The sequence below is a fragment of the Hermetia illucens genome, chromosome 2 (genome assembly GCF_905115235.1).
Source record: "Hermetia illucens chromosome 2, iHerIll2.2.curated.20191125, whole genome shotgun sequence".
In the NCBI taxonomy this organism is placed as follows: domain Eukaryota; kingdom Metazoa; phylum Arthropoda; class Insecta; order Diptera; family Stratiomyidae; genus Hermetia; species Hermetia illucens.
The window spans coordinates 127884028-127954159 of NC_051850.1; the positions used below are offsets into that span (position 1 = coordinate 127884028).

At 42.4% G+C, this 70132-nt stretch overlaps 3 protein-coding genes across 5 annotated transcripts; 1 reads left to right on the forward strand and 2 right to left on the reverse strand.

Moving 5' to 3' along the window:
• Nucleotides 1-28961: 28961 nt before the first annotated feature.
• LOC119648209 (zinc finger protein on ecdysone puffs) lies at nucleotides 28962-37456 on the reverse strand. 2 transcript variants are annotated; one of them, XM_038049814.1, is made up of 8 exons: nucleotides 37291-37456; nucleotides 32608-32830; nucleotides 32501-32548; nucleotides 31472-31842; nucleotides 30454-30850; nucleotides 30057-30389; nucleotides 29341-29900; nucleotides 28962-29281 (listed from the first exon to the last, which is right to left on the reverse strand). In XM_038049814.1, exons 2-8 carry the CDS (start codon nucleotides 32827-32829, stop codon nucleotides 29095-29097), a joined length of 2118 nt encoding a protein of 705 aa, XP_037905742.1. In that variant the 5' UTR covers nucleotide 32830; nucleotides 37291-37456; the 3' UTR covers nucleotides 28962-29094. The 2 variants fall into 2 exon arrangements, with proteins under 2 accessions (XP_037905742.1, XP_037905743.1); XM_038049815.1 differs by having other exon boundaries at nucleotides 37287-37456.
• Nucleotides 37457-42793: 5337 nt separating this feature from the next.
• LOC119648765 (U3 small nucleolar ribonucleoprotein protein IMP3) lies at nucleotides 42794-43567 on the reverse strand. The gene is made up of 3 exons (XM_038050594.1): nucleotides 43364-43567; nucleotides 43091-43302; nucleotides 42794-43030 (listed from the first exon to the last, which is right to left on the reverse strand). Exons 1-3 carry the CDS (start codon nucleotides 43498-43500, stop codon nucleotides 42834-42836), a joined length of 546 nt encoding a protein of 181 aa, XP_037906522.1. The 5' UTR covers nucleotides 43501-43567; the 3' UTR covers nucleotides 42794-42833.
• Nucleotides 43568-57700: 14133 nt separating this feature from the next.
• Nucleotides 57701-58877, forward strand: LOC119649499. 2 transcript variants are annotated; one of them, XM_038051667.1, is made up of 2 exons: nucleotides 57701-58213; nucleotides 58622-58877. In XM_038051667.1, the coding sequence occupies exons 1-2, from the start codon at nucleotides 57739-57741 to the stop codon at nucleotides 58771-58773; spliced, it is 627 nt and encodes a 208-aa protein (XP_037907595.1). In that variant the 5' UTR covers nucleotides 57701-57738; the 3' UTR covers nucleotides 58774-58877. The 2 variants fall into 2 exon arrangements, with proteins under 2 accessions (XP_037907595.1, XP_037907594.1); XM_038051666.1 differs by having other exon boundaries at nucleotides 57701-57847; nucleotides 58256-58877.
• Nucleotides 58878-70132: the final 11255 nt, after the last annotated feature.

A 70132-nucleotide genomic window follows, 5' to 3' on the forward strand; every position in this document is an offset into this window, starting at 1 on the left:
CACAGTGGTTTCCAAACAGCCATCATTAGTCATTCAAACTGTTGGCAGCAAGAAGAGTAAGTATAGGCTGGGTTATGTGTCGGCTTAGGGAGCAAGTTTCGCTGAAAAGATGCTTTGGATACCCTGACTTCGTTGGCGTTGTGATGATATGTTCTAGTGCCGATGGCAGGTCGAAGCAATGCAGAGGATGCAAAGCGGCGGGACACATCAGCAAGGACTGTGGGGCAGATCCAAATTGCCAATGGTGCAGACCAAACGGGCCAAGCAGCGCTAAGCGCTTGCGGCAAACAACGGATCACCCAGAGGAACGTTCCAGCAGATCCAAAGAGGAAGGAGTTCACATGTACAGCTCCTTTGATCCATCCAACCCCACGCTTGACGAGTATAAGCAAATGCTGAGCGCTATGGTTTTTGATGCAAGATGACGTTGACCAATAATCATAGCAGGTGATTTCAATGCGTGGTCTTTTGAATGGGGCAGTCGGACAACGAATGTAAAAGGATATGTTCCGTTCAAAGCATTCGCGGAAGGAAGGGACCTGGCATCTATAGTGGATCTGTCATACGTGAGCACCCCTTTGTTCAGAACAGTTGATGAGGACACACTCACAGTGAACACTGAGCAATCTGCATGGAGATCAAAGGCAAATCGAACTCGAACAAGAGCTCCCAGGGTGTGCCGGATGGATTGCCGGGTTGGAAGGCAAAAGCTTTCGAGGAGGATATATTTTCTGCGGCACTCAAACCCAACATACCCCTTAGGGGTATGGCTAGAGAAAAACCCACCCAGATCACCCGTCGGGTGATGAAAACATGCGATGCTACTACGCATAACAGGCGACTGTTCCCCAGTTGCCAACCCAATTATCGATGGAACAATGAAATAGCAAATTTGCGAGCCCCATTTTTCCGAGCAACGAGGCTTTACCATAAGTTCAAAGAAAACCCCAATAGCGATGATGGAGAGGAGTCGCATAGACAATTGCGAAACCACTTAAAGAAGGTAATCTCCAAAAAAGGAACTTCTTCAAACAGTTATGCGAGGATGTCACCCTTTAGGTGGGGCCTGCAGGGTGGTAATGAAAAGGTTGCAAAGATCACTCCACCCCATCACTCTGTTTCCTCACCAGGAAAATAGCGAAAGACAAACAGTGGTCGAAGTCAACGAGTGCATGACACATCCAGTTACCGAGAAGGCGCTACGTCAAAAATGTAGTAGGATCGGTGACAATAACGCCCCAGGTTTGGATGGCATCAGTGAAAATTAGGCCCGATCTTTTTGCCAACATCTTCAAAAAGTGCCGTCCCTTCCCAGTGGAAAAAGAAAAGCAAATTTGGTGTTGCTCTCCAAACTCAACAAGCCACCTGGAGATCTAGCACCATATCGTTCCATCTGCTCATTAGATACAATGGGAGAGAGCTATCTATAACAAACTGTTTCCTATCATTAAAAGCGGCAATGGCCTGTTGTAGCGCCAGTATGCGTTTCGACGCGCTCTCTCTACGGTGTATGCAATAAGAATGGTAGTGAGCTTTGCAAAAGGCGCATTGAATTCTGGTGGTTACTGTACCTTGGTGGCACTGAATGTCAAAAATGCATTCAATTCCACCAACTGGGACCTAATTAAAGGCGCATTGACTGCCATAGGTGTCCCAGGAAATTTTCCGGGAATTACCTCTCAGAGGGAACTCGCTGGTATGGGACGAATAAGAGCCCCAAAGAGTACATCTTCCCAACGGGGTACAACATGGCTCGGCACTGAGTCCCTCATAAACTGCCATCTGTCTGTGCTTCCTGCCCCAGAGGAGGCTAAGTTTATAGGCATTGTAGATGTTGCAAAAAAGCATCTTAAGATGTGATGCGGTGAGAGCGGTAAAGAATTAGCTGGACAAACCGGATTGACCCTGGCGGATGAGAAAACAATTGAACTCTAGAATATGACTGCCAATCATCTAAGGTTATGGTAGACCAGGACGAAAGGCTTTTAGGCAACTTCGTTATGAATCAAATGGCACGACCTTCTTAGTTTTTTTATTTGATAACGTAATCTTCTATTTACAAGGCCTCTAATAAGAAAGTAAAGCAAACATTGCCTGACACCATTAAAGACCATCCATATCTGTCGAAACCATACATAACGATAGACAGTATTAAACAAACAATAATAATACTCCTGGAAATAAGATACCCTTGCTGGAAAAACGTTATACCATTATCGTTTCCATTTCCGCGGCATCCTTATTTTCTACTATCCGCAAGAAGTCTCAAAACTCCAATTGAAATCACAGAACAATCCTATAAAAAAGTTGAATCGTCTTTAACATTCCCGACTTCCACTTTGTATTGCACCACCAACTACGAGTACTCCAAAGCATTATATTTTCATTACAATCATTGCAGCCACCAAAAGCCGTGAATGCCGGCATGTTATGGCGATAGTGAGCATAGTTCCTTTTGGTGTGTTTTATTGAGGAGTCACACCACCATGTTGCTTTAATATGCATTAAAACAACTTGTAAACATAGTTTAGTGGTGGTCACTGAAAATCGCAACAAATTCGAAAGCCATATCGTTCATTTTCCCGAGAAATGAGGATTTTAATAGAGTCATTCACCGCCATTTCAGATATAAAATGGCTATTAAGGCTTTACAAGTTTATTTAGGAGGACAAAGTGTATATCAGTATATACGGAACTAGCTTTCCAGTGAAGAACACCATGTAATTATAGCTGGAGGACTAAAGCGAAATACGAAATTATTGCCTAGCAGATTGACCACCACCCACTCGTCAGTTGGTTTTCCTTTGAAAACAATTAACCGCACAATTGGTTTAATTTGATGATCAATTCCCAAGTTTTAATTGCTTTAGACAATTCTTCAATTAGTACTTGTGGAAGTTGTTCACGAACATCTAATTGCGAACGAATTACAAGATGTGAAAACTTAATCCAAAGCAATTAAATCGTTGTTTAAAGTGTGATAATAAAAAAGCCGTGTATCTGCTGTACAAATGAGGAATTTTAAACTACGTGCAAACCAAAAAATACTACAATAAAAAGGCAGCACACATTTTTAACAGGATTATTCTTTCAAGATGCGAAATGGTGTTAGATTCAATATGAATATGTATAAAAGCAAGGATATCAAAAATGCATTGTATTTATGTAGTATAAAGCAGTGTATTTATGAGAAGTTTTATGATTTTCTAGCTTTTATGCCACAAGAGCACTATCTTGGAAGGGAACTACTCAACTCGCGCAATTAACGTGATAATTGAAATTTAAATTTCATATAAAAGATGAAAGAAGTTGCTGAACATTTTTTATTTCATAGATTTTTCTTTTCTTTTCTTCTTCATATTTCTATTATTCCTTGAAGAGACGTTTGCCGGAATTCTTTCGTTTTAAGGTTTTAAGGTAAAGTCCGCACAACTATATATGAAACGAAAGCAACTTATTTCGAAATGCATGTGGCAATAGCAAATTGGTTGTATCTCCGAGTTTTATTGATACCTAGACCTAATTCCACTTCCAAATGAAGAGCAAGTTGATATAGAATAAGCAACCGAGACTTTGAACAATGCTACGACCGAATTTAGTGTCAGCCTCTCGATGTCGTTGCCGCGGATTCGAAACCTACTTTGTCATGGATGTTTGTGTTCATCTCTGTACTCTCTCGTTTCTGTAGGCTTATGACCTGCGAGTTTTGTAATTTACGTGTACTTAAAGTAAAAAGAAAACGATTTGTTTTCAAATAAGATTTTCTTTATTACGCGAATACAGTACGTGAGTTATAGTAGATATCAACTCTTAACTTTTAACTAATTGAGCTAGGCTTGATGCTATCTAATTTATAATCCCTACCTTCTTTGTTCTATCAAATATGCTTACAATGCATCTTATCCTAAGATACTTTCTATCCATGTGGAACGTTTTGTTTATGCTAACATATATGTACTATCGCTCTTGGTCCAAAAGAAAAAGGATGATGATTCATCTTTAACAATTCTGATCCATAACTACCGCTTCCTTTGGGGAAAAATTGTCCTCATTTTCTTTTTGAACAATATTTTTGATTTTAATTTTAAAATTTTTCTTTTTCCTATAAAAATAGACAAAGAGCGTTACTAATATAATTGAAATTATGATTGTTACGTTGGTTCCTGGTATCTTCGCTTCGCTGGTTTCTTTTATTTCGTCGTAATTTTGAATAGTAAAATTATGTAATTCTGGTGAAGTTATTTCATTTTCCTGATTAGTTCAATGCATTCCAGGTGTTCTGCATATTGTTCTGCAACCATTGAGGATATCAGAATCCTTTTAAATCATATCACCAGCTAGAGCGGTTGTATGATATTTGGTATATCCAAAACAACAAGTTTCACCCACTTACAATAAGCTTAGTGGCTGAAGCTACATTGGTCCCTCGAGCCGGATCGTTTAGATTTATAAAATCTAAGGACTCCATTTCAACGGGTTCACAGGATGTACCAATCCATAAGAAAACCGCTTTTAACGTAGGCATACATCGTCGAATGGTCGTTGGCTTGCGCGAACAATCCATATTGGATCACAGCCTTGAAGTGTATTAGAGCACTTCATTCAAGACCGTAACGGTACACTACAGTAACACTGCAGGAGGCAATGTGGTCAGCATTGCGCTCGCCCGAGGTTATTACCTGATTTGACTCAGGTACTCACTCACAGCTGAGTCGACTGGTATCCGACATCAAATCACGATACAAATCCTGCCTTGTGCTCTAACCACGTAGCCATCCGGACACACCGCACTTAACACTATCCTAAATCTACCCTCCCTTCATTTGAAAATGGAAAAAAAAACAGCTTATACCGTATGCAAACTTGGAAAAGCCTCAAATTGTACGTCATTATCATTATCATCAACGGCGCAACAACCGGTATCCGATATAGGCCTGCCTTAACAAGGAACTCCAGACATCTCGGTTTTGCGCCTAGGTCCACCAATTCGATAGCCCTAAAAGCTGTCTGGCGTCCTGGCCTGCGCCATCGCTCCATCTTAGGCAGAGTCTGCCTCGTCTTCTTTTTCTACCATAGATATTGCCCTTATAGACTTTTCAGGCTGGATCATCCTCATCCATACGGATTAAGTGACCCGCCCACCGTAACCTATTGAGCCGGATTTTATCCACAACCGGACGGTCATGGTATCGCTCATAGATTTCGTCATTGTGTAGACTACGAAATCGTCCATCCTCATGTAGGCGGCCAAAAATTCTTCGGAGGATTCTTCTCTCGAACGCGGCCAAGAGTTCAGAATTTTTCTTGCTAAGAACCCAAGTTTCCGAGGAATACATAAGGACTGGCAGGATCATAGTCTTGTACAGTAAGAGCTTTGACCCTATGGTGAGACGTTTCGAGTGGAACAGTTTTTATACGCTGAAATAGGCTCTGTTGGCTGTTGTTGTTATCGGTTGTGATCGACCCTAGATAGGAGAAATTGTCAACGGTTTCAAAGTTGTATTCTCCTATCCTTATTCTTCTTGTTTGACCAATGCAGTTTGATGTTGTTGGTTGATTCGTCTTCGGTGCCGACATTGCCACCATAAATTTTGTCTTGCCTTCATTAATGTGCATCCCAAGATCTCGCGCCAACCAGCGCCTACTCGATCTGGATGAAGGCAGTTTGTACGTCTCGGGTGGTTCTTCCCATGATGTCGATATCGTCAGCATAGGCCAGTAGTTGGGTGGACTTAAGGAGGATCGTACCTCTTGCATTTACCTCAGCATCACGGATCACTTTTTCCAGGGCCAGGATAAAGAGGGCGCATTATAGGGCATCCCCTTGTCGTAGACCGTTGTTGATGTCGAATGGTCTTGAGAGTGATCCTGCTGCTTTTATCTGGCCTCGCACATTGGTCAGGGTCAGCCTAGTCAGTCTTATCAATTTCGTTGGGATACCGAATTCTCCCATGATCGTGTACAGTTTTACCCTGGCTATGCTATCATAGGTGGCTTTAAAGGCGATGAATAGATGGTGCAACTTTTGTCCATATTCTAACAGTTTTTCCATCGCTTGCCGCACAGAGAAAATCTGATCTGCCGCTGATTTGCCTGGAGTGAAGCCTCTTTGGTATGGGCCAATGATGTTCTGGGCGTATGGGGCTATCCGGCCTAGGAAGATAGCGGAAAATATCTTATAGATGGTACTCAGCAACGCGATACCTCTATAATTGATGCACTGTGTGATATTTCCCTTTTTATGTATGAGACAGATAATTGTACGTCAGTTTGTTCATTATGTGGTTTCAAGATTTGTCTTGGATAAAACGTACTTTGTAGTGGTCACGAAGAGAGAAAAATGGCCGACAAATGATCACGAGTCCTTTGGTATGACATGGAATTAGACCGGAGACTAACTAACACCACGATGGAGCCAGACCCAGCATCTGCGTTAAGTCATCCACTGCCAATTATACTTTGAGAGAAAAAGCTGCGAAGTTCCATATAGCCGAATTGAGAAATTTATCTTCCCGCCGGTAATCGAAAGATTCAAAGGTCTCTTGAGAGGCATTTTTGTTGTTCGTTAAAAACGGGAGAAATGGCTTTTAAACGGTGGCATTTCATATGCAGCTCTCCGACAGACGAAGATGGCTGGGCAAACTTTTCTTCAACAAAGAATCTGTACACTCTGCCTCTGGAAGACGCTCGCAGCGCGTGTAGGAGACCATACAATAGGCACTTTCAGAGGACAGTACAATGGGTCTAACATATATGACATCCTTCTCCCAGTTTTTCTACCTAACCTAATGTATATTTATTTTCGCCATTAAATACAACAAAAACAGTTAAGCAAATGAACACCTAAATTAAACATTCAGCCAAATATCTTCATTCTTTGCTCTTCAGGATATTCAACTACGTTTCTTCAGTCTTTCTTCCCCAAATTTGTCAATGTTCTTTACTGCTTATTGCTTTCTCATAGCCGAGCCTAAAAGTTATCTGCCCAAAGAACAAAATACCATTTCAATAAAATCAGCCTCAAAATTCTAATATCCGGAAATATCTACTATAAACTGTCCCTATTTACTGTGACGTTCATCAACTCTCCCTCATTTCGAAACTGACTAGTACTACCCGCAAATTATATATCAACTGAAAAAGGCACATTGAGCCTACCATAAAACCCTTCATTTGAGTAATTATGTTGAATCTATAAATGACCATTGTCAGGAGAGCAAAAATCGCATGAATTTTGAATCCGTCAATAACCAGGAACAACCACAAATTGAAATTAATCAGCGGAATTGCATTAGTTCGCTCTCCAATGTCGCTTTCTTTATCAAACAGCGAAATGGTGAAATTCTATTACCATCAACCAGCCCGTTTTCAATATTGTTTGCCTGAACACCCACATAGAGAGCCAGGAATAGAAAGGATATCAAGAATGGCGTTCGTGCGTTCTAGTATATTGTTGGAAAGTTAGTTACACTCCAATGGGGAAAATGGTCGATGTAAAGCGGCCACGGTTTGTTCCATGCAAGGTTATATCACACGCCACATTCTGGTGGCACCGGGAATCATCTTCCTAGCGAGGATACGGATTATTTGTCCTGTCTTTCCATTACAAATGGTGACAACCATGAAACTAGCGTAAGCCCCCACATCCAGTGCTGTAATTATAAACTACAGCATGAAGTAGACCAAACCGTCCAGTCAATGGTGTACTCTGTCTATATTGTGTGATATTTAATCGGATGACAATGTCCTTCAGGATGACACACAGAACATGGTTACATGCTGGAAAATTACATATGCACTGCCTCACAGTTTATGGGGGCAGGAACCTGAGCACTGTTGAAGAGGTCGAATATCTGTTTTATTGGTGGTGTAAGTGCAGTAACAAGCTGATACTAACTCAATGGGCAGGGACTATCGAAACTTCAATAAATTGCTATTTTATAGATCCGATTGTGTTGATTGAACACTTGCTGAAACACAAAATGCAAGTACTAAAGAAGCAATTGAAACAACGACAGGATGACATAAGACTAAAGGATGCGTGCTACTATTTGAGTACCTTTTCGCAAAATTGTGAAATTCCTCATGCACTCAGGGAGCCTGAATAAAACAATTTTGAAATAAGAGAATGTCCAACAGGTGAATGGAGCACAATGCAGGGCAGCGAGCAGAAATCAATTTTCTGATAAATTGCTACGTTCTGAGCTCCACCTGTGGATTGGCTAATGAGTTGCCCACCGCATTCATGCAGGAGCGTGACCATGAACTTTAGCCCATCATTCGTGTAATAACGCTCCGCAATCTAGTGAAGATACTAAGGTCTTGCACAACCTCGGTAATTACCCTCAGTTATGATAATGGAAGGAAAATTAAGAAGCAAAGCATAAGATTGAATTTGAAGTCTCCTATAACATTTCCTTTATGCTTTACAAAACTGCTTATAGTCGATATAGGTCATAATAACAGCAACTTCCCAAAGCTAAAATTTAAGGTAAAAGCCTTTCTGCTTTATAGAATAATCAAAGACATTTAAATGCAATTTCTACCATATATATGAAAGTCACGGGGGCAAAAAATATAACTCTTTTGGAAATCATACCTCTAATTATAAGGAATGTCCAGTCTTTTTGATGAACACTCACTACTCCTGCTATGAACCGAATGCGCAATCACAGTTACGACTACTCCCAATTAAAACATCATACACAGACTGTTAGGCTCAAGAGCAGGCTGGTTGACACCCTCCGGATCATCGAGGAGCAGAGGGCAGAGTTTAGATTACCATTACACCTGCTCTTCATCGTTTCCTGTGTCCTGCCCAATGTGCAATTCCAGATAAAACTTACAGAATCGGTTTCGAAACTTTTCAGCATCGATAACAGTGTAAAATGGGGGTCACCCTATCATCCGCCCTTTTTAACCTGCCCCTAGAAAAAGAGATCCGTGACGCTGAGATATATGTTTTTTTTTCGACTAAGCCAGGATGTGTAACCTTCCAAAAACATCAGAAGAAACCGCTGACGTGCACGATTCATGGACGTAAATCCACGCCTACGTGGTAAACCACACCCGTAATTGCTCCAAGCGATCACCCTGCAGAACTGTCGTTAGATATTACTTCAAAGGACGGTTAGCAATTATGCTGTCATTCCTATATGGCTATCGCTCATCTTTTTGCACATTAGTTACGAATGTCACTAATTCCTGGCATTTGTCTGCCGACTGAAGCATGCACTCCAACAGAAAATGACCGCTCGGAATGTTGGTCCTCCACGTCGCGAAGCGACTGCAATATAATATTTCATTCTCTACGTCTTCTTCCTCACCTAGGCAGGTTGGGCATGCTGGCGAGTCGTCATGCCCAAACCTGTGTAGATATTTACGGTAACCACCGTGACCAGATAGAAACTACGTTAGCTGGTAACTACACGCTCCGTAGTGACGATTGACGCACATACGATGATTGGAATCAGCTTATGCGTCCATCGGCATTTCGTTGAGCTATTCCATCGGGTGTATCCGGATAGCTGAGTGGTTAGCGCATAAGACTGTCGTACGAAAGGTCGCGGTTCAAATCTCACTGGTGGCAGTGGGATGTATATCGTGATTTGACATCTGAAATGAGGATATCCGCGGTCGTTATGGGGTTGCACCGATGGTGGAAAAATTACGAGAGAGGCGTCTTCGATGGTATGGTTACGCAATTCGTGTTAACGAGAATTCACTTGCCAAGGTTGGCCTCAACACAGAAGTCGATGGTAAACAACCAAAAGGCCGACCGAAACAAGGGTGGCTTGATACACTGGATAGAGATTTAAAAGCCTCGAGATTGCATCCTGATCAGGCATTCGATAGAGCCAAATGGCTACAGCTGTGAATAAGTACCTGAGTCATGTCAGGGTGATAATCTCGGGCGAGCGAAATGTTAACCACGTTGTCTCCCACAGTGTACTGTAGTGTACCGTTACGGTCTTGAATGGAGTGCTCTAACATATTTCAAGGCCCTGATCCAATTGGATTGTTACGCCAACGATTATTATTATTATTCCATCGGATCTGATCAATTGCACAGCACCTTGAGTTGTCGTTCTCGTGATGTAAATTCGTCACTCTCTTCAGCTAAGATGTCTACCAGCAACTTCCCGGCTATAACTAACGCTGCATCGTCTGATATCCTTCGAAAGCCTCAAATCGCTCTCAGGGCACATAATCTGTAAGAGCGTAATAGTCTTACCCTGATTTCCTTAGTCGTTATTGCTGCAGCCCATACAGGAGCGGCATAGAGCAAGACTGAGCTAATATTTAGCAGCATCCGCGAAAGTGCTACCTGAAATAGTACTACCCCTTTTTTCGACGTACTCTACATGTACTTTGAATTTGGGTCTATTGTCGAGCATCACACCCAAGTATTTAACGGTCTACTTGCCTCCAGGCTCTTCCGACTCGTTATCAAAACAGCTTCTGTTTTATGATCTGTGAGCACTAGTCCGGCACTTTCCACCCAACTCTTGGTCTTCCAGATTGCTTCATTGGCTGCTGCCTCAATCTCTTGGATGTGTTTTGCAACTACAACTACAGCAATATGATCAGCGAAACCTACTACTTTTAGCTCTTCTGATAAATATATGTAATGTTCCACAAGGGTGGACTCAGTGGCAACCCCTGAGGGACCCCAGCTGAGACATGGTAGTAATTTGTGCCTTTGTCGTTCTCCTACTTTAGCTCCCTGTCTGTAAAGTAATTAGACACTATGTTTCTCAGATAGCGTGGAATGTTTATTCGGATGAGGAGCGTTTTGATGTCCAACCAGTTTACTGAGTTAAAAACGTGCTTTACGTCCAACGCGACCACTGCACAATACTCTTTTCACCCCCATCGAGATCTCTATTACTAAGAGATCTACTATCGCCTTTATTGCATCGGCGATGGAACGACCTTTTGGGAATTCAAACTCCATGTCATATCATATTCATGTTCAGCTCTCGCGCAATCTGTTGGCATTTATTCCCTCCTGTATCTTCCCCATCGTACCTATAAGGCATATTGGGCGATATGATGACGGATCGCCAGATTGTTTCTTTCTTTTTGGCAACAAAACCAAACGCTGATGTTTCCATTTTTTAATGAACATTTCTTCGTCGAGCATTTTTGCATTGTTTATATGAATATGTCCAAGAATTCCATCAGGTCCCAGTGTTTCCTGCCTCAATTGCTTGAGGAGCAGTTCCTGGAAGTCCAATCTTCTCTTCGAACGTTGGACGATTCTTTAGGCTTGCAATCAGTAGCATGGTGAACTTCTTCTGCTGGGAACTCTTCTCGGCAATGCAATAAAGCGTTGACACCAAGCAGTTGAATTAACTATTGGGTCAACTTTTCTGCTGATCCTTAATTCATACTGGCGGAATTCATCACCAAGTCAAACGCATCTTGATCAAAGAGGCTATCTTTCATTTTGGACCTGTTATTTTGAGATTCTGTGTCATTCTGTGATCTTTGATTTAAAACACTACCGCCTGATGATCACTGTGGGTAAATTCTTCGCTAACCCACCACCCCATCTTAAGCAGAAGGGACAAGTGGCGAAAGTAATATCAATAATCGCAAGCATACCGGCTTTACGATAGGTGTTTGCCTCACCGTAATTTGCAATTCTTAATTCCAAAGACACACACGTCTCCAGTAGCCTACGACCACTGACGTTAGCATGCTTGCTACCCCACTCTGACGCCTTGAAAGCGTTGAAGTCATCGCCGATAATTAGTGAACCTCTAGTGTTTGCGTCTATCGCCACATTGTCTACCATTGTCTGAAATTCTTCTACTGTCCAACTAGGTCTTGCATAGCAACTGTAAAAGTTCTTCTTCGATTTTTAGGGACGTTTGCTCTCCACCTGGCCACATAGTGACCTGATTGCTTTTGTCTTTAATCTACGCATTATTATCTATTATTTTGTATGGCTCGCTCATTAGAACCGCGTCCGTTCTCTCGTTTACAGGAGATCCTGAGCCGTCCTGCAGTGACTGAGGTTTTATCTGTATTACCTTCATGTGGATTTTGTAGTATTCAAGACCCTCCTGAATACCGAACATTTTATTACTGCCAGCTATGTGGCTAACGTCTTATATCTGGTCTTTTCTGCAGAACATATATGATGGTGTTTCATCGCAGTCTTTCCTTATATGGCCTCCACCTCCGCATCTCCTGCATAGCTTCGAACGATCTTCCTGATTTTTGCAATATTTGAAAAAGTATCCAAATTTCGGACATTTGCAGCACCTTATAATCCTCGCCTGTTCGCGGATGTGAAGGACAATCCAGCCTAAATTTATTTTTCCTGCTTCCAAAAGCATCTTCGCGCTTTCTGCAGGAAGCACAAGTGCCACAGTTTGAGGACCGCCATACCCTCTTTACCGTCCTTTTCAAGACAGCTGATGTTTCTCCTCTTTTGCTAAGTTTAACCATTAGATCCCTGCTTTAAGTCCTTGTAATTTTGGATACCATTTTGCCCGTTTCCTCCAATTTGGGGTTGGTTTTGACGCTGCGTAGTATATCCGCATTTGACATTTCCCCGGTTTTCCACCCGAACCTACGCCACCAACCTAATGGTGACAAAATATTGAGCGTTTTAACGAGACGGAAGCGTGCACAACGTTAGCCTGAAAGCCATTTCGGTAAGATTTCATCTTATGCATTCAGGTAACAAAATGTTGCAAACGTCAGTCCAAGGTCAACGTTCCAATTCGTATTCCAATGCCGTGTGCCGTGTACGCTGCGCTCCTTAGGTTTATTTTCAAGGTGTCCTTCCATAGCATTTTATACCTACAGCCAGGTGTAACATAAGACCTTGTTTTCCAGTGCAAGGAAACCACCGACACCCTGTCGTTAGGTGCAAATGTATTGTCCGACGATTACCACGTGGAAATGAGAGTTGGATTTGGTAGCAGAGCTGTAGGTGATAAAACAGAGTACATTTCGCAGTTTTTAATCGAAGTATACCGTGCCATGCGCCCTACCACGCTGGGGCATATATACCACTCTTGAACCGTCAACCGACTGTGTATGTGTATCTGTGTTTAAAATGGGGGAGAGGCGTAGCCTCCGAGCATTCAAACGGCAGTGCGCCATTGTACTCGACTTTCCCGTCTAACGAGATACCCCACACACATTTATATATCCCAGGAATTCCGTTAGTGGAAGTGATGCTACCCGCTGCGTCAGCTTGAAAATTATGACCAGTTAGAAAGCCCATATTACTTCGGCAAGTCTTTTCGCTGTTCCATAGGTAAAACTATGTTTGGTTCAGACAGGAAATGCGTAGTGTGTCTAGCAGCATTAAGACTCTGCCACCTGCCATTATGAAAAACTTGTTAGCAATTTTTGATAGAAGAGTTAGCCAAAACTACTGACACGCCAACTGCTGGTTCCGGGGTCTACCACCACACACCAGAGTGATCAGGTATCCAGGGAAGTTCCACTGTATTGAATCTGGAGATAGAATTCTACATTTCTGGATGATTTGCGAGGTTATCAAAGGACCCTTATTTCAGCTTGACTATCACTGTAGATTTAATGCGCCTGCCCTTTCGTCTCAGTTTTCTCTACATTTCAGGATAACTTCATATTTTATACAAAACGAATATGTGACAATCCGGGCATTGCAAAAACTGGATCCAGTTCCTTTAAGAACTTTTCCAATGCTCTCTGCCCCCCTGTCTCTCCATAGATCTAAACGAATGTGCTGCTTTCATTGCCTTTGAATATATCCTGTAGTCCCTTCATTAGTGAGAGCCCCCATACGAAGTTCCGAAATTCCATTGTTGAGAATAGCACTGAAGATGCTACAATTTGATCTATTTTGCATGAGTCGATGACCACCATTATTCTTCGCTCCCCAAATAAAAATGATGTTCTACATTTTCCTGATATGATTGAATTTCAATTTTTGCACGTAAAAATGGAACATCGTATGGTGACCATCCCTAAGCAACATCAGAAGCTCTCCACATTTGTAGATTTGACTTCCGAGCATTCGTGAACTTTATCTACGACGGTCCGAAGTCAATGCGAATGATGTCCTCTGCCTTCTTCGAAGGACAGGCAAGTAACATTTCTTGTATATTCTGTCCTGCGCAGCCCGTTATTCATAATAATGAACACTTATGCGGAGCACAATAAAGCATGTGTTGGTCTTACGCTTCTTGCGCGCATTACCGCTGACAGAAGAGCCTGGTGCATCCAGCGTGGGTCTCACCAGGGTTACCAGTTTATACCCGCCAGCCGCCGAAAATTCCCCTTCCTTGCGTCCGATTTCTCTGGACATTGCCGCACCTAGTGGTACAGCCACCTCCATATCCTCAATCCCAAGTACCTCATCTTCCTTCGCAATGCCTTCTTCTGCCGCAGGCTTTGAGCCTTCCCAGGTTCACAATGTCCGGACCGCTTAGGTCCATTTCCAAATACCGACTTTAACCCTATAGCATCCATATCACCAGCTTCCCTTTCTTCCGCCTCTCCTCGGTGAAGGAACCCCCCTTAGTGGCTGAAGTTGCCTTCCGCCGAACCGTTTGCGGGCACATTTGGGCTGTAGTTCCACGGACGGGCCGGCCATGGTCGTAGTTTCACCCAAATTGAGAGTTGCCGTACTTTCTTTTCTGGCTGGCTTCGCCGTAGGCACTAAATTCAGGCTTTCGATTGAGTCGGAAAGCATGTCTTCTACAGATTTCTCCGTAGGAGGATATGAATGTGGTGAGGCTTCCATATTCATGTTTGGACACCTTTAGTGTAGTAGCCCCCACCACGGCAAGGTGGTATCCAAGGGGGAGCAAATGTTACTCTCGTTAGTATCACTAATTATTTTCAGCAGCTCATCGTCCTTATGTTCCTCCTTCTTAATTTTTTCAACATGAATCCCATCAACCCCGGATATGTAGTCAAAGCGCAACATGCTGCATGCATGATCCAGAACGATGCTCCACAGTGTGGGTGATTTCTTCCATTAACACACCCAACGTGACATACGAATCCTTCATCGTCCGGAAAAACTTGGCAATTCGCTACAATTTTCAATGTTTTGCCCAGCAAATAAATGCGGAATTTTTTCAAGGCTTGGACAACTGCAAGTATCTCCAATTCATAGCTCGTGTAGCGTGATTGAGTCGGAGGCGTCTTGTTACAGCTACGATCCGATATAACTTCGGAATTGGGTTCGTTGTCAACGCAATCTTCAATTGTCCAAAGGCCTTTTCCTGGTTTGCACCAAATTTGGAAACAGCTCCGTCTTCCAATAAACTAGTCAGAGATCGTACCACAACTACATACTTTGGGATATATTTCCTGAATGGCCCAGTTAATCTCAGGAAACTGAGAATATTCTTGATTGTCTTTGGCGTAGGAAAACCCGAAACTGTAGCCGCCTTCTTAGGCGATGGTTTAATAGTGTCGTCTTCAATAATATCTCCCAAGTATTCTACACGTTTTGCCAAAAATTCACATTTGTCCCAATTGATGATCACACCATATTCGCTCGAAACTTGCAAAACTCGCGTTAACTTTTCAAAGCTTTCTAATATTGTCTAAGTAAGTTAAAATTACGCCTTCCGCTATGAGTTCTCACTAGGCTACCTTCACATGCCTTTGGAAAACAGCGGGTGAGTTGCTTAAACCAAAGGGTACTCGGAAAAATTCAAACTGACCATCAGGTGTCAGGAACGCTGTATATTTTACACTCTGTTTCTCCACCGGAACATGAAAGATCGCATTTTTCAAATCAAGTACTGGGAGAATTTCAAATCCTCTTAAACGGTTAAGCTGGTCCTTTATTAATAGTAGTGGATATGAGTCTCGAATTATTTTTTTATTCAAAAACCTGTAATCGACGCATATCCTTCCATTAGCATCCCTCTTTTGTACCAGGCCTATAGGAGAAGCATACAGTGACGGACTATACTAAACAATGCCTTTTTTCATACCATTGTTCACGATGTCGCATCATTTGGGAATCGTCCTCATAGAAACTTCTAAAAGTCGCATTGCGTTTATTTGTAATAGTAGATCGTAGGGAAGCACATCGTCATGGACCACATGTATCACAGTTTAACATCGTCGATCACAACATTAGCCACAAAATAACCGAGCATCTTCTGGTCTGGTACTGATTCGCCAACAACGCCTCGAATAGCGACTGACCTGACAGCAACGACCTTTGGCTATTGAAATTGCAGGCTCCACGATAACAGGAGTGAGGGTCCTCAGAATGCTCGTTTTCTCTAACTTGAGCCGGAATTTCAGTGAAATAAGCTGGACGTTCTGGGCCTAAGCGAAGTAAGATCTTGTGACTTTTGAGAAGACACCTCTCCTTCTTGTAGCAATGTGCTTTTGCACTTTGGAAAGCCAAGTGGGTGCAGCCGCGAATTTGGTGTCGGGTTGCTTCTGACAACTACCGCAAAGCGCGCTCTCTTGATCTGGGTGCCGGTTTCTGACACACTTATAACTACAAGATTCCGGGTCCAGGTTAAGGAACATCACAATTGTACAATGCGACGCACCAACAGAGACTTCCGATATAGTGGAGAAGGATGCTATCTACGAGCACTGTGGTCGTGATATGCGATCTGAATGCCAAGATGGGATCTGACAACACCTTACTCGGACATGTGATGGCGAAACACGCTCTTGGCGACTGCAACGGTAATGGTGGAGTCGCGCCGACGTTCCAGACGAATTTTCTATAGAGCATCTCTTCGATCACTAAAACCAGTGACGCGAAAGCGAATCTTCTGACCGTACAATCTGACAGCCGCAACTGCACCACAATACACAAGTGATTGTAGTTGCAGCAGCGACATATCAGCACACAGTTGAGATGCAATCTCATCATTGATTTGAAATAGAATTCTCGGAGTTACTGAAGATATATAGAGCCTGGGTATACCTGGTTTTTGCCAAGGATCCATTTCCGAGAATTCTATACACGCTCTTTGGAATTCGTCCTGAACCTCAGCAGAAACCCGGACGGTGGAGAAGAGTGCTTCAGGGGAGTACTGAAACTGTTGCCTGCAGTACGGCGTGGTGTTGTTGATGCCGATGCCTCTGCCCCATCGGCTTTCGATCACCAGTTTCCGCGATGACCTCGCTGATGATGGCCGGGATTGTGTCGCTGCAAGTTATAAAGCGGTACTGGTCTGCAACTCGCTGCACAGTCACGTGCGCGAACTGCGGGAAACACTCACAAGGAGCGGTAAGATGTTGTGGCCGCCCCACCGTTATTTCGCAGTAGGAGCGGATAATGAAGAGGTGCATTTCCTCAGTCCACTTCATCCGCTGCCTACCCAAACGTGTTAAAGTTGATGCCACAAATTGTAGCGAAACAGCTGCCCCAGGCGGAGCAATGCTCCTCGTCATCGTGGCACTTTGATGACGAACCGCCCGACTTTTAGCGGTTTCGACTCCGTGCTGTCCATTACCGGAACCTGACCCAGTCGCCAAATCAGACGACTCTCATCCGTACCGGACCTCAAGTTCCTCCTTCTTCTTATTAGATGGATTTACATTTTATACCTAACTGCCAGGTGTGGTGATAGCTTCCTCAGTGAGTGATCTGCAAGACTGCAAAGTTTCTGCACTTTTCTCACCTACCCCCTGAGACCCTGCGGTGACACACATCCATTCAGACTGAAGCTATCCATCCCTCCTCCTTTCACAACCGTGCTTGGGACCGACTACGGCAGAGTTTATTATATTTGTTTATCGAGTTGTCATAATCTCGCACCTGCCGGATTTTGTCCGGATAGCTATCCGGACACTCAGCTGAGTGGTTAGATCACAAAGCTGTCGTACGGAAGGTCGCAGTTCAAACTGCATTGATGATAGTGCATGATTTGAACCAGACTGTATGAAAGTCCCAGGACATCAAGGGAAGCCGAGAGGGATTTGGTATAGCGCTAATATTATGGGAACTGCAACCACTCACTCGAGATGCCAAGTTTCCATGCCAGTGGTCATAGTTCCCCTTCTTCTCCACATATTTCCGTTCAATGTTACTATTATGGGGGATAGCAACATCAATAATATACGCAGAGTGATCCGTCTTGTCAACTAACAGTACGTCAGGCTTGTTGCGTGGAATATGGCAATTTATTTATTATTTATTTAATAATAAAGAAAACAAATATGTTTCTTCACATCTTCCGAGTTTAAACGAGACTGCCACATCCATCCAAGAGAAAGTACTCTCCTGGTAAAAAATCAAATATCAAAGAAGAAGAGCCGAGAGCGTAAAACTATTTTTGAATTATTCGCGTAAGCTGCCACCACTCGCCAACTTTAAGAAATTACAGACAGACAGTTCTAGTTTCAAAAATGACGTGAATCCAACGCCAAAAAAATCACAAAAACTCATCTAGCATTTTTTGTTTAAAGAAATTAAAAAGATTCATTTTTTGATTAATTGTGAAGGTTAAACCCTCTAAACGAATTTCAACAGCATCGTCTTTAGCAAATACAGCAAATATAAACCTGGCTTTTTCTCACCCCCTTGAACAACCTATAAATTCTTGAACTGTTTTGGAACAGTATATTATATATATATATATTTGGATATAGAGTGATTCTATCATCCACTTTTTTAATAGGTTTGAGCAGAAACTAAGCAGCTCCTTGAACAATAGTCTACATCCAGACGATGTTATATATCGTGGCTGTATACAGTCACCCCTACATATCCTATGCTCAATTCATTTCGGCATGTCGGATAAAATTGGACAAAAAGTTGTTGTACCAGACTACCGTAGGTTGGGATCACTGATAATAACCCCTAACTTGAAATTAATTGCCTTTGTTATGTGAGCGGAATATAGGTGGCACTGTCCAGTATCAAATTGTGTCCCGGGCGGTAATAACATAACTGAGAATTGCCGATAGATGGAGCCAGAGTGTATTGGCAACGATAATTTACCAAATTTAATTCTTTTTGCATTTTACTAACAATGATAAGTCATCGATTAGTTGATTTATTTCCAAGCACTGTCGCTTTTTAGACGAATTCTTTGAAATTATTCATTTTTCATTCACATTCTCATTTTATTACCTCCCATCACCGCGTCTCAACCAAGGACAATGGGATTATTAGAGACAAGTGATCGATACATTTCATTTAATCCCAAACTTGACTATATTCAAAAGTAAAGGAAATATGAACTTTCCCTCTTTATCATATATTGGCAGCTTAAAGTTAATACACAACTGTGCAACTAATTGCGTGCACTTTTTGATTCCCATTAATCAAAGCGGACATTCAAATGTGAAAAGCGAAACAGAGACATTTTCAGAAGCACAACTACAGCTCCTTAATATAACTACGCGATGCGCACCAATAAAATTCAAAGGAAAGAAATCATCATCGACATTGAAACTGCGATAAAATACGAAAAGGAAAAGGCAGAGATAAAATCCAATAACGAGAATAATAGAAAAAGCAGCAGAAAAGAAGGGAAGCAGCATGGAAGAAAGAATCGTGAAGGAATTGAAGAGCAAACCTGTTTATTACCTCGAATCCGCTAAAAGAATCCTGCTGCGTGAAATCATGGTCGTGACAAATTCTCCAACATAGAAGACAGCACGATGGCAATTGCAAAGATTCAATGGGGTGTCAACGAGAAAACCGAAAGATGTTTAGTTATATAACCTTAAGGAACAGGGAACAACTCATTGAGAAGCTTCGAAACAGGGAAACACCACCACCACTTATCAGTGACATCTTTATGGAGCGAATAGACGAACGTATAAAGCAACTTGGTATTAATTAATTGGGAAACGAAACCAGCTTGAAACTGAATACGGTCCACAAGAGCGTGGAAATCGGATTCTTGGACTTACTCATCATCAAAAAGAGGAAAAATCGATTTCGACATTTACCGAAAACCAACTATCACGCAGAGAACCATCCCAACAACATCACATTTTTTCTCACAAAAAGGGCACCGTACAACGCAGTCCTCCTTCGCATGCTAACCACGCCTTTATCAGAGGATCGTTTGAACGACGACAAAGAACGGGTTCAGCAGGAAGACGATAGAAGGAATTATCAATAAAAAAATTACAAAAATGGAAAGGAATAACCTGACGACATTTTTTACACAAGCGTAACCATCTAAAAAAGGTCGAGTTCCTATCATCCATTGCCAAATCAACTACCAGGTGGAAAATATCCTAAGAAAACGCGACATCGAAGTGATATCTACCAGCAGAGCACATCAACTGGATGACACGATTAGGAAGCTTCAGGGACCCGAAGGATGACTGTGAGAAAAGGGGAAGATAGCGAGAAGAGCGGAATCTACCAGATAACCTGCACCGTGAAAAATCATATATAAGGCAAACTAGAAAATTAATAGCAATGAGGTTCAACGAAAATAATAAGCGAAGCAGGTCTAGCGAAAGCAAATACAGGCCACACAAATCATTGGTAGACAGGCACATCATCGAGGAGAAACATCAATAGCGGACAATAACCTAAGGGTAATTGAGGAGGTTAATGATTTCCGTAAATTTGGACGCATTAGAAAGTTTCAACGACAAATTAATATTTTCAAGGAAAAAGCGACTAAAAATAATATAAGCGCGTTGCAAATTATGTCAAAATTGAAACTTTCAACTAGATTTCAAGTTCGGATAGAAACATCAAATGGAAAACAAGTCGGGAAACCGGAAGCTCGGCGCTTCAGGTATGAAAGGTTTTGTTTGCTTTTTCTGTGAGTATATTTGAGTGCAGAACTATCCCGTTAGTGTGTAACCCATTATGTATATGTATTTAGCACTACTACAAACTTTTATAACTCCGGGATAAACTTAAGGGGGGTTTTTACTGTATTCGGTGAAAACAAATTTTACACCCCCCTAAATCGTGTAGAAAGATATCACTCACTACATGTCTGGGCGTTCACAGTTCCCACCTTCTCACCAAATTTCGTGTCAATTGGTATAGCTGAGGTTTAAACCCCACTTAAAGCTTACTGGGCAGAAAGCGGCGACTGTCAGCTCAACGCTGGCAAAGATGCTTCCAAATGTAGGCGACCCGAAGCACAGTCGGCGATTACTCTTATCGCGAGTCGTTGCGCCTACCGAACAACATCTTATGAGGCGTCATACGTGATTGCGAGGATGATCTTGGTAGATATTCTAACCAATGAGGCAAGTCGTCTGTACGGAAATCAGGAAGCGAGATTAAACAAGCAAAGTGAGCGTTTGCGGTCACTGACTGCATGGCAGACAGCATGGGACCAGGCGGAGAATGGCCGGTGGACACACAGACTTATCTCAGATATAAGCATGTGGACTATGCGGAACCACGGTGAGACGAATTACGATCTGACTCAGTTCTTACCCGGCCACGGTGGATACATGAGTTACCTCCATAGGTTCGGTCTAAATGAATAGCCCGATTGTCCTACGTGTGGACGTACAGCCGAAAATGCAGAACACGTTTTCTTCGCCTGCCCAAGATTTAAAAGCTCAAGCGGAAAGCTTGAAACAGAGCTAAATACCCGTTAACGGTGGAAAATCTGATAAGGTACATGATGCAATCAAATGCATCATAGGACGTGATAGCTGCAATGGTAAAGCGGATCCACCAGCAGCTAAAAGCAGCAGAAGTATAGCGGAGATATAGAAGGGAAGCTACTGCAATTAACGCCACGGAAAGCGGTAGCAGCTCGTTTAGAGTGAACAGCTAAGAGCTGAACAGCCCCGCGAAGCAATACCGAAACGGTGGTACCGCAGGGAGAGTGTGGAGAAAATATGCGAGGTTTAAGTCGTCAAGAGTCGGGCATACGTGTCCTAGATTCTAGATGCGTATCCATGATGGATTTCCTCCAGCCAAAAAAAAGATAGACAGACAAACATTGAACCGATTTTAATAAAGTTTTGTTTTGCAAACAAACCCTTAAAAACCAGCAAAAACCCACAGCCCACAACTCATAAAGCTGTCAGATTGGATTATGTAAAAAATCATACGGCTTGGACGGAAAAGTAGGATAATGTCATTATTTCAAATTTGAAAGGAATTAATCTAGACTGACCCGACGGACGTAGATACTATTGCCAGCATCTGCGTGCAAATGACCCCTCAAGACTGAACCGTGGGTCGATTATAATATAAGGAGTAAATTCTTATTGTGAAAAACTGCAATTCTTCTTCTTTTTCTTCACCCTTTGTCCCGTTCACAAGCGGGGTCGGCTCGTCGTGATCGGCTTCGCCATTTGGCTCTATCGAATGCCTGATCTGGGTGCAATCTCGAGGCTTTCAAATCCCCATCCAGCGTATCAAGCCACCGTTGCTTAGGTCTGCCTTTTGGTCGTTTACCATCGACCTTGATGTTCAGACCAATCTTTGCAAGTGAATTCTCGTTTGCACGAATTGCGTGACCATACCATCGAAGACGCCTCTCTCGCAACTTTTCCACGATCGGTGCAACCCCATAACGATCGCGGATATCCTCATTTCGGATGTGATCTAAACGTGTGACGCCACTAGTCCAACGTAGCATCTTCGTCTCCATTACCGCAAGACGCCGTTCATTGTCTTTTATGGTCGGCCAACACTCAGAACCATAGAGAGCGACTGGACGGACGACATTGCGGTAAATTTTAGATTTGAGACGTTCATTGATACGTCGATCACAAAGGACACCAGTTGTGGAACGCCACTTCATCCAGGTTGCGTTAATGCGTGAAGCAATTTCATAACGCAGCTCTCCATTGGCTGATAGCGTTGACCCGAGGTATTTAAATCGCTCAGTTCTGGGCAGATCACTGCCACTGACAGTGATTGTGCCTGTTTCATCGGGATCGGTCGTCAAAAATTCAGTTTTGTTTAAATTCAATCTGAGACCGTGTTGCATGAGGCGATCATTCCATTTTTGAACAAGTTGCTCGAGATCATTTTTGCTATCAGATGCTAGGAAAACATCATCTGCATAAAGCAGTGTGTAGGGCGCTGGACGTTGGATATCCCGGGTGACCGTGTCCATAACAAGGACAAAGAGGAGTGGTGAGAGGGCACTTCCTTGATGAACTCCAACAGAGACACAAAGCGGTTTTGATACACCCGCCATACTTCGAACTTTACTTTTCGGATCGTGGTAGAGCAATTGAACCCAGCGCACGATTTCTTCTGGCACGAAGTGTTGTCGTAAAGCATACCAGATGAGTTCGTGTGGTACACGGTCAAACGCTTTCTCTAGATCCAGAAAGGCAGTGTAAAGAGGGCGATGCTTCTCACGGTGTTTCTCCATGAGTAACCGCGCAGCGTGTATTGCGTCAGTAGTTCCGCAGTTCTTGACAAATCCGGCTTGATTCACGGTTATTTCAACGATTTCGCGAATACGATTGTCAAGAATGCGTTCAAAAATCTTCATGGTATGGGAAAGTAACCGGATCGGACGTTAATTTGAACATTCTGCTGGGCTACCTTTCTTTTTCCATATTGGAACAGTGGTACTTTCTTGCCAGTCAGATGGTGTTCTTCCTTCCTGAATAACCCGGTTAAAGAATTCACTGAGCCACAGTGTTGGGTCCCAGCTCTTCGCTTTCCAGAGCTCAGATGCAATGTCGTCAGGTCCTGTTGCTTTCCCCGATTTCATTTGTTTTATTGCCTCCTCGACTTCAGTTGCGCTGACTAGTGGAACTGCTCCAAATGTCGGCAATGATTGTGGAAGTGGAGGATGAGCAAATTCTTCAGTTGAAATCTGCTCGAAGTATTCTCGCCATCTATCCGTTGCGGCTCGACGGTTGGTAAGCAAAGTACCGTTCTTGTCATTAACACAACAAAAGTGTCCGATATCCTGTGTGCGTTCATCACGGCTTTTAGCAAGTCGATACAGGTCTCTCTCGCCATCCCGAGTGTCCAGTTTATCGTAAAGATTTTTGAAATGGTTCGCTCGGGTGAAAGCGACCGCTTTCTTTGCTTCCCGGTTGGCATTCTTATAAGTTTGCCAATTAGCAGGCGTTTTATCGTCGAGAAATTTGTGGTAGAGGCGTTTCTTTTCACGGACCTTCATTTCAACATCATCATTCCAAAGCCAAGTATCTCGGTTGATGTACCGCTTACCCGGCTTGGTGACCCCGAGGGTTGCAGAGGCCGCTTTGTGGATTGTGTCTTTCATTTGGTTCCATGATTCTTCCACATTCGTAATGGTTGGCAATCGTATGAGTGAGACCGTTTCTTCGTTCTTCTCACCAAATCGCCACCATTTAATGCGCGGCGGGCCAGTGCGTTCCTCACGCCGTTTTATCGGTGGCTTAATTCGCAGGACAGCAATCAACGGCCGATGTTGAGGTGCGATGGTCTCATAGGGAACGACTTTGCAATCAGTGACAGTGGTAAAATGTTGACGTCTTATGAGAATATAGTCGATTTGCGTTTTATTGTTCCCACTGTAAAATGTGGGAAGATGAGACAATCGTTTGATGAACCATGTATTCATAAGTACAAGGTCATGGGTGTCCGCAAAATCAATTATACGCTCGCCACCTTCGTTGCGCGCTCCGAACCCCTTTCCCCCATGGCACCTGTTACCGTCTGCCTTTTCACCCACATGACCATTAAGGTCGCCGGCAATGATTATGTAATCGTCAGCAGGCACGTGACAAGTCTTTTCATCGAGAAGTTGCCAGAAGGCATCTTTCTCGGCATCAGGTCGGCCTGTCTGTGGTGCATACGCGGTGAAGAAGTGAATAGTGCGATCAGCTGATATAATGGTGAGCTTCATCAGCCGATCATCAAATCGTTCGACTTCTTTAATGGCATCACGGAAACCCTCTGAGATGGCAATGCCAACACCATATTGAGTGTGTGGGTTACCAAAATAGAGAAGTTTGTAGCCATTTTTACCGCGTTCGCGTTCAATGTCGCAGCTTTTGGACCCAGACCATCGGGTTTCTTGCAGAGCGCAGATGTCAATGCACCTTTTCCGAAGGGCTCTTGCGAGTTCCTCGGTCTTTCCAGTTAGGGTACCAACATTTAGCGTGCAGACACGTATTTGTTTTGTTCGTTGTGTGCGGACTAACTTGCTTACGTCCTGACGCCGTCCATGCGTCAAGAACCCTTGCCCATTTCTCGACAGGACCGGGGCCCGTCCTGCCGCGTCGACTGAGGTGGACGCCCTAGCATTTCTCCGAGGCCTCTGACTTAATCCGATCATCATGTTTGTAACGACATTCTATGCATTTTCTTGGTCGACCTGTCGCGGGGCCTGTCACCAAGAGAGATCAGGTAGGATTTAGCATAGTAGAATAACTCCAACTATACTCTATTTATCTCTTTCCCTGATCTCAGCATTTTATTTTTGTTTTACTGAGGATAGTACAGAGTACGTTGCCTCAAACCCTCCTCCTTTACCTGGGCTTGGGACCAGCATACTATGTTAATAGCATTATGTTTTAAATTAAACAAAATTAAGCCCTAAAGATTTATTGGAATTTGGGACGACGTTCTATTTAGCTAAGATTCAAATTTCAGCAAGATAATAAAGTATTCATGTAGCAAAAACGTCAACAAAAATTTCTGTTCCGTTCCATACCATTTTTGACTGGAAAGCCAGAAGTCCGGATCTTAATCCAATCGAAAATGTTTGCGGCATGTTAGCAAGAACTGTTTACGCAAATTGTCAACAGCAACGGACTTACAAACAGCAATTTTGTAAGAATGATTGGATTTGGACATAAAGACATTTCAAAAGTTAATTAATCTATTGCCAAACAGATTTTTTTTTTAAATTAACGAAAAGGATGGCCTAACTATTTACTAGAAACTCAAAATTCTCAAAACTGTCGATCACAGTTTGATATTTTGACAATTAATTGTAGGTCGGCTAAGCAAATTTAGCTTCACATTTTCGAAAATTGCTATTATTTCTGTTTTCTTTCAAATTGAAGCATGGATTTTTTAAGTGTTATATTATTTTATTAAATTAAAAACTTATATATTTACTTTATCAATGCATTTCTTCATACTGATAAAAACTGTATGCGGCTAACCGAATTTCGCACACTGTATCTTCCTGTGGATTGCCCCTGAAAAAAATAAACGATTAATTAATTGAAGTAATAAAAACTTGTTGTTTCTTTTCGTTGGTGTGGATATTTATTCTTGCAAATACCGATATTTCGGGAACCACTTGTTCCCTTCATCAGTGCTAACAAAACTTGTTTGCACTGATGAACTGATCCACTAACACTCAGCTTACAAAAACTGTTCCGCTCGAAACATCTCACAATAGGGTCAAAGCTCTTACTGTACAACACTATGATCTTGCCAGTCCTCATGTATTCCTCGGAAACTTGGGTTCTCAGCAAAAAAAATTGCGAACTCTTGGCCGTTCGAGAGAAGAATCCTCCGAAGAATTTTTGGCCCCCTACATGAGGATGGACGATTCCGTAGCCTACACAATGACGAAATCTATGAGCGATACCATGACCGTCCGTTTGTGGATAAAATCCGGCTCAATAGGTTACGGTGGGCAGGTCACTTAATCCGTATGGATGAGGATGATCCAGCCCGGGAAGTCTAGAAGGGCAATATCTATAGTAGAAAAAGAAAACGAGGCAGACCCTGCCTAAGATGGAGCGATGGCGTAGGTCAGGACACCAGACAGCTTTTAGGGATATCGAATTGGTGGACCTCGGCGCAAAACCGGGATGTCTGGAGTTCCTTATTAAGGCAGGCCTAGACCGGATACCGGTTGTTGCGCCGTTGATGATGATGATGATGATCCACCAACACTGCAACAATGGGAGTTGCCAGTGATTGCATGGGTCCATCAATACCACCTATGTTCTATTCCCACTGCCGGTGAGCCCATCGCCCTTTTCCTGTACAACAGATGCATTTTTTCGCGCAATTAACGCCGTAAGGAGATTCCTCACCACAACCAAGACTCCTTCGTTTGATGTTGTTCCAAAGGCACTGCAAATGTCAAAACAATCAGGCGTATATAATTTTTGGGCCCATCGTCTATCCTGTATCGTTCTCTGTTCCGGGAGGTTATTCCCAGTCTGCCCCGTCAACCACCATGTTCCAGATAACACGTCATTAATTCGTTCTCGGTTTACAGTTGAACGCATTTTCCATGTCCAGCATGAAAGTATCAATAATCATGTTTATAGCATCTATTACAATGGACCCAAACCCATATTGATTACATTTTCAACGACGGGTAGAAACCTATTCACAACCATTTCATTACTTTACTGTCACACCTCAGTATAAATAAATTTTTTTTACTCCTCCGTACAGCCTCTCTCAAGTTGCCTCGCAAACTTTTATATGCGTCCTCTCTTATGGCTACGACCTTTGGCTACCAAAAACGAACTACAATTCGTTTCTAGAATGTGAGAATCAGAATGCTCGCTTTCTCCAACTTGAGCGGGAATTCCGATATAAGCTGGACATTCTGAGTACTCCTCTCCCTCTTGCCAAACTTATGGCAGGCAATGTGCTCTTCTACCCTGGAAAGCAAAGTGGTAGCAGACGCGAATCCGATGTCGGGTCGCTTCTGACGGCTGTCGCAGGGCGTACTCTCGTAACCTGGGTGTCAGTTACTGACAGACTTCTAACTGCAAGATTCCGGTCCAACGGAGACTTCCAATTTAATAGAGAAGTATCCTCTCTAAGAACACGGAAAGGGTTAAAGGCTCTACTGAACGCTTCGAAGGATGGCAGGCGTGATGCACTCGCTACCGAGTTCTTCACGCCACCGAACGAAATCCCGCGAAGTTCAGGGTAATGTACATCGTGACAAGAAAATTTGCTATTGCGGTGGTCAGGGAAACGGAAGATGCCGCACATCGCAATGATTTCAGGAATAAATACTGCATCACGATAGAGGTTGCATGTAGTCGCAAATCTTTCGATGATCCGGTGAGGGACGTTAACGGTCAATTTCTCATCCACGATGATAAACTACTCAAGTGGTTGAAAGAGCACTTCACCGCGGTTCTTAACGGTATCACATCCGGTGAAGTTACTCCTCTTGTGGATGAAATGGCTAGTCACAGTAAATGGGGATAGAGACTCTTCCTTCAATTAGAAGAGGAAACATTTTGGCCATCAATGCACCTGCTCTTCATCGATTTCGAGAAAGCTTTCGATAGCGTGAACTGGAAGTGTATCTAAAGTGTTCTACGTAGGAGGGGCATTGCAGAGAACCGAAGCTATTATCAGAGCGACACATGACGCAATATTTCACGTGCTGCAGCGAAGGGGGAGAAGGGTTTTGAGGTCCAAAGCAGAGTCCGCCAGAGCTGCATCTTATCACCGGTGTTATTTCTTCTTGTTATCGGTGGCGTCCTCTATGCTGTCTTCTCCGGGGGACGTGGAGGAATTCAATGGACGGTGACGTCTCTCCTCAATTGCCTCGACTACACTGATGACATCTGCTTGATCTCTCAGAGTCATGGGCCTTGGTCAAACGGATTTGCAAGGAGAGATAAGTAGAATTGGACTGAAGGTAGACACCAATAAAACCAACATTCTCCTTCTGACGGGTTATCGCACTTTCCCTATCTGTATTACTAGGCAGAGCATCGAAGACGTCGATCACTCATCTGGGAAGCGCAGTTTCTGCCGGCGGCGGCAACGAACTAGATACTAGATCCGCTGTCGCTGCCCCGTCTAAAATCTGAAAACGCAGTTGTCTCAACACCAAAATCAAGTCAACTGTTCTGTGTTGCTATATGGAAGTAGCACATGGAAAGTGAACTCCAGTTACCCAAAAGCTCCAAGCTTTCGTCAATACTTGTGCCCACGCACAATGAATGAATTACTGCCGAATGCACTCAACATCAATACTAAAGAAGTAATTGAAAAATAAGTCCGACTGGGAATCCGGCAAGCTGCAGAGATGCTGGCCTGGTTTGTATAGCATCTCTGATACAAACTGTAACTTTAAAATAAGTAAAAAACAATGTTTTAATACATAGTTTCATTATATTTCTAGATGGAATATATTCTAGCCGACACAAACATTTATTTATAATTGTAGCTCCTCTAAGTTACAAATTCACACATCAAAATCATATTGCAATCAAATGCTTAGGGCTTTACTTTGCTTCGACGGCCGCTTTCTCCTCAACTTTAGTGGCCTCGGTTTTCTTCTCAGCCTTGTCCTTTGTTTTGGTGGGCGTAGAATCAGGAGTTTTATCCTCTTCTTTAGCATCAACACTTGTGTCGTTGGCATCCCCATTAACATCTTTCTTTTGATTCTCGCTGTTCTTGAAGCGGTCAAACCTGTGAATGAACTCAAATGTCACACTAGCCTCTCCTAAAATAAGAATGAAATATGTAACCTTTCAATGTTTATATTCAACACAGATCCATCTTCTTCATCTTCATCCTCATGATCACCATCAGGACCAACTTCACGCAAGAGATCTCCAAGATCTTTGTCTACATCTTCCCAGATTTTATCTTCACCGCCTTCTTCGTTCTCATCACCGTTTTCTTTTTTCACTTCAGATGATTTCTCCGCTGCTTCTTTCTTTTTCTCCTTGGCTTCTTTCTGTTTACGCTGAATACGTTCGGCCTCCAAACGCAGGCTCTGATCTTCCCTGTATCTTACGAATGCTTTCAAGTGACTTCGCGTCGCGCAATGTTTCTTGATGACCGACTCCTCTTCTTCTTTTAATGGAATATAATAGCGGCATAGGTCGCAATAGAGGGCTTCTGTCTTCTTCACGTGTTCCGCGCCAACGTTGATCTTTTCTTTTCCTTCTTCTCCTTCCTTGATATCACCGTCACCTATGTCGATTTCTCCGATAGAATCGACTGTCATGAAGTTGTTTAGATCAACTTCTTTCTCACCATCGCTGCTTTCGCTATTCACTGATTCATTGTTTCGAGCCTTACGCTAAAATCGAGTAAATATTAACAATTTCTATTGGCAAAGCTAACCGCAAATATCTAAACGTTTTAAAAGTGCATCGGGGTGACATTCCCTCATTTAGCTTAGTTAGTCGTTAGAGAATGGCAACATGAATGAACCTAATCAAACAATTCAACTTACTTTAATGTGATCCAAAGAGCATCGATGCGTTTCATAGACCATTGGGCTCTTAAAAGCAATGTGACATGTGCTGCAGTACGGCATCAGGAACTTCTTCATATTCCGATGGGCTTCGGAAAGCTGATGTTTAGCTTTGGGTTGGCGATAGTTCAAACGACACAGGAGACAATACTGCGGTTTGCAATCTTCTGTCTCATCCTTTGAACTCTCCTCTATATCCCGCTGGGCATTGCGCTGGTTCAATCTCATTTGAGCAAGTTGAGTTTTCTGACGAATAGCCAAACGACGCATTGCTAGTTTGTGATTACGTGAATACAAATGACTGCTGTATTCCTGCGTTTACGAAGGCATGAAAAGTTAAAACCCGCTTCCCTGCGAACAAAGTCTGCACACCTACCTTGAAAGTGAGACACTTGGCGCGGCAATGAACGCAAGTCAACTTTATGAATGTTTTCTTCGGGCGGCGTGGTTTTGAATCTCTCTTGGATTTCTCATCATCGTCATCCTTTCCCTCAACATCAACATCCTTGTCAGCTGCTTCTTCCGCATCGTCACCTTCCGCTACATCTCCATCTTCACCACCCTTACCTTTTTCTTTAGGCTCTTTACTAACTTTTCCCTCCTCACCCTTATCATCGACCTCTTCATCCCCGTCGTCACCGCCCTCAGTCTTGCTCTTATCGGCATCCTCATCTTTATCATCTTCGCCCTTCTTCTCATCATCTTTCTTATCGCGTGCCTTTCGTATTACCTTACGAACTGTTGTCGTATCTCTTCGTTTGCTACGTAGTGAACTGTTTTTAAGAGATTCGACATTTGGAAGAGGAAGAATAAAAGTTTGGTTTATAATTTTGGTTTTCTAAAAGTGTTGTAGAATGACTGTACAGTTTGTTTAGGGGGTCACCGAAAATTCTCGTTATAGACCAGCCAGCAGTCTTTCTTCATTGGTTCGCACAATTCTGCCATTGTCGGGGCTGACTCGTATCAACTCAATCAATAACAGTTCCTCATTTCAAATATCGTTAATGGGAAAATCTATTCTGGCTGGCAGTTTCAATCGGTATCGCACTTAGTGCCTCGCAATGCTCGTCAAGGAAAATTAATGTAATGTAATTTGCAAGTCGATTGATCTTGTCGGTAAAATGTGGAATGAAACAGTATAACTTTGCAAGACCGCCGATCGCAGCCGTCTCTGAATAGGGACACTCTTACTCAAACATAATTTGTTCAAAATATTGCTTTCGTTTTTGTGTAAGTCACGGGCACAATGCAGAAATGCTTGGATTGTGATATCAAATGTCAATATCTGACTGCCTTGTTCGCTTGTCAAGGTCCCAGCCGTTACTGATATACAGGCGATACGATCGATACGATTCTTCAGGAATAGAGAAATTAGGAAATGAATGATACTCTACCTCGTCAATCTAGCAATCTTAATTCTGCGTGCTCTATCTCTTTGGTTGGCCAACAGTAATTTCTTTCGCATTATTCTCAGATCGGCTGATTCTCGGCCGCGACGAATGATTCTCAGGCTTCCGCTGCGTCCGCTTGGCCTGTGGCTTGAGGCTCCACCGCGACGAACTATGCGGCTGCTACGTGGGGGCAAGCTCTTCGGAGGCCCCATTGCATCATTGCCGCTGGAATGCCGGTGCGAAGATGACTCATCACGACGATGGGGCGCACTTGATGATCGGACTGACGGTGGAGGCGGTGTCTGCCTACTACCGCGACTACTCGAATCATTTCGACGATACGACGATGAATAGCTTGAACTTAGTCTTGAGTCCTATATATAAGGGGGGAGGAAAAATTGTTGTTTTGTGTTTTTCATGAAATCACATTTGAAATGTTTCCACAGTTAGGATTTTTATATGATACATGACATTACGATTTGGTTTTCATATCATTTTTAAACTGTTTTGCTTTAGACACAAATTTCTTCAACTCAAACAACTAACCATCGCAGCGGTTCCTAATTGTTTCGCATGTCTGTATTGATATCTGCGCCTTCGTTTAACTCAAGCTCAATACACACGTTTCTACATATTTTTAATTGGTGGAAATTGATTGAAATTTACGGTGTGCCTTCACCATGCGCACAATTATGATTGGATTTTTGTGGTGTGTTTAGTCCTTTAGAGTAGTCTATACACTTTCGAAATTTCCTTTCAATCTATTTCCGTCAGGCGGTTCATTAAAAACCGTTCTTTAACTTTTTATTATACATAGAGAGCTTTTGCTTATTGCGCTCCGTAGATATTCTGACAAAAACAATTTGTCTGGCGCGTGATTGCGACTTTTTAGGGCTTTTCTTATTTCTATTCGTGTAAATACAAAACAATGCAAAGAGATATTAAAATCAACGGAAATCCAACGATTTGAATTATATCATGAGTTACTAACACTAAATATCAAATTGGGAAAAAGTGAAAGTAGCATCTTACCTCGTGACGGGATCTTTTGCGATCCGGAGACCGATCTCGTGAGGAATTCTGTCATGAAAATGTACTTATTTAAATTGCCGTCAAATTAGTATAAAAATGTGACTTACCCGATAAGATCTTTTATGATCATCGTGGCGTTCGTGCCTTGAAGGCGCCCGATCTCTATTGCGATCGTAATGATAGCTGGACGATCCTCTTGAGCTATTGTAACTATTTCCGAAACTGCTTCGCCCGGAACTACCACGGTAAGATGAGCCACCCGAGCCTCTGTAATTACCGCCTCCTCGACCTCCTCCTCCACGAGTATACCCTCGTCCGCCACGCACCATCCTGAGAAAAATGGAAATTCACATTATGTTTTTGGGGATAAATTTTCTATGTATGCATCATGATTCATATGGCTACAAAATTCCGCGTTATTAGATCCCTGCAAACCTATTGCAAGCACCTAGACGAAATGATGATCTTGCAGTAAAACAACCCGAGTAAACTTGGAAAAACTCCGTCATCAACTATACTCGCTCGACCTTGCGCCCATCAATAACCATTTCATTTGAATTAGAGCGAAGAAAACACACATCCCAGAGGCTGTGAAAAATCTTGCAGCAGCCCATCACCTGCTTACCAGGCTTGTAGGGCAAAGGTATGAATGAGACACTATTAAAAAGTTCCAAGCAGAAGAAAAATCATTTCAGCCATCAATACACGGAAAACGGCATAAAGGCGCTAGCAATTGGCGGCCTCCCCACAGTAATTCATCGCTGCACCTGCAGTTACTGAAGATCTGCTACTTCCGAATCTTTTTCCAGAAAGGAAGAAGGGCATAGTCGCTAAGACTTCAAAGAAGGACGGCCGTTTTGAATGCGACAATTGGCGAGGTAATTGTTTGTTGCTTGCCGTCGCATAGATAATAGATAAACTTTTTCAGGCTTGATTGAAAGAAAGTGTATCTGACACAGAAGGGGCATTCTAAAGAAATTAACAGCTATTATCAGATCGACATACAATGGCGCTGATTGTCACGTGCTGCGTCAAAGTAAATTCTCAAAGCAAAGTCCGCCAAGGTTGTATCTTGCTACCGATATTATTTTTGTTTGTTATCGGTGGCGCTCCTCATATTGCCCTGTGCGGAGGACGACAGCTCGGTTGTAGAACTAATCTTTGCCAGTCCTGCACTAGCATGTGATATGTTCTACTGCGACAAGAGCTATCCCACAGCGATCACCAGGCAATCTTTGAGCTATGCGTGGAACCACGGGGCAAAAAACCATATACCCGAAACCGAGAAAGATTTCAGACTGGTCTGCAAAAGCTTTGAATGAACAAACGTTTATAGAGGTGTGGTTAGACCAACCTAAAAAAGTAGGCGCTTCTACGGAAAGAGCTGTCCATGTGGCACAATGCATCGCCAAAGAATGTGACACATCCATGCCTGCATCCATCCTACTCATTCCCCAGTAGAACATCAAACTACTGGTGAAATAGCGAACTGGCCAGCCTTTGATCAGTCTGTCACCAGCCAGAAAATGGCTCAGAAAGTGGTAGGTAGAATCAATAAGGACCAAAAAGAACACGCCTATAAGGAAGCCTGCAAAAACCCTCAAAACTCATCATCCAACGGAGCTCTGTTCGAAAGCGGACGTAAAGCTATGAGGCAATGGGGCGATTCAGACGCCGTTCATTTCTACAGATCAAATGACCTACTCTCTTGTTAAAATTCAGCCAGGGGTTATTCCCCCAGCAAGAGGAGCACACTGATAGCTTCCAGCGACCTCTGAACGTAATGTCAATACCAGGAGTCACCACAGACGAAGCGCTGGAGTCCGGATGGTATACCAAATAGATTACTCCTGGTCGTTGAGAGCGAAAGAGGGCTCTCATCAGATCGGCAAGATGGATACCGTGAAGCCAAATTAAATATTAACCATCAAATTGGTTACTAGCTGGGCCGAAGATGCAATTCACGGAAAGGGTAGTATAGCCAAATAATGCGTGGTGGTAGGGTCACCACCGCGAGAAATGCATTCGATTCGACCAATTGGAACCTATGGAAAGCTTTGGCGAAGATTGGTATTCCAGCCTATCTCCCAGCTATTGTTAACAGCTTTTTATAAGGATGGGGGCTCTGGTATGACGGAGATGATCGACCCCAGAAGTACGTTGTTGCCGCCGGTGTTCCACAGGGCACATTGGACTCAAAGCATATCCAGAATTCTGAGTTATACTCAGGTGAAGGGATCAGTGCTGTTGATTAAAGAGTCCTGGTTTGACACTTGCGGAGGAAAAAACGTAAGCCACACTCATCACCAAGCATCGGAAAAGAAATCATGCCCTAATACGAATTGGAAATCATTACTTCCAAGCAAGCCATTAAATATGGGGGTGATGATAGACCGAAAGCTCAATTAGAGGCAATACGTGCAGTATGTTTGTGACAAAGCATCCGCTACAAGTATGGCCCTGGCAAAGATGATGCTTTTAGCCAGGATGGTGAGCTCGATCATGGTCTATGCAAACCCAGTTTGGAGAGAGGCGTTGCAAACGACAGTAAATGCTAATAAAATGCAGTCTACAAGAGGATAGTCTTAAGGATGTGTTCTGTCTGTCTTCAGGATTGTCTCAGATGATGCAGCGTCCGTCCTGCCAGGAGAAATGATGAACATATAGAAAGCGAAGCCAATCGCTCCCTTGTCGTAGACGAAGTACACCGAAAAGGAGAGAGCTGTAAATGGATTGCAAGAGCATTGTCCGGATAGCTGAGTGATTAGAGCAAAAGGCTGTCGTACGGAAGGTCGCGGTTCAAATCTCGCTGGCAGCAGTGGGGTTTGTATCGTGATTTGACGTCAGATACCAGTCAACTCAGCTGTGAATGAGTACCTGAGTCAAATCAGGATAATAATCTCGGGCGAGCGTAATGCTGACTAGATTGCCTCCTAGTGTTCTGTAGTGCACCATTACGGTCTTGAATAAAGTGCTCTAACACAGTTCAAGGCCCTGATCCAATATGGATTGTTGCGCCAACGCTTATTATTAAGAGCATTGAGAACGCCCGGGAAAGGGTTGGTGGGCTCATAGGCTGATCCTGACCATCAAGGGGTGATTGATCTTACTCAGTGTCCCACGGGGTGTGGACAATATCGCCTGTATCTGCACAGGTTTAAATTGAATACTTCACCCGATTGTCCAAACTGCCTTGGAGTCCCAGAGGACCCAGAACATGTATTCTTCCACTCTCCCAAGATTTGTGAAAGAAAGGAGGCACTTAGAGGCAACTCTAGTGGAGGTGCTGTTATCAGAAAATCGAGCGCCAAGAATGGTAGCATGTGATTCGAGATGAAATCAACTCCATGACCCCATCTATCCAGAACAAACTAGGAAAGACGGAGATGAAAAAATCGCGGTTACAACGCAAGTTAAGGCCACCATCCATGTTCAGTTCGACCTGTCAGTTACGCCGGAAGAGCCCGCAAAGCACCCGGCCGCCTGCTAAAACCACCATCCCCGTACCGGCAAGCCACAACATCGTTAGTTCAACTCTAGACGTGGAAGGCTTTAAGATAATTTTGTGTGAGCAATTATCAAGTGTTCATCAGCAATAAAAATGCCTGTAAAATTCCCGCCTACAGCCTAAACAAACATGTCTGGCCGGCTGGCGGAATCATTTTTCATCCGGTCAATCAAAACTGACCTACCAACTCCATACCATCCACGTTACGAACACGGTCAACTGCGGACTCTTCAGGCGTATCTGAATATGGATGGCGCGCTTTACACGTGTCTTGAAGGACGTGCTCGCCCTGTCGAAAACGAAATGGATACGGAGGATAGTTTCGGACTATAGTACTATAAGATTATAATTGACGAAAAATATAAACCTCAGCTCGTCAATCTGCCAAAGTACCTAAATATTTGGCTCCAGTTATGAAATAACGTTTAAAGATAGCGGAATGAAGTACCAACAGCTACAGAAGCTTCTGAAACTCTGGACCTGTCCAATGCAAGGCAGGCGTTGTGCTTTGTTACCGCTGGGGAACTTGCAATTTAAGCCCTAGAAAAACCAAACTTCTTTGAAAGAAACAAAACAAGCATAACGTAAAACATTAGAAGAATAACGAGCCAAGCATATCAAAATTTAGCCAACTATAAATGAAAAACGGGATGTGTGCGGCCGACCAGACGATGTCCAAGAAATCGATTGCGCACAATTCGAGACGCAGGATCACCAGAAGAAATTCATAGGAAATAATTATCCGATACCGAAAACTAAATATTACCGGATATAAGGATCATAGGACCACAAAAAAAAACAAACTATACTCAACGCTGACAAGACAACCGGAATCGGTGAGCACCTGACACCATTTCCAATCACGCCTGTCAAGAGAAAACCCTGAAAGTAATTTCACAAGTTTGTTCCACCGGTAAATATGAAAAATGCTACTATTAGGTAGCAAAGTAGTTTCCGAGACCCACTAATGCACCATGATGATGTTTTCCCCAAGAATACGTTTAATTCGGAGTTAAAATACCGTAATTGGATTTCGCACGTATCACACCCCCTCATTGCAAATGGGAATAATCCCGCACAACAACACCCTCCAGAACTTTCTAGTTGTCAAACAAGTTTCCACGTATAATTTGCGAAAACTATCATAGCACATAATTTCAAGAAATGACGCGGCTGAAGTATTTTCACATTTATATAAAAAGCACGCCCGACAAATGGCGCCGCGGACAGCCCTTCGACTTAAGGGGATTATTTTTCGTACGACTTTCTATTACTTACTTACTTCTTATATCCTCCTGCTTCCTTTAATTTGAACAAAATCCGCCCGACGACGGTACAATCCACTGAATAATAACAGACAAAATTCAACTCGTTCAAACGTAAAAATGGCTACTACCATCGGCGAAGTACGACTTGTTCGATACGATGCCGGCTCAATTAAAGAAGAAACGGTGAACAACGAGCATGGCTGCCAATGTAACCATGAAAGTAGTGTACAGCGGTTTTTTTGACACAGACGGTTTGCGTCTCCGCGTTGAAAGAAAATATATAAAAGTTCAGCATTTAGTTATTTGTTAATTTCTTTCGCAGTATTCAGGTTGTTTCAAAATAATCGGGCAAACGGTATGCCAAGTGTTTCCTAGTATTTTTTTTGATTTCTTAACGCTTTAATTGCCACACACATTTTAATTTTTAAAAAATGTCTTTAATATACTGAAATCGTAATAATTCGAGTTTGGGTAGGGGAATAAACGTCGGATGATAGCTAAAACTTCGCTCTAATATTGGAATGTAAATTTGTATCAAATTCAATGTCAATTGTATAAATAACAAGAAATAAATTTCCAAACTCAAAAATTATATTTTTCTGCCCCAAAACATTACTGTTTAACCCAATTTTTCTCGAATTTTATCATACAGATTGTGGAAATTTTCTTATAAGAGCATTAATCTCTGTTTTACTGCGTGTAATTGTGCGGTGTTTCCAACGATTAATTATCTGAAATAATAAACAAGTCGGAAAACCGGAAGCTGCACGCTTCAGGTACGAAAGGTTTTGTGTATTTCTTAGTACATAGCAAGTATCCATATATTATGTGAAAGTATCCACTTTCAGGTGATATTGACATTCATAGTCTTAAATTTTCAAAGAAGCAACAACTTTGATGTATTATAACTTTGTTAGTAATAGTGCGATTTCCACCAAACTGCACTGCAAAATTTCGTGGTGCTAGGATGAACTTAAGGCGGATTTCCAGCCAATTACAAAAAATTATAGTAATATACTATTATTTATTTGAACAGATATTGGTATAGAAGGTATTTCGGACCCCAGACACCATATAGTGGAAGCCTCCTCCTCCAGCCCCCTGCACTCCCCACTTTTCCAACAAATGTCAAAATTAAGACCGGCGTTGAAAAGTACTAACCCAGACCTTTAATTTAATTTAATTGTATTCAATCTCTCAAGGCATTCCCATACCAGTTTAGAGTTCACCTGGTTGGACCTAAGTGCCTTGATCGCTGCTTGGCTATCGGTGAGCATAGCTATGTTCTGCCCTCTATAGTTCCTTTCCAGATTAAAGGAGGCACATTTGTCTATGGCGTATATTTCCGCCTGGAATATGCTAGTGTACCTGCCCATTGGCTCAAAGTACATTTTCCTTGGATCAATGACACCAGCACCCGCTCCCTCTGCTGTGAGGGATCCGTCAGTGTACCAAGTAATCGGTTGCTGGTTTAAGCCGTATGTCGCAGCCACGCTCTCCCAGTTTGCCTTGTTACTCCAACGTGTTTCAAACTTCTTATCGAAGTGAAACGTCGTTGTCATGTTATCCCTTGGTATCAGTAATTCGGGATACTGCCTAGAAAGAATATCTATCTTCCTTCGATTTAGGCAGCTCCTCGCCTCACTCATACTACCGGCCATCCTGAATATTGCCCTCCTTGCCTGCATCTGTATGTGCACATGGAGAGGGGTTAATCCCAGAAGGACCTCCAGGGATGCCGTTGGACATGTCCTCATTGCCCCACTGATACACATGCAAGCCAGCCTTTGGAGCTTATGTAATTCCCTGGTTTGTATGCTGAGTTCGGTTCATTCTGCCCAAATTACCGCTCCATAGGTAATCATTGGCCTTACTATTGCAGTATATATCCAAAGTAGTATCTTCGGGCTGCAATCCCATTTTTTTCCTGCTGTGGATCTGCAAGTCATCAGAGCCCTCGTGGTTTTCCGACAAGTGTTTCCGACATGTGTCTTCGGGAGTAATTTTTGGTCGAGCGTAATTCCCAAATATTTGACCTCTGTTTCTCGTTTCACCTCCATATCATGTGATGTTATGGCTCTCAGGTGATCAAGCTTACGCCTCCTAGTGAATGGTACTATGGTGGTTTTGGCTGGGTTTAATTTTCCTTACCTATTTTAAAACTTGCTAATCATCGGCGCTTATTTTATGGCCGCATTCCACCATATGTTTAGCCACCATAGATTTTGTAGCTTTCCGGGAGTACTTGAAAGCCAGCTCTGCCTCCTTCATATGTTCCCTAAATCTGGTAGTTACCAGTCTTTTCGTTTCTCCGATATATACACCTTCGGACAATCTGAGCAAGCTCATCTCCTCTACCGTTTTCCGGTCCTTTTCTATAGGTAACTGGGATTTTAGCCGGTAGATACGACTTGATCCTACCATCTGTATGTCAAACCTTTTCAATGTCCGTTTTATGTCCTTAGACAGATTTGAGAAGGTGACACTTGATCGTTTTAGAGCAGTAGAGGTCGATTGTTGGGTATACAGTGGCAGTACGATGTCTTCCAAAAACGGCCAAATGAAATCCACTGGACTACTTCCTGTGGAGAAATGTGAAGGAAATGATTTATAGATTCAAAAGTCCTTAGAAGAAGTTTTTTTCTTCTAAAATTATTAATGTTACTGGAAACATATCAAGTAGAATGTTATCAAAAGCAGTACGTAGATTCCGCAAAAGAGCCTCATATTGTCTATTAATGGAGTATCCTCTTTTAAAGCATTTTTTTATAATTTTTTTAATAAAACTATTCATAATATAATTATCTTTGAATTTTCATCTATCAAAATATTAACTGGGGTCTTTTCCATCCGTTAAGAGTAAATTTCTTCGTTTCCATAAAAATTCAGGGCTTTATTCCTATTTATGGTTTAATTTTACAGCTTTGTAACTGCCACTAATTGAGTATTCGGAATGAAATAATGTTAATGTGATTTGATTAGAATAAAGGAAAGATTTGTTTTTTGCAAAAAAAATTGTACATTATGTATGTCAAAATTAGAGAAAAATTGGATTAAACAGTAAAAACACGTTTTGCGTTTGATAATTTATTACTTCCACCGGGATCACTTCATTTATACAAATTGGCGTTCATATTTCCTAGGTATGATCCAACGTTTACTTCCATATCCTAGCTATAATAGTTTCCGAGTTAATGCGGTTTAGTATTATAAAGAGCGTTATTAAGGTTTAATGTAAAACAAAATAATAGTATATTAATATAATTTTTAGTAATTGGCTGCAAAACCTTCCTTAAGTTCATTCTAGCACCACGAAAGCAATGTGGGCTATAACATGGAGCATAATCCTACAATTTTGGTAGAAATCGCACTATTACTAACAAAGTTATTAATAATAATAATAATCGTTGGCGCAACAATCCATATTGGATCAGAGCCTTGAAGTGTTAGAGCACTTCATTCAAGACCGCAACGGTACACTAGGAGGCAATGTGGTCAGCATTGCGCTCGCCCGAGATTATTACCCTGATTTGACTCAGGTACTCATTCACAGCTGAGTCGACTGGTATCCGACGTCAAATCACGATGCAAATTCCACTGCCACCAGTGAGATTTGAACCGCGACCTTCCGTATGACAGCCTAGCGCTCTAACCACTGAGCTATCCGGACAACAAAGTTATTACTATATATTTTTTGCTGGCATACTTTTTATCCGGTTGTTTAAAAACACTCTGTCCATATTTACGATAGGATACATATTTAGGATGGATAACTGTATGAAGTTTTTGTGGCGCTTATCGGAGAACAGTGTCCTTACTGTCATTATTTCCTGCTCAAATTATCTTATATCAATACGCAAATCGATATTGTCAACGAAAAATAGGTAAAATATTTAGAAATTATACTAGATCAAAAACTACGTTAGAAAACGCATGTTGGGAACATGTCGAAAAGTTGCAAGGGGCTACGACACTGAATACACAACGCACTAATCAGGCCAACAATTACATAAGGGGCGGTAATTTGGGTAAATAGAACCGAACTCTGGACCACAGCCAGGGAATTACACAAACTTCAAATTCTGATTTGAATGTGTATCATTAGGGCAACGAGAACATGCCCAACGGTACCCTCCGGGGTCCTTCGTTTCACATATAGATGCAGGAGGGCAATCTGGGTGTATCATTGAGGCGGAGATCTGCCCAAATCGAAGAAAGATTGACATTTGAATTACTGATACCATGGGATAGTATGACAATGAGGTTTCATTTCGCCAAGAAATTTAAAAGACATTGGAGCAAAAGAAAATATCAGCAAATGGTTACTAGGGTTCATTGGTCCAAGAAAAACGTATTTTAAACGAATGAGTAAGCACGCTAACATCTTTTAAGCGTTCATTGCTGCATGCTGAAGTGTGTGTCGATCACTACCTAACAGCGGAAGCAACGAACCGCTGTCCTCAAGGAGGTGTGCTATCGTCCCTTCTGTGGAATATGTTGAACGACTCACTACTAAGCGAACTGCAAAATTTTCCATACCCGCTGAAATTTATGCGGATTACGTGGCTGTTTGAATTTTAAAAGGGTACACATATCATGTTGCAGGGAAGGGAAATTGATGGTGCAGAGCCTGATGGTTAGTCCACAGGGGGGAATGTTCTTTTTGAAAAAGAGGGTCCGGGTGAATTTACGTTGTATGGCTTCAAGGGTGCGATAGTCACAGTTGCGGAAGGGGGGGGGGACTATACAGCAATATTCTAGGATGTTTCTGACAAGGGAGCTGAAAAGCGTTAAGGAGGGCTAGATTGAGGTAAAGTCAGAGCAGTAACGTGGGATAAAACCAGTTATTAACAGTCACTTTTATTTCTGTTGGTTGGTCGTTTAGTAGAGAAATTTTGGAGAGGAGAATATCATGGCCAACGGTATCAAAAGCTTTGGAGAAATCAGTATAAATAGCATGTGCCTTCTGTCGTGAATTAAAGCAGCAACGAAGTTGGTAAAAACCAGAAGAGTTGAAGGAGTAGATCTATGTTTCACGACGCCATGCTGCTCTTTGAGCACGTCGACCTACGAGAATTTTGGAGCAATAGGAGAGAAGGGAGATGGGATGGTAGTTCCCAGCAAGAGAAAGGCCTCTGCCCAAAGATGGGAAAGGCGCTTAGCTGAAACGAAAATAAAATACGCTCCTTCCATTCAGGCCATATTAGAAGTTAATGAGGCAACTTATGAACTGACCATACAATGAGCAGAAACCCTGCTAAATAGGGCATGGCATGCGGAATGTTTTATAATGAAATATAATTTAATTAATTGACAGAGTTTATTGTAAAGTGTGATGGATCCCCCAATTTAAGCAACCGCTTGAAGCTGGCGTTTGAGTTCAGGATAACGAAACGATTGTGCGTTTAACACAATTGGAGTAGCAATTAGTACCACATTTGGTTGCTACTTATCTCCTAGTATACTGTTATAATCAACGCAAGCAGAACTAATGGATTGAATAAGAAAAACAATAAATTGGGGGTTTTAGGGTAAATTTGTATCCCATAATTAAAACTTATAAATCAAAATCGTCTCTTATGTTATTATATTCTAATACGTGTTTCTTAATCGCTGAACTGTCAACCCATGTCACGAAATCTTCTAGGTTCCGTGAAACAATGAATGCGGGATCTTTAATCATTTCGGGGCCCACTCTGACGTGCCCTTGCTCTATCAGCTCTGTTGCCTGTTTGATATTTTGTGACAATTTTTCTGCAGAAATAGGTCAAATTAAAGACGATTGAATTAGCTTATTTTCTAATAATAACTTACGTCTAACCATCACAACAGGTAACCTCCTCCGGCAGAAGGAACTCGCCGAAACTTTGTTGGCATTCTCCAGATCCCACCTAGTAGGTATTAAGCCTAAAGCGAATAATTTCTCCAGTAGTTGGGCACTGGCTTCCGTTCGGAAATGATCTTTGGGATCTAACTCGCTGATCTTCTGTGCTAGCTCTCGGACTTGTCGGGATAATTTGTTATATCTAGGAAGAAGTGATTAAAACGTTAATGGAACAACATTAACCTTAAGCAATGTGAACTTACTTGGTGTAGTCTTCACGTTTCCGGATATGATATTTGCGGAGAACTTTATTTTCTTGGGCACTGTCATCAGCTTTCCAGGTAATGAAATCTACTTTTTTCAGAAGCTTCTGCTCATGGAATTTCAATTTGCGGACCATTGCGACAGATATTTACAACAAATAAACGTGCGAACGAAATGTCAACAACCACATTTGACAAACGCCGTCATATACATATCCGCATATTTCCGCAAGAGGGAATAACATTCGTTTAATATGAAACGCTATTGGTTTCGATCTTTGCTTGTTTTGTGAATCCTGACTAAAAAAAGTGGGTTTCTGGAGTACCGATTAAATGGATCGATAGATGGCACACATTTATAACTAAAGAAACTAGATTACCAATTGTTAAAATAAAAGACGTTAGTCTTGGTGTTGGTGGCGTTGTTTACTGTTAACTTCCTGTAGGAAGTTCTAATCAATATGTTGATTTAAAAATTACAACTCTTGGCAGATTTTAGAAACAAAACAAAGTCGTATATCGCAAATCCGGACACGAAATCGAAAGGAAGGATTCATGACGGATCGCCACCTAAATCGAAGCTTCTCGTGCCTAAGACGTTCAGGAGGCGGGGCTCTGGGGTTTCTGCCATGCCTTGGTATTCTCGAAATCATTATATTACAGGTTGCGCCCTTGAATTACTGTGGGTGTTATGGGCTAGAGAGTAGGAGAAACCTCAAATTAGAAAGAATTAGCTCCGGATCATTTCACTATAATTAAAAAAATTAACAAGGGCAACAAAAGAATTCAAAGAGAAGCAATGAAATACTCAAATTAAAAAGAAAGGAAACAAAATACAAAAAAAGAAGGATGGAAATAATATAACTAATCGTAAAGCTAAACAAGTCAGGAAACCGCAAGGTGGGCGCTTCAAGTATAAAAGGTTTTGTGTTTCCCTAAATGGAGTGTGATGAATGCAAGTAGGGACGAAGCCCGTATTCAGGCGATACGTCGGCTCTCATAGCTTAACACACATAGGGATACCAATGATAACGGATTGCGAATTATCCAGCTAGCAGTATCACACGAAATGGTTGTTGGAAGTAGCTGGTTTGCGCGGAAAGCGGTCCACAAACATACGTGGGTCTCTCAAGACGGGACCACTTTCAACCAAATTGACCACGTGCTGGCCTCTCAAGACGGGACCACTTTCAACCAAATTGACCAGTGCTGATTGAACGCCGCCACCTCTCAGCCTTGATGAATATCAGAACATATAGAGGGGCCAATATAGATTCGACCACTATCTCGTTGGCTCCGAGTTCGAATTACGACACCACCTACAATCCCCTCTGACAATCAGGTGAGAGTGAATACTGAAGCCATCCACAACACAGCCCTCCGCGACACCTATAAGAGAGAAATGGATGCCGCAATAACTGCAGTCAACAGAGGACCTGGAGATAAAGTATCAACAAATGATCTTCACAACCACCTGAAGAACGTTATTATTGATACGGCCCCAAAGATAAGTATCTTTGGGGCCGTATCAATAATAAGGGGCTAAGTAGCCCCAGCCGCAAAAACAGTCGGAACGGCTGGTTTGACGATGAATGTAAGCTAATAACGGAAGGGAAGAATGCTGCATACCGAGTAATGTTGCATCCTCAAAGAACGCGGGCACGCGCAGAGACTTATCACGAACTTCGTCGACCGGAGAAAAGACTTCACAGACGGAAAAAGGAAGCCTGGGAGAACCAACAAGTCTGTGAACTAGCACCAGGCGCGGTAGTTTTACCAACAAGTCAGCAGGATGAAGCCTTATACACCACGATGCTCATCCTGCCGAGACAAAGAGGGAAATCTGATTTCCGACAGAATGTACATATTGGAGCGATGGGTTGAGTACTTTGATGAGCTACTGAACAACCAGAACATCGGCGAGTTGGAGGTCCCGCCAACTGAAGACGACGGGCAAATACTGCCACCACCAAGTATAGGAGAAACAGTCCGTGCCGGCTTAAACATCATAAGTCGCCAAGAGCCGATGGAATTACAGCCGAATTAGTTAAATATGGAGGCGACCAGTTGCACTAAGTGGTTTATTAACTTGTGCTCAAGGTACGGGACAGCGAATCAATGCCTGACGATTGGCAACGAGGCACTATCTGACTCATACATAAAAAGGGAAATATCACACAGTGCAGCAATTATAGAGGTATCGCGTTGCTGAGTACCATCTATAAGATATTCTCCACTATCTTGCTAGGCCAGATAGCCCCATCATCATTGGCCCATACCAAAGAGGCTTCACTCCAGCAAATCAGCAACAGATCAGATTTTGTCTCTGCGGCAAGCGATGGAAAAACTCTTGGAATATGGACATCAATTGCACCATCTCTTTATCGACTTTAAAGCCGCCTATGATAACATAGCCAGGGTAAAACTGTACACGGTCATGAGAGGATTCGGTATCCCGACGAAATTAATAAGACTGACTAGGCTGGCCGTGACCAATGTGCAAGTGCAGATAAAAGCAGTAGGATCACTATCAAGACCATTCGACATCAACAACGGTCTACGACAAGGTGATGCCCTATCATGCGTCCTCTTTAATCCGGCCTAGGAAAAGGTGATCCGTGATACTGAGGTAAATGCAAGAGGTACGATCCTCTTAAGTGCATCGAACTACTGGCCTATGCTAACGATATCGATATCATGGGAAAATATGCTAATATACTGTTATTAACTTAATTTGGTGGTCAAACGGTAGTATAGGTCCCAGGGCGAAACGTGGATTGGTACCCACGATGGAGCATAAAACCTGGGAAATCATGTATTCACGTAATCATGTATAATCATATATTCCTCGGAAACTTGGGTTCTTAGTAAGAAAAATTGCGAACTCTAGGCCGCATTCGAGAGAAGAATCCTCAGAAGAATTTTTGGCCCCCTACATGAGGATGGACGATTCCGTAGCCTACATAACGACGAAATCTATGAGCGATACCATGACCGTCAAGTTGTGGATAAAATCCCGCTCAATAGGTTACGGTGGGCGGGTCACTTAATCCGTATGGATGAGCATGATCCCACCCGAAAAGTCTATAAGGGCAATATCTATAGTAGAAAAAGAAGACGAGGCAGACCCTGCCTGAAATGGAGCGATGGCGTAAGTCAGGACGCCAGACAGCTTTTAGGGATATCGAATTGGTGGACCTCGTCGCAAAACCGGGATGTCTGCAGTTCCTTATTAAGGCAGGCCTAGACCGGATACCGGTTGTTGCGCTGTTGATGATGATGATGAGTGCACAACAGATCCTCGTATACATACCATAAATTAAATATTCAATCGTGCTTTATCTTTTAAAGGTTCATTTACACAAATCTGATCTGGAAAGCATTGCATTGATAATAGTCAACCTTATGTGCTTCACACTAGAAGTTCAACATTATTAGCAAATGTTAAGAAGTTCACCTAAAACAAATTCACAAAAGTGCTGGGGAGAAGCAGATTCTTCATAAACGGAGCTTTAATCTCTCACTCGAATGTTAATTATTCTTGTTAATTATGACGTTAGCATCTTTTTTAAACCGGTTTATGAGCTTTTTTCGATCTTTCATGTATTGAATGTGAACGAGAACGAAAGGATCAGTCACACTACTTTTTAGATACCAAAGTGGTGGGACGTATTCGTCTTAATAGTTAAGACAAGTTTTCGTGTATTTATGACCTAACTATCTCGGTAAGTAAGCAAAACGCAACCCCTGGGTTGTGCCAATATTGAAGGGGAAGGATTGTCTGGGGCATTTGTGACTAATGGCAAACCAAAGCGACAGCGGTCTTCTGACGATCCCAACTCTTCGGCTCAAATCGGCGCAAAGAAGGCTGGGTCAGCAACGGCGAAGTCTCTATTCGCTGCAGCCAAGGCTATCGAAGTCGATGGGTGGGTCTTGTATAACGACACCAATTGTTCCGGTTACGATACAGAGTAGTGTGAGTAGCTAACACACTCATCCTCGCTGTAAGAACTGCATCCTTGCAAGGGATTACACTACGCATTGAGTCGGTAGGTGTCTACCGTAAAATGGTACGGATGAACTTTGCCGAAGAAAGCACGAACAAGTGGTTTAAACAGTATTACTTCAACGATGTGTGGGACGGTACGCGATTGACCCCGAAGAGGGTTTGCGAGCTACCATGGTTCAAAAAGTGCATTCTCTAGCTTCCAGAGGAGGAGCGCATTGGTGCTGAAGTTCTGGAACGATTTGGAGTCCAGAATAACCTCAACAACTCCACCGGGATGCTATTAGGTAGGAAAGCAGGAGGAAGAGCCAATTGGCTGGGAACTTTCTTCACTATCGGCGTCCCTGAACCAGGTATTAAGAAGGTCCGGGAATAAACGGGCTACCGGCTCTACTACGGGCTTGGCACTGTCACATTACAAGTGTCGGCTGCTAAAACAATCGAAGGTGTCGTGCAGCCCACGGCATCTTCATCTGAACCGTAGATGAGATGCCATATCTCTCAGATAAATTTGCAGCATTATAAAGCGGCGACTGCTCTTATCAGTCGTTGGATCAATAGCTGCAAGACATGTGATACAAGAACCATGGGTGGATAGTGGGGAAATTAGGGGCTTGACCTTGCGATATGCTGAATTGTCGTATGCTAATGGAAGTGATAAACCCGCTCCTCCATGGTGGTTTCAAAAGACCTCAAAGCTTTCTTGGTTAGCGACCTATGTGATGGCGACACGGCAACGATCAAATTGATCATAAACGCCAACCGGGAGACAAGGAGATTCTATGGTGCTCTGGACATCAACGCGAGACGATCGAGACTGCTGCAGTAACTAATAGCAACATAATAGCAGATCTTTAATTCAGGTAACGAAACCACTTTCTTCATCGTGGTCAGGCAAGAGGTCATTGACATCACAGTGACATCCCCTGACATTGCCGCACTTGTCGAAGAGTGGAGGGTATCAAACGATATTACGTTCTCAGATCACACCTCATTGATTTCGTAATGGGAATGGATCCGCCTACATCCACTCCATTTCAGAATTCACGTAGGATAGATTGAGCGACGTACAAAACGATCCCTGGGAGAAGCATCAAATCCATCGCTGGAATTGAGAAAAAAACCCTGATGATCACAACTAGCATGGGAGAAGCTTTCGAGAGAGCTGTCCCCTCAAAAAGCCAAAGAAGGGTAAAACACCATGGCGAAAATCGGATTCGGCGAAAAAGAGGAGAACAAGGGTACTCCTCAACCGAGCTCTAAAGTCTGATCCAATCGTTGGTAGGAATCGATACAAAGAGGTTCAAGGAGCTCTGAAGAAGAGCTTAAAGTCGACGGAGCGATCATCACTGAAACGCCAGACCAACTCTTTTGGGGTTTCGACTTCTTACATCCCAGCTCACCTAGCATTTCCTCGAATTCGGTTATCACCACGCTTGGTGGAGTATAGCGCACTCTCTTAAACACTGGGCATCTGCTGTTGCCTGCAACGTGCCACTACTCGATACCATTTTCCCCTTTGCAAAGCATACATTTAGGGTCAGCCTTGCACTCCCTGAATATATGATCCCCAACCCTACATTTTCTGCCTGTGTCACATTCACCGGTGCAGTTCGCCGCAATGTGGCTAAATTCAAGGCATCTAAAGCAGCGCTTAATTAACACTTTCTCCAGTTTGAACGCTGCTTCAGCTGTTAATCTGTTAGCGGTCATTTGCGTGCATCCATATGCTTTCTTCAGTCCTTTGATTGCGGAATCTTTCAAACCGATATCCGATATCATCCTTGGTCGTCATTTCATTAATGTCTTTACATAGCATCACAACCTCCTAGTTTTTAGCCTGTATTTGTGCCTCTCCCTTCCTGATTTTACCGTCTGACTGACACTTTCTCCAAAGTTCATCAGCTCCGGATCGGATTTGATCTTCCTGAGGATATGGGCGTATGTCATATCACCTTTTTCGAGATAATAACAAGTTCGGGTCATATTTTCTTTTACGTGTCGCGCTTTTCTTTCCGTTAACCTTGATCCATGCTTCCTCGGTTCCTTTTCGCGGCTTTTCTTCCCTTGGGTCGTTGGGTCGATTGGAGCGGGTGCCGCTGTTTCCACAATTTCGGCCATTTTGCCTTTATGCCTTTCCTTGTAGGACGAACGATGATTTGGTCTGTCTGTCGGTCATAAGTACTTTTCTTAGAAACAGCTATACCAACGACACGAAATATGGTGAGCAGATGGGAACTGCGAACATCCCCACATGCAGTAAGTTACATCGTTCTACTTTGAATTTAAGGAGGGGTCCTCATACATTCAAAGAGGGGGTGGATATTTTTTTCACTGAATATAGTCAAGTTGGGTATCAAATGAAAGGTATCGATTTGTACTGTTCGAAGCCAGTCTTACTTTTGACATTTGTTGGAAATGAGGGGAGTGCTGGGGTCAAAATTGATAATTTCTATAATGGACCCACTAACTGCCCAAACGAAAAGTCTGAAAGAAATCATGAGGCTGCCCTTATACGGTGTACAGGCCTCAAAATATTCTCCATATCGAAATCTACTCAAAGTAAGGTAATAACAGTATATATTTTGGGAAACTGACTAGAAAACCCTTCTTGAGTTTATCCTAGAGTTATAAAAATTTGCAGTAGCAAAATCGTGCTATTACTGATAAAGTTGCAGTACCCCAAATTTGCCTTTTCCGAGTAAATTTTCTGCAACCCAAAATGCTAAATATCAATATCATACTAATGTGAGTAGTTTGACATGCTAAGTAAACATATATATTACGGACTACGTGGGAATGGAACAGTTCTTTACTCAAATATACTTTGCAAGAAACAAACCAAACCTTTCATACCTGAAGTGTCCATTTTGCATTTTCATAGGGGAGGAAGATTTGGACAAATCCTTTGAAATTCAAGAGATTATTGATTCTAATTTTGAATTAATAAATAAAGGCAATTCAATCATTTTCTGTGAAACGGTTCACATTCTTTGTAGGTCGCTCCATTAAAGTTTGGATTAGTATTTCAGATAAAGAAGATTGGGTGCATTGTTCTCAACGTTCACAATTATCTTAAGCCTATTTGAATGGTACGAAGCAATGGCAAGAAGGTAGGCTCCGTGAACCGTTTAGTAAATTAATTAATTCCCGTTTCAAAACAAAGCAACGGTAAACTACTTCTCACCTAGTAAAAGACAAGTGGAGAACCGGGACATAAAGTAGATGTTGGATAGAAAGGTGCCACTTACCTTCAATAAATTATGTAAACTGGTGTCGAATGGAACGTGGAGAGCAGTTCACATACCATGTGCCTTCCCACGTATTGTCGGAGCAACCTCACAAGTTGCCGGTTCCTACGGAAAACTTGTAAAATATGTAAGATGCAGACGAAACAAGTTCACTCATCTCCACCAATTGACTGTTGGGATTGTTTCATTGTTTCGCTCAACCGCATGCACAACAATGGTGGATGCATTTCCCGGGCTCGCTGGAAATAGGTGAAAGGTTCTTATGAAACTCCAATTCAATACATCACGCGCCTGTGGCATACTTCTGAGTGCAGGGTTCCATGAGTTCCAGATCAGGTGAAAACAGAGTTCTTCAAAAGTATTACCTCGACACTCGGCAACGACTTCCTATTCAGAATTCTAGCTAAGAGATTGCGCGATTATGCTCATTTTGCAGTACACAATATGAAATAAAATTTTATGGCCACCCACATTTCGCTAAGAACAGTAGGAGGCCATTCTTTGTCTTCTACACAATTGGGATTATCTGAGCTACAGGTCTCAGATCTCCCAGGTGGAGTACTTTGCTCAATGCCAGTTACCATTTTAGTGAGCCTTGCCTGCATGTCTTCCGGCTACTTAGTGCGGGTATCAGTTAGCAATTGATTTTCGATCAAATAGCCGCAGAGGAGCCAAAGATCAATCTTGGAGGGGCCCAACATACCAGCACGCATATGGATGGATCGTTGATCTCTCAGGTTGTTGAGACCATGGCAACAGAGATCGCAATTCTCAGGAATTCATGCATAAGTGACTAGAAAAATGAGGGTACAAATGGTACCTAGCTCACTAAGGCTTGATGTAATGAAAATTAATAACATTTGCTGAAAATCCCAATCTGAAGCTGTTTTTCATGTTAAGTACATACATACGTCCTTGAACAGATGTTTTAGTTCCTTCTTAGGAAAACATTATTTCTGAAACGACCTCGAGTGGCTAACAAATTGTTTTGTATAAAATATTCTTCTATATAAAGATCATGATTGGGTCAACAGACGGCGAATTTTATAACTGAATTATTATGGGAATTTATTAGTTTAATTAGTATCTTTTATTATTATTATTCTGTTAAGGGAAAGTCGCACCACGCCCTCAAAGAACTATCGTGCCCTTTTACTGTTTATAGTGTACCTATTAATCATGGTATCTCAAGCAAGCCTATAACCGTCAGGGACTTTATTATGTTGCCTACTTCCAGATCTTTCAGCTTTGCATTTGGTATTAAGCGTTCTCCCAGATGCCTCGACCTACTTTGCACAAGTGCCGGACATTGTCCCAGGACGTGTATAGAGATTTCGTCACGCTCCTCACAAAACCTGCAGGCAGTGTCCGTAGTGTCCCCAATAAGCACCCTGGACTGCTCCATCCCTGGTAGGCCCGCCCAGTATAGTTCCCTCAACCGTTCTTCTTCATTTAGTATCTTACTAGGTAACCTGATGTTAGTTCACTCTTATATAATTCAATATATTTGGTTTGTGTCCATTATCGAGAACGGGGAGACGGAGATGCATTCCTTTGAATTTAAAATAAGTTAAAACCTAAAAATTATTTGGCTCTACTTGGGGTAGTGCATAGTTCAAAGATGGGGCGCTGTGCTATTGTAATTTGGCAAGCCCGGCCAGAAACAAGCAAGAATCCTCGGTTGGATTTGTGTTTTCCACCTCCACTAGACGCACCAGTATCAGACAGAATATTATATTAACTATGACATTCCGGTCCGGGATCAGAAACAGCTCAATAGTGAAGTGTTACGCGAAAACGAAGACTACCTAAACTGGGGAGAATGAGACTTCCTATGACCAAGTCGACGCAGTGCAGAAGAGGCTTCCTAGAGGTGACATTGCGATCATTTTGGGCCATCTGAATACCAAAGTGGGCTTTGATCACACCTTGTTTGGACAGGCGATCAAAAACCACGATCTCAGGGATTGACAAAAGTGGGAACTGCTTCCCAGCATTTTTAGTCGGATCACGTGTCCCAGGGCAGAAAACCGCTCAACTTGGGCTTACTGGAAACTACACTGCATGAGGGCAAGCTGATTTTTGAAACACGTTTTATCTACAATTATTTCTTGCTCCATCGAAGGGATTAAGAGCAAGACTAAGTCTCGGAGTATCACCACTTTTAACATCAACCAACCAAATGTCAAGACGGCGCGACAGACTACGGAGACCCTATGGACGCAGAGTCCTGTGCAAATAGACCCGATAAAACAATTCTTCAAATCCATACTGGATGAAGGCGATCTCCCAGATTTTGATGTAGACATGTGCCGCGCCTTAATGATAAGGAGACCGCGCGGAGGCTACTCGATGAGGATTCGCTACATGTACTCCTGTCTGCAGTTCTTTCAGGACAAGCAATGCCCTAAGATTCGTAACAAAGACCACAAAGACTCACTGGATTTATACAAACCGATCCTGCGGGAAGAAATACAGGCGTTTCTTGAGAAAGCTAAAAAGTCTTTACTCGGTCTTGATGGAATCATTTTTAAAAGCCTGCGATCGATTCAATGTTCAATATAATGATGTTAACTGAAATTGAAATCCGGTCGTCCTCATCTCAAGAAAACGACGAGCCACTGGGTGACGTTAACAATTGACGGCTAATCACCGTCGGTTCGTACATCACTCGTCTTGTCAACACAATTCTGGCGGCGTGCTTGGCTGAAGTCCCCATCAACACACATAGATGGCTACTCGACGAACGCTCTATGTTTAAGGGTTTTCCTAAGAACTAGGACGAAGCGCGGCAGACCTTTCGCCATAATATTCGGTTGGGGGAAAATAAATGTCGTATTTGTGATCGAAATTTGACGCTTTATTTAACATTCTTAGAATTATCCGATTTAAATCAAATATGCGCCGTTTTGTTTGCAAACTTGTTGTCACTTAGAATGCAACTTCATTATCCCCCCTTATAAACCTCCCCCCCCCCCCCCCCTTATTCGCAAAAAACTCAGACAGCCAGTTTTCGCAAGCCTCTTTTGAGGCGAACTTAGTAGCACCAAGAGCGTTTTGCATGGACCGGAAGAGATAGCAATCACTTGGTGCCAGGTCCGGACTATACGGTAGGTACGATATGACATCCCATCCGAGCTCCCGCAGCTTCTGGTGGGTCATTAAAGATGTGTGAGGCCGAACGTTGTCCAACACCACAACACCATTCCTATTGACCAATTCTGGCCGCTTCAGGTCAATTGCCTGTTTCAAACGGTCGAGCTGCTCATAGTAGAGGACCTAATTGAGGGTCTGGCCATAGATGAGCAGCTTATAGTGGATGATTCCCTTTCAATCTCACCAAACACACAGAAAAACCTTCCTGGCCTTCAATTCGGGCTTGGCGATGGTTTTGGGCTGGCTCGCCGCGCTTCGACCATGATCTTTTTCGCTTGAGGTTATCCTACGTGATCCACTTTTCATCACCAGTCACCATCCGCTTCGAAAATGGGTCGAATTCATTCCGTTTCAGCAGTGCATCGAAGGCGTTGATTCGGTGCAAGAAATTTTTTTGCGTCAACTCTTGTCGCACCCAAACATTCAGCTTTTTTGGAATTCAATCTTCTGCAAATGGTTCCAAACGGTTTCATGGTCTATACCCAGTTCCTGGCCAATCGAGCGAATGCTTACATGCCGTTCTACATGGATGATTTCGACGATTTTCTCGGTTTCTACGACGGGGTGTATCTTCGACATCCACCACACCAGAACGAAATCGATCGAACCAACGCTGCGCTGTGCAAATTGTTACTGTATCGGGCCCATAAACTTCACACATTTTTTCGGCCGCCTTCGTTGCATTTTTACCTCTCAGGTAGTAAAAACGTAAAATATGGCGAATTTCTTGCTTGGTGGACTCCATCTTTGACGCACTATAACTTGAGACTGAAACGTACGATCACATCACTGTCAAAGAGACACTTGCAGCGCAGATTGCCCTCTTCAAATCGCCGCATGGTATGACCCGATGCGGTAAGTACAACACAAGATATGTTTAAGTGTCGCCATCTATTGACAAAATACGACATTTCTTTTCCCCAACCCAACATGTATTGAACTCGAGAAAACTTGTGACACTATACCACACCTGGTTATATCCAGGGCCATCGAAAGGGTGGGCATTAACGATAGATCCCGCCAGTTGTCAATGTCCAATGTGACGACCGTCATAACTACGGTATGCCTCGGAGGATCGCCCGTTACGGAATTCTACATCAGCAGGGAACTGAAATAAAGGGACTCAACTTCATCGCCCCTCTTTAATTTTGTCCTTTACGAATTGATTTTGTCTCTCTGCAGGGCGTTACCCGGGGGGACTTCTTGTTTAACATATGCCGACGACATCATGCTGCTTGCCGAAAAGGGGGAAGATTCAAACATCCTATTGGAAGTTTTTCGCTCGATGACGTCAATGTTTTCTTTTCCGCCTTGTGAGAACTCAATTTTTAAGCCATTATAATTAGCAAGTGAGCTTTTCGAATTGGTATTTTTTAATGGATTGGTAGTTTGGCAGGTGAAACAACTATTTCGGCGTAAAAAAACATACAATCATTTTTTAACGCAGGGATGAGAGCCCTGTTAAGGGCTTTAACAGCAGCGACTGAGGATCATCAAGGTGAACTTAATCCCCCGCTTCACTCAGGGTTTCACCGCCCTGGGAATAACACTTAAAATCTTAAACCGGGGGGATAAAGCAGTCGGGCGGTAAGGAAAGCCCTACATTTACACTTACATTGCCACAACCTCGCCATAGATGCACCACCACCAACAGTTGTGGTGGCCTGGAGGTACTCCAGTTCTCAACTAAAATTCCTGAAAAAATAGCAACAGAATGGGAAAACTCAACACCTCTCAACACTGCTGAAAGAGCTGGCACCAAGGCTGATTCAACAAAATCGCCAGACTAAACCTGCCCTCTGGTCATCATTTACGGAGTTAGCAATCAGATGAATTGCGGCAGTTCATCTCCAGGAATGGTCGACGTCAAATCGCAAATAGTAAACACTGTAACGCCTGGAGAGACCATCCGCCAATCTGCTGGACATCAAGCGTTTTCCTGCGGGCAATCCATCCTCGATTAAATCTACTGCCATGCATGAGCATACCATCTAACCCGTAGTCGCGTGGGATGCTTAAAAAACGAGACGGTAAGCCACAGCGGACTACGCATTCGCAGCGGATTGCCTCACACGATTACGTCGCGAGGTGAGTGGCAAACGATAGATAGTGAAGATTGGGACGCTTTTCAAGCCCGATCTGACACTAATAAAAGGCTATCAAATTATTGAATCAGATATGGATAAAAAGCAAATATTCCACAGCTTCATTCATTGTTGCCCTTCTAAAACACCACAATGACTCAACCATCAGAGTCCTTCAGCTTATAATTAGAGCCCGAGGTGCTTGCTGCCGCCCAAACAAATGCGTGAAGGATGCCATCAAACTACCGGATAGGGCTGTTTTCTCTATCCTATATGGCGTCCTCCGTGGAAGCATCAAGTGCCATCGGAGTTTCGTGCGGCTCCCCTGGAGATAACATAATGTGGAAGACTAGAACTGGTCGACATTTCAGTTGCAGCTAGCTCATTTTGGGATTTCCAGAATAAAATGAAATACATAAAAATTGTAATGCTTTGTAATTTTGGAAATCAAAATGGAATAAAAAGTATTTTATCGTTTAATTTTGTCATTTATATGTTTTTGTTTTTTGCTTCTACAGATTTTGTTAATGGTACGTCTTAATTCACCTGGTGAAGTTCAACCTTTCATGGATGTAATGACTAGTTACCCGCGGAATTATTTCTTGCAGTTCCTACTATCTCTGTGGTTGTTTTTCTTCCACTCATCCGTAAATCCTGGGAATCTCAGAATTTTCCGAGGGAGAGTAAGAATTCGTCAAAATTCCGAAGTAAGGCATCCGTTTTGAGTCGAAAAATTGGACGGACCTTTGTGTGCTCCCAGCCGTTGCAAAGATTATAGCTAGATTTCTCTATGGATCCTGCTGTACTAATCTCATTAACACTCTTCGGGCCATTTTGGAGTAGTGTGCAGAGTACAGATCTCTGTTTCACCAGCTCTTCAACAATTTCGAGAAAGCTTTTTACAGCGTGAGCAGGGGGTATATCTGGCATGTTTTACGCAAGAGGGTCAGTCCGCAGAAACGAAAAGCTATCATTAGAGCGAGGAGTTTGAAGTACAAAGCGGGGTTCGAAGATTTCATTCTGTTGACGGTACTATTCCTTCTTGTTACCTCCATGCTGCCTTATCCGTAGGACGTGGAGGACTTCAATGGACCATGACATTTTTCCTCAAAAACGTTGATTACTCTGATGACGCAGGTCCTGTGCCACTTAAGCTCAGAAAAACAGTACGGCTTTCTGCAGCAGACAATTTTTACGAAACCAGGTTGCCAGGGAAGTAGCGATGATGTTGGTGTTGAGTGACAGTGATACAGATCTTACCATTGTTACAGAAGTTGGTGAAGGAGTGTGAAGGAGGGAAGTAAGAACTCTATCTGTCTAGACATATGGTGAAACAGAATAGATTTTTTGGGCCTAGTTAGCCGAAAAATTTGAAAACATATGGTGAAGACAGTATACATGAACTCTAGGCATCATATTCCATCCATTCCTTCTATTCAAATCATGGCATCAAAGGATCTTCAGCGACTCTTGCTGGGTTTACAGGGATTAGTTCCAAAAAAGTGTGTCTATATTTAGTAACATGTCTAACTGCTTTTTGTAGATCTTTATCGTTGGCCATAATATTCCCTGTTTCTATTTCCTTCAGGCATTTTTTTGTGACCAAATAATTTTAACCCAAGAAACAGGTAATTTTTTGAAAATTGTAACTACTTACTTTCTTTAGTAAGTTCCGGGTTTTATTTCCAGCTTGATGGGATTTTAAGGTGAATGGATTTTTAATTATCTCTTAGTTATCCGGAGACCTGGAAAAGTTAATGTAATTATCAAATCCTCTAATTAGTTTATAGGTATAAAAGAGCGACTACTTGCCATATCTAGGTATTACAATATTGTACTTCTTTCAAACCACACAAATTTAAAATATAAATTCTTAATATGAGTTCATATGAAGCTGCTAAAGATGGTTCCCCAGCGGATAATTTAACGCTTCTTGAAGAAGATTGCCCGGATTGTGCTGCCGTACGTCTGAAATATGCGGTTTTAAATATAGACGAAATTATGTCATCAACACGAATCGAAACCTCGGATGAGTTCACTCTGGCATCTGAAATTGAACCCGCGCAAACTACGAGCGTTTTCAAGGTGCCAAAAGGCCCCGTTTCAACGCAAGTCCGCAAGGTTCATGAATCGATAGATGTCACACCTTTAAAAGGACTACTCGGTAACGTTCTAGAAAAATCCCAGCATCAAACGTTCCACACAAACCAAAGGATTTCATCAACCCAGAATGGGGTTACAGGAAGATTTCAAGGATCTGAAATAGGATTAGATCGCATTACATACACTGATTTCGATTTTCATGAATTAGTAAGTTGTGCTCCAGAAGGAGAGGAGGATACGACGGTCCGATTTTTATTCAAACGGGAACGCGAGGAAGATGAAGAAAGCAGAAATATAGACGAAATTATGTCATCAACACGAATCGAAACCTCGGATGAGTTCACCCTGGCATCTGAAATTGAACCCGCGCAAACTACGAGCGTTTTCAAGGTGCCAAAAGGCCCCGTTTCAACGCAAGTCCGCAAGGTTCATGAATCGATAGATGTCACACCTTTAAAAGGACTACTCGGTAACGTTCTAGAAAAATCCCAGCATCAAACGTTCCACACAAACCAAAGGATTTCATCAACCCAGAATGGGGTTACAGGAAGATTTCAAGGATCTGAAATAGGATTAGATCGCATTACATACACTGATTTCGATTTTCATGAATTAGTAAGTTGTGCTCCAGAAGGAGAGGAGGATACGACGGTCCGATTTTTATTCAAACGGGAACGCGAGGAAGATGAAGAAAGCACGGCATCGAACGAGTTAAACGAACAAGCAGCTAAGAGAATTCGTTTGACAAAGGAAATTCCAGTTTTCTTCAAAGGTCGAAGACCGAGGGACAGAAAAACTATGAGGATTTGAAGTGTGTTATGATGGTTGTTCATAGTCATGTGACGTTTCACCTTATGTTCTATTTTAAAGCAGATTTAGGCTAAAATAAACAAATAAATAATTTTTATTAAAAATATATACTGTTTCAGTTTCATGCGTGGATTTCGTTGTTCCAAATGATTAGGTCGTAGAGTTTTTGCGCAAAACAAAATCTAATAAGGTTTCGTCTGTCTGTCACACCCGATTTATTCGGAAACGACTAGACCAATTGTCACGAAATTTGGTGAGATGTGGTCTGAGAATCCATTTTCACATTGCAAGTGGCGCCTTTTCGTATTGAGTTTGAGGAACGGCTCCCCATATATGTAAAAGGGAGAGTACATTTTTTTCACAGAATAGGGTGAGGGATCAAATGAGAGACCTCAGTTTGCACTGAGGACATTCTCAGAACCTATCCAACCGAAAAATCGAGGCCTAAAAACCCTCTGTCCCGGTATCCGCTAAATAAAGTTATTAATTAGTACCCGAAAACACCCTTAAGGTCACCAACATCAATTATAATGCATAATTTTGGGAAAAACCTTAACGATCAAAATTCTCCCCAGGGCTTTGTGTAAAACAGGATTAAAAATTAAGTGACCCGCCCACCGTAACCTATTGAGCCGGATTTGATCCACAAACTGACGGTCATGGTATCAATAATAGATTTCGTCATTATGTATGCTATGGAATCGTCCATCCTCATGTAGGGGGCCAAACATTTTTCGGATGATTCTTCTCTCGAACGCGGCCAAGAGCTCCCAATTCTTCTTGCTGAGAACCCAAGTCTCCGGGGAATACATGAGGACTGGCAAGATCATAGTCTTGTGCAGTAGGAGCTTTGACCCTATGTTGAGACGTTTCGAGCGGAACAGTTTTTGTAAGCTGAAATAGGTTCTGTTGGCTGACAATAACCGTGCGGGGATTTCATCATCGTAACTGTTATCGGTTGTGATTTTCGACCCAAGACAGGAGAAGTTATCAACGGTCTCAAAGTTTTATTCTTCCCGTTTGCCAGTGAGATTTGATGTTGTTGGTTGGTTGGTCTTTGTTGCTGACGTTGTCACCATATACTTTGTCTTGCCTTCATTGATGTGCAGCCCAAGATCTCGCGCCGACCACCGCCTACTCGATCTGGATGAAGGCAGTTTCGAATTCTGCGAGAAGTATATATTAATGTTTGGAAGTTTTCTCAACTGTTGGAGTATCACCCTCCTCCTCCAAGACGGTTCTGTCACCATGGACACATGCCAACAATTCTGCTTCTTTCTAGCTTAGCAATTTAGGCATTATGATTCTAAGCTATTCCGTAGTGTCCTCCGTCGCGTAGTTCACCAGCAAATAACCTGGTGGAAAGTGTATGCCAGTGAACACGAGCTTCGAACACCAGTTATCTGACGTTAAAGTCTTCGAAAATTTTCTGCTTCTCAGGAGTGAGTATTTGCTCCGGAAATGTTTTCGGTAGTATGGTCAGCCCATTGCCCTTGACCGCATTAGCATAGCTTGTGTGCGGTACGGGGTCCTGTTTGTTATTAGTTTTCTTTAAGTTGCTTGTTCATTTGATTTCCAGGAGTATGCTTCTAACGTATTCATTGATTAACATTTTTTCCTACACTTGCTACTGCAATCATCATCTCAAATCAAAGCGCAACGGATAAATGAACTTAAGCTAGTTCTTCTTTGCCGGTCGTAAAAATCAGATTTCAGTGAATGGTTTCGTCAATTTCCATTTAATATTTCAATTTGAATTCCAGTGCATGACCAATTGATGGCAACATTTCAATGATCTCGGTTTCGGTTATTTATCAAAAGGTTCAAGAAAACTTTTTATTTTCATCATGACCAACCGCAGGTTTCTATCATTCCGTTGAAAGTCTAATATATTTTCCTCTGCATTCCACGTTGTGGCACGCGAACAATTAAAAAGATGCTGCAAGGTAAATTGTTGTGGTAATCGAATATTGAACAACAAAAGCAAATTCAGCCATAATTCTAATACATTTTTGTCTGGCCAACCACCAGCGGCCAAGAGACTTTACATTATGGAAAGGTCGTTTTCAAGACCGGTGACCGTTACTTTCAATTGATATTTGATTGCTTTCCAATGGCTTCATCTATCAGCCGCTTTGATTTATGGGTATCCCGCACCGACTGCAGTAAATTTGGCCGAGGAAAGCATTCAACCAATTGTTGCTGATGGAGAAGTGTGAATTATGTTTGAATGGTGGTCTAAAGTGAATTACTCAAGTTGCAATTCGGTTGGATCTGGGGATCTCGTAAATTTTCTATCTGTCGGATCTGGTTATAAATCACGCTAAGAGCCCAGCAAATTTCAATTTAATTGACCAAAAAATAAGTTAGCTTTACAGTGAATGGATAGGCTTTATTGAAATCCAAAATTATGTGAATATTCCAGCTTTTTAGTTGCTGTTGGAGTGGATGCAGCAGATGACCCCTTTCTTGAGTGCACGGAAATTGAAAGTAGGTTTCGTAAGGGGAACCCCAGAGTTGCAGCAGTTGCTTTAACAATCCCCTCGATATATTACGGGGAAATTCTTTTTGTATACATGCAGTCTAATGGCTCTTAGGCGATCAAGTTTGCGTTTTCTAGTGAATAGTATTATCTTGGCCTTGGCTGGATTGATGGGCAGCTCCAGCCCTCGTTTTCGGAATAAAGGCTCTCCATGCCCTTGGTACCTTAGCGGAGATTATCACTCTTAGGGGAGATTCTCAGATTATTTCAAAATTTCCCTGGAGTATTGTTGGTGAAATGCCATCCACTTTGGATGATTTCAGTGGTTTAAAGATTCCACTGCTCATCTTATTCTAGCTCCTTTCTTGCCCTCTTATTCGTCGTTGGGTGCCAGTTGGGTGCTGGTAAATGAGTTCTGGAGAGTAGATGTGCCCTATCCTCCTCGTTTTTGATAAATGTCCCATTTTCCTTCTACAGACAGAAGATATTGCCTTGTTTTTGGATATAGCTTTATATAGCCTGGGTGCTTTTGTGGTATTCGCATAATTCCCTGAAGCTATTTTGTTTTGTTTCTCTGATCGCGTTGCTATACGTCGTCAGTGCTCTTTTGTACCTCTGTCAGTCCCCGCTTTATTTCAAGCGCTTGGAGAGATTACGCACCTCCTTTTCATTTTGGCTAGGTTCCTACTCCACCAGGGTACGTCCTGTGATGACTTGACTGTCTTACTCGGACGGCTAGCCTCATATACGTCAATGACGACTTTGTTGAGTCCTTCCACCACCGTTTCTAGCTCTATTTCACTCCTACTTGTAAATGAGCCATGTTGTCACTCAGGTGTCTGTCAATTCCTGGCGAAGCCGTTTATCAGAGTGTTCCCTAGAGTTATGTTTAGTACCTCTTGCTTGGTGCTGCTGACGAATGTTGAAGGTGTCCTAACGTTAGGTATTTTTAAATTGTAACGGAGGATGAATTCCAGGAGGTACCCACCTCTTCGATTAATGTCGCTACTTCTCCAGATCTCATGGGGGTTGGCATTGCAGCCGAGAAGAAGTGGAAGCGCATCACTCTCACAGAACTTCGCCCGTATAACGATCAATTCCGAAGAGACGCGAATGTCGTATCCTGGAAAGTGTCGTGGTGCCACGACTGCCTCTCAGGTTCTTCCCCTGGCTTCTAGTGGGGCTTGGACAGCTACGAAGCCTCCAGTTAGAAACTCAGAAAGAGATACGTATCTCAATTTTTTTGAGAATGTTGCAAGCTATTGGTTTTTCACAAGAGGAATCCCAAATTATCTGCACACTTCCTCCTTGAAGGCCGCGAATCTGCCCCCGGTAGATCCAAGGTTCCTGAGTCAGCGCTATCCTAATGATATTCTTGGAACTTGCTCTTGCAAATACTCCGGATGCAGCTTTTGCGTGGTGGAGGTTTACATGAGTTGCTTTAGTGCTGGCCATCGGCTCTGCTATTGCTTGGAGCTCTTCTCCAATGGCGGAGTATTGTCCTCCTCCTCCAACTTGAATTCCTTCGGCGTCCGAATTGAGCCCTAGAAGGTCTTGATCAAGGTTGTTCAGTTTCTCCTCTTCTTTGGCAGCAGATCCACCTTTCTGTTCGATCCTGCCCTTTTAACCTCTATTTCCTCCTCGATTCGTTCGGAGACCTATCCTCCCTTTGTTTCTCCCTGTGCACTGGCACAGGTACGCTACCAAATTTGTCATTGATGAGGCAGTCACGAAATTTAATTGCCTCCAGGGGTCGGTCGTCTACCCCGATCCTACGGAGTTCGCCTTTACTTTCCTTCTTGCTTCTTAAAACTCTCCATAACCGTGTATGCGGATCTATGCTTTGAGTGATGAGGAGTCTTCCCGTCTTAATCGCTGCGGCTTTGTGTGTCACTCGCAGCACATGACGATAATTCCGCTCAATTCCATCCTGGCAGTTTTGGATCAATAGCCTTAAACCAGGCCGTGTGTACTCCGTCGCGCAGTCGACCAGTATAAGACCTCGTCGAAAACGTATGCCGGTAAATACAAGCTCAGAAGCCGGACACTTTTTTGGTTTGGTTTTTTCTCTGTTGTGCGTATTTGTTGCCCGTTTCGATATTTGTTTTTTTATCGGGAAAGGTTTGTTTAATAACATAGTGCAGGTCTTTATTGAGGAGCGATAGTTGCTTTTGTTCTTGGGAGAGAACGATATGAGTTCCAATGAAGGTTTCTTGTTTTCCTTTTGGTTCTCATTTGTTGTTGCAAAGGCCTTCAGTTTCTGCTCAAATAAAAGCTCGTATCTGAAAAATCATTTAGCCTCCATGGCAGGCTTGGTAGCGCTGCAATAGTTTGGTATAAAAAGTTCTATTTCTTTTTTAGCATTGCCCCGTTTGGTAGCGGGATCGACTTGTATAGATAAGTTGGCCACTTCTTTCACTCAAAGGCTTACCCGGGTGGCACCGAGAGACACCAAACAGGGTATCATCCTATCGTTTTTTTGTTACCGTTTTGCCACCATTTTTATAGTACGATTTGTGTTCAGCCTCGAAATAGGCTTCAGTTTCGGTGATTACTTCTTCATCGGCGCTAAATTTCTTTCCAGCGAACATTCTCTTGTGGTCTGAGAACAGGAAAAATTCGCTGAGGTCAGATATGAAGAACACGGTGGATGCGGAAGCGATTCACGCAATTTTACCATTATTTTCATTGATTTGGGACAAGGTGCATTGGAACAGGCAGGTTTTTCTCCAAATGTATACTTAGCAGCCGCGGGCCTTAGATGGTGAAGGTTTACCAGCTGTGCTAAGTCCAGAAGGATTTGGCCCGCTTATAACATAGCCCGATCACGAGAGCTCATGTGCCAGGCGCTTGCAAATGCATTCAAGATTACGACGGTCTGCGCCGGGCACTGGCCCATAGGGGACCATGCCGCCAGGCTCGGCATACCCTACAATTCACATTGCCGAAGCTGCGGAAAATGAAGGGAAACCCTCATGCACTTTCTTTGCGGACCCTGGATAGACCATTTTTTGGGAACTTTCCTTCGTGAATGCTACGAGTTGGCTCTGAAGATCCGAGCCGGCTGGACTCTGCCTTCCTGCTGTCATAACAGCAGTCACGGTTTTAGGAGTTTGTGACATCAAAACAGCGCACCACAACGCTAATTTGGCTCCTCGGAGGGCCACTGATACCTACCCATACTTTCGTGCACAGAGTAAACTGAAAATGCGTGAAGATGCGTTAAATAAATTTTGTGCACAATATTTTTGTCTTAATATGTATGTACATATGCATATTTTGTTAGGGAATATATGACGGAATATTTTGTACTCTTGTATGTATATATGAAAGAGTTCATAGAGAATTGCACATATAAGATGGACACAAGACCTTTATACCTGAAGCGGTGAGCTTCCGTATTCCGACTTGTTTTATATTTTCTTCATTAACAGCCTTTTTGGGGTGTTCATTACGCGCATCGTCCTCGGTGCTCATTTCGCATCGTTTAAACTTAGCAAACCAGCTCAATATTTTTTCGCCAAAAAGCAATGCTCTATTAACACACAAAATTCCTTCTTATCCATTTTCTTCAAACTAACAAAAGTTGCTTCACTCAAAATGCTCTATCACAGAAACTAATAGTCCAACAGACGTGTTTTTTGAAGGTCAAGGTTAAGTAAAAATCATATGAATTTAATACTAGCAGCGCCATTCCCCCGAGATAGTAAAATCGCTGAGTTCTCAGGAAGTCCCTGTTATTGACAGAGATGGTGCCTATTTCATTGAGGAGACTATTCCACTGTTCGACATGTTGCCTAACAAGTTCAATGTGTGTTCGCGATTGCCCATCTGACATCGATCGAGTTTTCATCTAAAAAGCCAAGACTAGATTCTAACAAATTGTCGAAACAGCTTCTTGTGTGAGTATATTTGAGTGTAGAACTATCCCATTTGTGCGTAGTCCGTTAAGAATATGCATTTAGCGCGTCAGATTTAGTACTTCGGGTTGTAAATTTACACTGTAAAGACAACTTTGAACTACTCTAACTTTGTTACTAATAGTATGATTTTGATTAAACTTGGAAATAATATCCCTCATATTATATTTTATACTACCACCAACTTTTATAACTGTGAGATAAACTTAAGGGGGGTTTTACTAAACTTTTAACTTTCCCAAAAATATATTAATATACTATTATTAACTTAATTTGAACAGATATCGATATGGAGAGTATTTTGAAGCCTGAGCACCATGTAGAGGCAGCTTCATGATATTTTTCAGATTTTTCAGTTGAGTAGTTTCTGAGAATGGGTCCGTTAAAGAAATCGTCACTTTCCACTCCTCCCACTCCCCGCCTTTTTAACAAATCTCAAAACTAAGATCGGCTTCTAGAAGTACTAATTAAGACCTTTCATTTGATACCCCACATGACTATATTCGATGAAAAACATGTTTAGACCCCCCTTTTACATGTATGGGGACCCCCCTAAGTCTCAACATAGAAGGATATCACTCACTGCATGTCTGGGGGTCCACAGGATTGTTTTGCAAACAAAACCTTAAAAACAAGCCACAAAGAGAACTGAAATTTGAAATCTAACAAAAGTTTGATTTTATGGCGCAGTGGGGCTAACAACATTCGAAATTTATTTTGAATGTTGTTTATTTCGAATGTTGTTAATTCGATTGACAGCTGCCACCACCGGTGTTCTCCGTAGCGGAGTAGGCCATGATTTTTGAAATAATAATTGAATTTAAAAAATTAATTTTGACATTTCAATTAAGAAAAGAGTTGATGGAAAGTTGTTTAGTTTCTCGTCAACTTTATGTAATAAAATTATTTAAGTTATGAAATTAAATAAAGTTTTTATGATTGACTTGCCCCTGCGGTTTTAATCCATAAACAATAAGTTTTGTAGCCTTTATAAAAGGGCCTTGCGAAATCTAGAAGCGTGGTACGATCGAAGACATATTTATCGTTACCATGCTGAACTCCTGAGGGAACGGTTTGACGAATCGCGTTGCATTAAAGACTTGCAGAAAGCTCAAGATTTCCCTCGAAAATTTTGGAAGAGTTAAGTTATCGCTCGATTCGAGAGAAGATCTTTTATCGTAAATCTAACCAGCGTGCGCACTAGGTTCCGCCAAATAATTAGATCATGCCTGTGATATGACAGGATCATTTCGGCCAAGAAATAAAAATGAAACCGCAGTATAAGAGTACTGACAAAGTTACGGGTATCGATGTGATCCACAGGTTCACCATTAGGAAGTCTGAAGAGAATGTCAGAAAGGAATGAATTGTTTGCCTCTCCTTATCATAGTTACTCACCGGAGAGGATTTTTAGCAAGAAGTAGTCTGTGAAAAAAACTCAATACCATTAATTAAAGTAAGCGACCTGAACAACTTTCGTAGTTACCAAACACTAGAAGTGCTTTATTAGCCATGGTATTTAGCTCTGAAATGATGATGTCTGAATGTAGGTTCATAAAATATGAGAAAAAGCATCTTTACCACAAGCTCTTCGATGAAAAAATACCGAATTGGCCGATCCGAAAGAGTGTCAAGTGTGGTAAAGATAGCGATAGCTGTGCTTGTTACCTGAGCAGTCAATTATAAAGATTCTAGGATAAAGTGGACACTCAGGATAATGAATGAGATCTATGCCGGCCAGAAAAAGCCAATGCTAGCGTGCCCAGGATATCGAGCACTTTTGATGCATAATGGCGAGCATGGAACTTGCTTATGAACTACGTGTAGCCACGTGAAGGGGGCAAATATCATTTATCTAGTTACAATTTTTTGTTTAGGTATTTAAATATTCACATAGCTTCCAAAAAAACCTGCAAACCTATAAGTTTATGTTGAAACAATTAGTTAAATCGACACTCAGGAAACCATTTTCATGGCTCGCACATTGCACACATTTTGTTCTTTTTATGCTAATTTCTGTTCAAACCTTTTAAGCTATTGAGCGGCTTACAAACTTAATGCTGTCATGTCTTGCTTGCCCGTATTTTAATGCATGTCAAGGTAACATTGTCTTAAAGGCAGGTACGGAATAAAATTCATTTTTCTTGTATTTCTGTTCATTCATTTCACACTTAGCCGCCTTTAAAGCACCACGAATTATCATAACTTAAAGAAATGTCTTGTAATTAATCGGGGAATGTCGCCATGTCAGGTTGTCGTGCATTCAATTCGCATTTGATGCTTGATGGAGTTTGTGCTGGATTTCTTTGATTTTTAATGGCCCATTGTTATATTTTCAAATAATCCCCCAACAATGTTAAGATATATCTCACGTATTTTTAATTTCTTTGTTCTAAATGGAAGTAGACATGTTTTAATTATCATACAAAGGCAAATGGAAGTTGTTAACAGAGCGTTGTTTGTATTGTTCATTAGATAAAAAACTTTTTGGGCATTTTTAACTTATTTTATTGTGATCCGAAAGAACTGTTGAGAGAAGCCAATTAGTTATGAGGAAGCGAGCACTTCAAGTGAGATTATGTGGTGCTAATATTCGAACCGATGTGAAGGTGCCTGAAAGTAAGCACTTAATGAGCAAGTAAAAATCTGAGGAAGTTGAATAGAAAGTGAACTCGAACTTGCGACCATATTTGGAAGCTGCAGGCTACAGTAAAATTAATCCACTTGGATTTACCAGACACATGGTAATTTTGGGGAACTTTGTTGGGTTACAACAATGCATCTACCGTACACATTGTTTTGCATTTTCTGACAGACCTCGTTTAATTTTAAAACTTTCCCAGATGCTTAACAAGAAAAACAAATGCATAAGTGCTCTATGCCATGTAATTATGGGTGCATTGAGCTCGTTCCTCTGTGTACACACAGGGGTGGCAGGCTAATTAGCATACCTTGGTACGTGCGCCTGAGGATGTACAGAACAGAATAAATGCATTTTATATATATTAATTAATTTTTTTGAAAATTTGTGCATATATTTATTAATATTCCAAAATAATTTTGAAAAATAAAAATCTTTTAAATTAAGGAAATATAGTCCAAAATATTGATTATAAAAATAAAAGTCAAAAATAGCTGTATCAAGTTATAAAGAAAAAGAGAAAAATATTTAATAAATGGAATAATGTGGATATATAAGTTTTCTCCGCTATGCTATTAACAACATAGTATACTGGTCCCAAGCGTAGGTAAAGGAGGGGGGTTTGAGGCAACGCACTTTGTACTCTCCGCAGTGAAAACAAAAATAAAATGCTGAGATCAGGGAAAGAGATAAATAGAGTATAGTCGGAGTTATTCTGCTGTGCTAAATACTACCTGATCTCTCTTGGTGACAGGTCCTGCGACAGGCCGACCAAGAAAATGCATTCAATGTCGTTAGAAACAAGATGGTTGGGACGAGTAATAAGCCTCGGAACAATGCTAGGGCGTCCACCTCAGTCGACGCGGCAGGACGGGCCCCGGTCCTGTCGAGAAATGGGCAAGGGTTCTTGACGTATGGACGGCGTTAGGACGCTAAATGTTGGCACCCTAACTGGAAAGACTGAGAAACTCGGATTGATATCTGTGCTCTGCAAGAAACCCGATGGTCTGGTGCGAAAAGCTGCGACGTTGAACGCGAACGCCGTAAAAAAATACGGTGTAGGCATTGCTATCTCAGAGGGTTTCCGTGATGCAATTAAAGAAGTCGAACGATTTGATGATCGGCTGATGAAGCTGACTATTATATCACCTGACTACCACATACGCACCACAGATAGGACGACCTTATGCCGAGAAAGATCACTTCTGACAACTTTTCGAATTAAGCCACCGATAAAACAGCGTGAGGAACGCACTGGCCCGCCGCGCATTAAATGGTGGCGATTTCGTGAGAAGAAAGAAGAAATGATCTCACTTACGCGATTACCAACCATTACGAATGTGGAAGAATCATAGAGTAAAGTTAAAAACACGATCCACAAACCGGCCTCTGCTACTCTCGTGGTCACCAAGCCAGGTCAGCGGTACATCAATCGAGATACTTGGCTTTGGAATGACAATGTTCAAATGAAGGTCTGTGAAAAGAAACGCCTCTACCATAAGTTTCTCGACGATAAAACGCTTACCAATTGGCAAATTTATGAGAATGCCACCCGGGAAGCAAAGAAAGCGATCGCTATCACCCGAGCAGACCATTACAAAAATCTTTACGATAAACTGGACACTCGGGATGGCGAGAGAGATCTGTATCGAAACGAACGCACACAGGATATCGAACACATCTGTTGCGTTAATGACAAGAACGGTACTTTGCTTACCAACCGTCGAACCGCGGCGGATAGATGGCGAGAATACTTTGAGCAGATTTCATCTGAAGAATTTGTTCATCCTCGACTTCCACAATCATTGCAGACATTTGGTAGTCCAGCAGAATGTTCAAATTACCGTCCGTTCCGATTACTATTCCATACCATTCTTGACAACCGTATTCGCGAAATCGTTGAAATAACCGTGAATCAAGCCGGATTTGTATGTATCAAAACTGCTATGTGTCTCTGTTGGTGTTCATCAGGGAAGCGCCCACTAACCACGCCTCTTTGTTCTTGTTATGGACACCGTCACCCGCGATATCCTATATCCAGCGCCCTATACACTGCTTTATGCAGATGATGTTTTTCTAGCATCCAACAGCAAAAATGATCTCGAGCAACTTGTCCAAAACTTGCCTCATGCAACACGGTCTCAGATTGAATCTAAATAAAACTGAATTTTTGACGACCGATCTCCATGAAACAGGCACAATCGCTGTCAGCGGCAGTGACTTGCCTAGAATTGAGCGATTTAGATAGCTCGGGTCAACGCTATCAGCCAATGAAGAACTGCGCTATGAAATTGCTTCACGCATTAACGCAACCTG

Coding starts and splice junctions, on each gene's coding strand:
- LOC119648209 (XM_038049814.1), bottom strand. CDS start 32,829: ATGGTGCGTGGCGGACGAGGGTATACTCGTGGAGGAGGAGGTCGAGGA. Junction 31,843..32,500: donor GCAAAAGATCCCGTCACGAG/GTAAGATGCTAC, acceptor CCTTATATATAG/GACTCAAGACTAAGTTCAAG. Junction 29,282..29,340: donor TTGAATATAAACATTGAAAG/GTTACATATTTC, acceptor GTTCATTCACAG/GTTTGACCGCTTCAAGAACA.
- LOC119648765 (XM_038050594.1), bottom strand. CDS start 43,500: ATGGTCCGCAAATTGAAATTCCATGAGCAGAAGCTTCTGAAAAAAGTA. Junction 43,303..43,363: donor AAACGTGAAGACTACACCAA/GTAAGTTCACAT, acceptor ACTTCTTCCTAG/ATATAACAAATTATCCCGAC. Junction 43,031..43,090: donor ACCTGTTGTGATGGTTAGAC/GTAAGTTATTAT, acceptor CTATTTCTGCAG/AAAAATTGTCACAAAATATC.
- LOC119649499 (XM_038051667.1), top strand. CDS start 57,739: ATGAGTTCATATGAAGCTGCTAAAGATGGTTCCCCAGCGGATAATTTA. Junction 58,214..58,621: donor GGAGGATACGACGGTCCGAT/TTTTATTCAAAC, acceptor CGACGGTCCGAT/TTTTATTCAAACGGGAACGC.